We start from the raw sequence: 64,183 nt of genomic DNA, 5'->3' as shown, positions 1-64,183 counted from the left end.
CAACTTTCTCCTGTGGAAGCAGCATACACACCCAGGGGAAAAATGGCTACAAGGCCAGGTGTGGTGGCTCATACCTGTAATTCCAGCACTTTGGGAGGCTGAGGCAGGAGGACTGGTTGAGCTCAGGAGTTCGAGACCAGCCTGAGCAACATAGACCTCTGCTAAACATCTCTACTAAAATTAAAAAACAAAATTAGCTGGCCATGGTGGCGCATGCCTGCAGTCCCAGCTACTCAGAGGGCTGAGGCAGAAGAATCATTTGAACCTGGGAGGCTGAGGCTGCAGTGAGCCCTGATTGTGCCACTGCACTCCAGCCTGGGCAACAGAGTAAGACCTTGTATAAAAAAACAAAAGTGGTTACACACCAGGCTCATCATCCTGGAGTGTGAGTCTGAACTATCTAATTAGTCATCATCTAAATGGAAAATATTGCATAATGTTCCACTGATGTTTAGCGGCATCTCTGGCCTTCCCCCCAGAGATGCCAGTAGCATCCTACCTTGTTGTGATCATAAAAATTGTTGCCAGACATTGACAAATGTCCCTTGGTGGACAAAATGGCCCTTGGTTGGGAAGCACTGGGTTAGACCAACCAGAACCCACTCCCAACCCTGACGCTGGGGATGAGGCTCACTTCCATTGGAACACTGGCCCACGTGGAGGGCATTTATCTCAACAAAAACAGGTTCTGCCAGCATGTTAGAAGAGGCACATGATGCTGGCAGGCAGCCCACAGTGTGCCTGACAGCTCAAACCAGAAGCAAATCCTACTTCTAGTCCAGTGCTTTTTCCCAGTCCCATACTGTTTCAACTCCTTCCACTCTCAGGAGGCTGGGGTCTCAAATCTGTAAATTCTAACAACTCCCCATGTGTTTTGCACAGTCGGCCAGGCCGTGGTCCAGTCAACTAGTGTTTGGAGATCACTGACCAAGCCTAAGTTCTATTTCAACTTAAGATAGGGACCGGATAGAGAAAACTTTCAAGCTAGGTAATAGGTTTTTTGTTTTTGTTTTATTTTTTAGACTTTTGGGGAGGGGATGGAATATAACAAACTTATATAGAAAAGTGTACAAGGGTACAAGCTTATTCAGAAAAGTGTACATAAATATATAGCTTAACAAGCTGATGTAAAACAAAACTCAGGTAACCCCCTTCAAGGTCATGATACAAAACATCAGCATTTCAGATGCCACCCCCACCCATTCCTGATCATAATCTGTGTCCCCATGGCTAAATCACAGCCTTGCAGAGTCCCAGCCCAGCAGAGGAGAGGGGTGTTTCGTCAGCATCTCACCTGCATCTCTGCAGCCCCTCCCAGCCCAGAGCTGCCTCTCAGGTGTCTCCTGCAGGCGGGCAGTCCCTCAGGTCCCCAGTGCAAAGTGGTGGTGGCAGTGATTCTCCAAGGTCTCCAGTCATAGAGACACTGGACTCAGGTTCCCCACATTGGAATGCTGTATGTATTTCTCTATTTCCTATTTGCTTTTAAAGTGCTAGTCTATTTCAAATTTAGTTTTTAAAAGTATTGTAAAACTCCCAATGCACAAGCTGTACCCCAGACTAGTGATACCAGAATTTCTGGGGTGGCACGCAAGCATCTTTCCAGATGATTCCAACATGCAGCCAAAGTTGAGAGCCACTGTCTTAAAGTTCAGCCCCTCTGGGGTGACACAATCAAGCACAGCCACAATTCATGATGCCCAGTTGAAGCCTTTGCCTCTGCTGCCTGGCATACACAGCTCCTCTTCCCTTCCGTGGAATGCCTCCGAGTCCAGCTGCTGCCATTGTGAAGGTGCCCACACTCTCATTATGGAGCCCAACACTGTCATGGCCTCCTGGCACAGGGCACTCAGAGGAAGGAAACTGGAGAAGCAGGACCTGAGCCATGGGAAGGGAAGGAGAAGGTGTTTGTCTCCTTAGGGTTGCCTCTCTGATGTGTGCATGTAAACAAAGAGTGGAGCGAGAAACTTGGCCCCTGAGAAAGCGCAAATGCTTAAAGTCAGTTACTGAGTTCAGGAGACCTTCCTCCTGTGAGTTCATAAACGACTTGGGTTCCAGATTTGCTTCCCTATAAAGACTTAGGAGCTTTGTGGCACTTACTGAAGTGAAAGTGAGGGTGTTCAGAGCTTGCATCTGTAGTCACATACTGATAAACATGGCAAATAACACCAATCCTAATCCCCAGTGCCTATAGCAGTGCCCAGCATGTGCAAGTGCGCAGTGATATCTGTAGAATGAAGAGTGAACAGATGTCACACTGACCTAGCTGATGTGTGGGACAGACAGAGCTTTGGCCTGGTGGAGAAAGGCAGGGGACAAAGGCGCTGGCCCAGGCTCTGGAGTTCCGCAGTGGCGGGAGGGGGATGAACTGCTAAGACGGCACAGGGCAGACCTATGAAGAAAGCATGCCATATGTGGGACACGAAAGCACTCCTTCCTGCTGCCTTGGTTCATAAACATCAGAGTGAGGAAATGAGGGGGTCCTCACCCACCCTGCTCTCTGGAGGGCAGAAAGGGGAGAAACAGAGAAGACAGGCTCAGTTTATCTGTCTGGGGGAGAAGAGTCATGCTTTTGTTCAGTTGTCCATCTGCCTCTTCTCCCTCTAAGGCCATGGGAGAGTGGAGGCCTGCCTGTCAACTTTCTCCCTATCAGCCATGCTAGAGGAATGCCATTACCCCCCAAACTTGCCACATGTGGGTGCCTGAGTTTGCACTTGGTTTTGTTCTGGCGGCTGTTGCTAATCGTGAAACTGAGGTTCCTACCTATGCCAGTCTTTATTCCAGATACAAGAAAAGCTGTTGGTTAGTGCCCATGGAAGTGGACCACAGGGAGTCACCCCTGGCCATGGAGGTGACAAGCCAGAGGGCAAGAAGCCTACCTTAAACAAGCCCAGAAGTAGAAGACAGAAGAGATCTGGGTGTCCCATACCCTAGGAGGTTACCAGTAAGCACCTGAGTTTGGAAAACTTTTGAGATAATTAACATTGCCAACTTCTTTTGCAACAGGGTGGAACTTTTCTGGTAAGAGCCACCAGTTTGGGTAATCTTGGGTTTTTTAGTCTCTCTGTTCCTATAGATCCAAACTTTTGCCACACAGCCTTCTGAATGAACAAACACATTGGGCCAATTCCCTTCCTAAAGACAGACATTACCTCACCCAAACAACTCATCTCTTCATTACTGAGAGCCAAAGAAACATTGAACTCTTACAAATATGCATAAGTTTTTTCAACCATCAGAAAAAAAGCAGGACAGGAATCATCAAAATGAAAATGATTACAGTTGACCCTAGAACAAAGTGGAGGTTGGGGGTGCCAACCCCCAGTCCAGCTGAAAATCCACATATAACATTTGACTCCCCCAAAACTTAACTATGAATAGCCTACTGTTGGCCGGAAGCCTTACTGATAGCTGTAAACACTGGATTAACACATATTTTGTATGTCCTAAGTATTATATGCTGTATTCTTACAGTAAACTAGGCTAGAGAAAAGAAAATGCCATTAAAAATCATTAGGAAGATAAAATATTTTTACTATTCATGAAGGGGAAGTGGATCATCATGACGGTCTTCATCTTCATTGTCTTCACACTGAGTAGCCTGGGAGGAGAAGGAAGGGGAGGGGTTGTTGCTGTCTCAGGGGTGGCAGAGGCAGAAGAGGTGGAGGAGGTGGAAGGGGAGGCAGGTGTAACTTTTATTGAAAAAACATTCTTGTATGAGTGCACCTGTGTAGTTCAAACCCATGTTGTTCAAGGATCAAGTATAATAACTCTCAGGAGATGGTTTCTGGATGTAATAAAACATGATTAATGAGTGATCTGTGCTAATCATGAAATGTCAGTGTTAAGATTCCAAAGGGAACAAAGGGACTGGCCATTCACTTTTCAACAACAGACAGGAATGTCCACGCCCATAGTGGAGGTGACTGCTGAACGTCTTTCCTCCTGAGCACTTTTCCTGCCAAGTCTAGGTCAACCTTAAGAATCCTCCTCATAGGCAATTAGGGCAATTTTCCTGGCCAGCCTCTCTTCAATGCTCACCTCTGCTCCTCCCTGCTTCTCATGGGGTGGCCATGCATTCAGTGAGCCTGTCCTGCCCTTCTGCCTACAACAGCGAGGCTGCTGTGTTGTTCCCATGGAATGGTCAATGGACCACGGGGTCTTGTCCTCTAACATGGATTATCAGCCTCACCAAAGTTGGGAACATCAGATTCTCAGTCCAGGAATCTAGACTTGGAGAAGGAGACCATAGTTAGTTGGTGTGGGATACTTGAAATGGGAGAGCCAGGGAGAGCTGGGCTTAGGCAATGCTTTTTTTTTGTTTTTTAACCATGGACATGTCCAGGCAGACAATGCTAGCCTGTTGGCCCTGAGGGGCCATGCAAATTGCTCCCCTGACAGCTGCCTCAATGCATAAAGGACTGTTTCTCTCATGTGACAGGCAGCCCAGAGGTAGGTGGTTGCTGGCTCTGGTGAACAGCTCAGGGGCACCATTAAGGACCTAGGCTGTTCTGGGTGTGTTTTTTAGACATTAAGGTGTATTCCTGTGGTTTTAAGATGCTGCTGCTCCATGCTTAACTCTTGGGTTCCAGGCAGAAGAAGGGGCAGCGCTAGTCCCATTTGTCCCTTTTATCAGAAATGCAAAAACTTTCCTGAAGGTCAGAATAATCTCTATATTTCTGTTTTTATCTTGTGCCAAAATACTGCTTATGGCTGTGTTAGCTTTGACAGCTGGATGAGTAACACTGATCTTTTCCAGCTCTCCAGGGGAGGGCAGCAAAAGAGAAGAAGGGGCCAGCCCAGCAGCGTGTGCCATGTGAGCACGGAGGGGTGCAGAGACAGGACAGTGTGAGGCACCAGGAGGCAGAGGGTGACTCTGCCCCTGTGTTGCCAGGTCTTTGTTCCAGTCCCTGTGAGGCCTGGCTGTACTTTCTGAGTCTGAGTTCCATAAGGTATCCCCAAATCCTTCCAATGTATCCCTCCCTCATCCTCTGCCAGTTTTGGCGGATGTCTGTTTCCTGTAGCTGCATGATCTCTAAGGTGCTTTTCCTGCGGTGAACAAACTAGTCCACATTGCCTAACTTTACTGTCTCCACTGTCCCACCTGAATTAAAACCAGAGCTTCCCACCACGACAGAACAACTTCCCTTGCAACCCTTTTCTGAGTTGGCAGTGTCTTCTGTGCTCTCCTGGACTTATGGGCAAGAAGGGGATCAGCTACTTCCCACCCTGCTTTGCCCTTTTCAGACTATTCTTTGTTAAAAAATTTATTTTTATTTTCTGTTTTCGTGGGTACATAACAGGTGTATATATTTGTGGCTATTCTTTCTTGATCACTCAGTAACCCTGATGTCCATCCTGGATCATCGCCCCCTTGTTTAACAATCCCTGGGCACCACATTCTTCCCTCTTAGCCTGTTTCTTGTCCTTCTCTATCACCCTAATCCCCCAATTATAATCTTATTAATCTAAATCCTGGTGCAAATCTCCTTCCTCCAAGAATCCATCTCTGGTCAGTCCCATCTAATGGCACTTGTTCCTCCTCGCAGCCCAAGGCATGCGGTGGCTCTTCTGCAGCAGTGCTTTATAGTGGTCATTCGTTACACTTCCTCTCTCCCCTCCTAGATGATAACGCCTGTGCAGGCTGGCTCACTGTATTTCACCCTTGTTTTGTCACCGCACTTGGCACCTGGCAGCCTTTCAGGAGATCTCTGTGGAAGGAGTTGAAACAGTATGGGACTGGGAAAAAGCACTGGACTAGAAGTAGGATTTGCTTCTGGTTTGAACTGCCAGGCACACTGTGGGCTCCCTGCCAGCATCATGCGCTTCTTCTTCCATGCTGGCAGAGCCTGCTTTTGTTGAGATAAATGCCCTCCACGTGGGCCAGTGTTCCAATGGAAGTGAGCCTCATCCCCAATGCCAGGGTTGGGTGTGGGTTCTGGTTGGTCTAACCCAGTGCTTCTCAACCAAGGGCTGTTTTGTCCTCCAGGGGGTATCAGTCAATGTCTGGCAACATCTTTTATCATCACGACTAGGTGGGATACTACTGCCATCTAGTGGGGGGAGCCCAGGGATGCTGCTGAAACACCAGCGCAGGAGAGGCCGCCCTCCACCTCCTAACAAAGAATTATCTAGCCCAAAATATCAGTGGCGCTGAGAAACCTGATTAAATTAATCATGGTGGTCCCACTCCAATAACTGGCTTCAGTATGAAGAGAAAGTCGGTCTGGTTGGCAGCTGGGTTGGAAGGTGGGGTGGGAGAACTGAGAACTGAAACAAATACAACAATCAAAGCAGGCTTCACCATCACTTGAAAACAGAAAAACTGTACTGAACCTGTGCTATGCAGCACAAATGATCTAGCTCAGACCACTGTAACACCAACTACCTACGTGCTTCATGATACGCCCATGAGCTGACCTCCTGGTAACTCCGAATGGACTTACATATCTCAGAGATAAGGTCGCTGGTTCCTCCAGTGACTCCCCTTGTTAACGGATTCTGACCAATCCCCAGCAAGACTATCTATGGACTAACTCCAGCCCCCAAACCCCACAAGGACTGTCCCATGACTCCCCCATTTTGAGGAGCCTCACAGGTCCTCTGGTGCATTTCTTTGCTGCAGCAAGTTCAGTAAACCCAACCTACTGCCATTATTTTTCTTATGAATGTGTCCCTGGGTGTTTGCAGTGCATGGGCTTTAACACTGGGCATGGAACACAAATAGCTCCAATGCAATGGGTTCAAATGTTACGGCTGGGGCATGTTTAAAGTGCCTTGAAGACAAAGAGGAAGATGTTCTGCTTGGGAAACCGGGAGAAGAATTTTCAGCAAGGATACTTGAAGTGGGTCCTGAATGATAAAAATAATTGGCCAAGTGGAAGTGAAGAAGAGTGTATCACAGCAAGAAGGAACCTCAAGGACAAAGACAGCCAGGCATGAGATTAGACATGGTAAGTCATCCTGAGTGTCTGAAATGGGGGTTGCAGAGCAAGAGGGACAGTCCAGACAGGCAAGAAGGTGTCAGACCATACAGCACTTTGTTAACACTATCCCTGATTTAATGGCTGTACTGGCTATTCTCAATGACACAGAATGAAGTAAAATGTTGCCGAGACTTGAATTATTACCTGGGATCTCTGGAGAACTGGATTTGCACAGCTCTCCACTTCCCTCAAGTTGGTTCTTCAGCTCTTTGAATGAATAAATAAAAAACATTCACATGGAATTCTAGTGCCGTCTAGCACTTAAAAAGGTAATGGCATGTTTCTATCAGGAATGCCTCCAAGAGGAAATTATTTCTGTTAGTAACACTGCATTTTGAACGTGGCTTTTCCAGACATGATTCCTCGTGCCACTGGTAACAGGCTTTGATTTCTTCTGCCTGGAAATCCTCCCTGTCACTTCCTCCGGATTCGATTTCTCTTTCAATCCCTTTGCCTGTCAAATGCTCTCACAAGATCCAATTCTTCCCCTTTCAAGCAATTATTACGTTTGATAATTTTACATGTCTATTTTATGACGATGGTCTGATTGAAGTCATCTTTCCCACTAGCTTAATTTCCATAAGCTTAATTGCCTTGTCTGTGATTTGCCCACCATCATCTCCCAGCACCTGGGAACATTTCTGGTTCACTGCAATACTGTTGAAAGAACGATCCCACTCTATGCTTTCTTAAACTTCGTTAGTGATAATTTCTACTTCTACCTGGCCTTTGCTTAAGGGTAACCCTTAATACACTTTATCAAAACTTAATAAACTTTATCAAATGTCTGTTGTAATGGTCACAAAAAGATTTAATACTCAACATCTGGCCTTAACCAGAGGGAAACATTTTCTAGCCCGTTTTCCCCTTAACCGGATGAGTCGGGGAAGGACGTAATTTTCAGGCAGAGGTGACTTCGTTTCAAGGGTGTGAATGCATTATTTTTGACGCTGCCCGTAAGAGCAGGGTCGCTGACATTTCATAAACAGCGCCATCCTCTCTAACGATAAAAGTGGCCAACATCTCGGGCCAGCAATTCCCAAGTGCGTCATGAGCATAAGACGAAGGCGGCATGCACAGGGACTGAGCTAGGCGAGCCCGAGGTGGAACCACTCGTGTTCTGGGCTCCGGAGTCCGAGACGGGCGGGGACCTCAGCAGCTCCCGATGCTCGCTCTGAGCGGTTTCCGAGCGCCGCTCCCGGGCGCTCAAAATTCGCCTCCGAGCGCCGAAGAGCGACGCGCTGGAGACCGCCCGCCCATGAGGCCGGAAGGGGCGGGACAACGCTGCGGATTGGTCCCTGGGCTCGACGTCATTTCCGCGCGCCGGGGAGGGCGGGCCTGGAGCGTGAGCCGTTGCTGCTCACTGCGGGTGGTGGCTGCTGGGCAGGCTGGCGCTCATACCATGAGCGAGGCGGACGGGCTGCGACAGCGCCGGCCTCTGCGGCCGCAGGTCGTCACGGACGATGATGGCCAGGCCCCGGAGGCTAAGGACGGCAGGTAGGCCGGACTCCCAGACCGGGCGCTGGAGCCGGGCCGCGAGGAGTAGAGGGCGATCCTCCTGGACAGCGGCGACGGCAGTAACAGTAACCTGGGGATGTGGTGCAGAGCGCCTTGTCCGAGCCCTCTCGTTTCATCCCCAAGAAAAACTCATTTTTCCGAGGAGGAAGCAGACTCCGACAAGGCGGATGTACCTGCCAGGTCTTTGAGGTTCGGGTGCACCCAGCGCCCAGTCGCGGCGTTATCCTCGGCTCTCCGGGACCCTAGACCGTCTCGCGCCGCTCCTGCGCCTTCCCTCCCCTCACTCCTGCCCCACCCTGCAGCGCGGTTGCTTCCTCGCCTTTCCCTCGCTCCCCTCGCGCTGTCATTCCTTTGGCTCATCTGATCCCCCTGGGCACAGCTACCTGGCCAGTGTCTTGCGTCTTCCTGGTCCCCCGCTCGCACTTTCTCGAAGGGAGGAGGTCCCACGAGATGCTGGGGTCCTGCCTCGTTATCCGGCGAAGAGATGGCTTCTACACTTGCTCTTCTGCACCTGCCCCCCTCACGCTGCGTGACCAGTCCTCACCGCGGTTCTTGGAAAGAGTGGAGAACAGAAGTGACATTGTAGGCAATTTTTGTGAGAATTCAGCCTTGCAGTTTTTCCCGATAAGGATGGAGAAACATAGGAAACTGTAGTTGTTGACACCTCAGAATACCAGGTTTTGTCCTTTAGCCTCCTCTACCATCTTCTAGAATATAAGAATGCTATGTTTTGTTAGCTAAAAACTGAATCATGATCCGCAAATATAGATTTCAATGTAAGATACTTAAAATTCGCTTTTCAATTATGTGTCCTGAATTTCATAACTTTTAAGTTTCAGGGATAATCAAGAGGCCCCATAGACCAAGCTTGAAGCTGTGGAACAGATTGACTTATATTTGATAGAAGTACTGGAAATATTTGTTCAGTAATGTGCCGAGAGGTGGTGGGGTACATATGAATGAGAGGCAGTTTTTGCCCCTGTAGACTGAGTTTATTGACCGATGATGAGAGGAACACATTTAAAGGAGAACGATGGCAGGGAGGAGCATTTAGGCTCTAGAGAAGCAATTTAGAGAGAAGACTTTGCGGTGATAGTTGACCTTGGGCCAGTGAAAAGATCGGGAAGATGCTCCCATATATCCTGACCAACCATCCTGGGTTGCCCTGGACTGGGGTTTCCAAGGATGTAGAACTTTAAGTGCTAAACCTGGGCAAACTGGGACAATTTGGTCACCCTACTTACTGTGAATTAATCATCTGTTGATGGTTGAGGAGCCATTTAGAATGGACATGCAAGAATTGGCAACACTTTCCTACGGAAATCTTGAAGACAAGCCATTTGTACCTGAGAAATGAAAGAGCAGTGGCCTGAGTTTGTCATTAGGTGCAGTGCGTTGAAAACCAGGGCATACAGCCCCTGAGAGCACTGGTTAGGTGGTCCCAACTCTCAAGTCTGCTGGCTCACACCTCTGGCCCCAGGGCAGAGCAGTAGACTTAATTGTTTTTTTCAGGTTCTCTGTGGGGATTTCTTCGTTAATGACTAAGTAAATCTGATTCTAAAGTCATCTTTTACTGCTTGATCTTTTCCAGTGTGCCTTTTACATTTATGTTATTTCCTTGACTTCCCTGTCCATGAACATTGTTCCTGTTTCCCTGTGTTTGTCCTTGTTTGTTTATCCCTTTTCTGTATATTTGTAATGATCTCTTTCAAAGTGAGGTCTTGTCACCACCCTTCCTTTCTGCGGTTATTATTGTAATATGTAGCTGTTTTTCTTATTTTTCTTCTGCAGCTCTCCTATATTTTTCATTTCTTTTGTGGTCATTTCTAGTAGTTCATGTAATAGTATTCTTGATTACCTTAAAACTCAAGGGTTCAACATAAGCCAGGGAAGCCTGTGTATAGTGGGTGAAGTAAAGGAATCTAAATTCAGAAGTAAAAATACGAAACTGTTAGAATAAACTTTAGCACTTTAGATGTGCTAAATAGAATAAAGGAAGCCTTGAAAGACATGTTACTAAACTGACAGAACTAAGACATAGATTTTAGCAGTGGTAGGGACCCCTAGCAATACGTTGGCTGGTCTCCCAACTCTTGGCGTGAAAAGTGGGTGTTTGCTTTGTTTTGCCGATGAGATCATTGAGGTCTGTGTGTGCGAGTTAATTTATATGAAGTTACAGAGAATAGAGTCAAAAGAGAAATGAATGAAGAAGGATAGAACCGGCAGCTGGACAATGATTGAGAAGTGTATTTTTTAAATTATGCTTTGGAAATAAGATTTTATGCCAAAGCTCTTGAATTACTGTATTTAAGATATAATGGAGAATTTGATTGGTAAATTATTTTATTCAGTGTGGAACATAGATGAGCTAAGCACTTTAACATACCAGTGCAAGCTTATAATTATTATTTGACATTGATTTCCCGAAATGCTTTAGAAACTTAATTGTATTCTGTGGAACTGTTCCTTTCTCTTTGGAACACAGTTCTATCTAGGAAGAGAACTGTTTAATGTCCGTATATGACTCTTTAGGGATGCAGAATAAATACATTGAGGATTTAATATATTTCAGTACATCAAATTCCATATAATTCTGCTTTTACAATAAACTGAAGGATTTTAGTCTAATTAAAAGTCTCTGCTAGGTCCATTTTCCTTTTTCCTCTTGAAGACTGAAGAGTAAGGGAGGAAGTATGGAGAAACAGATGGGGCATTCAGGAGTTCATGAGGAGTCAGGCAGCTGGAGTGTTTGTCTCAGCTTTGCCCCAGGTGTGTATTTTCAGATAGCTTTTTAAACTTGTTTCTTGATTTCTTAATTTTTTTTCAAGGATAAAGTGATGAATCTAGGAGCCCCAGTTTAAAGGATTGTGAAAAATGAACAAATTCAAGATGCTGTCACTAAAAAAGATGGGTTGATGCTGTTTGACTTTCTCAGGCTTCAGGGATCACCTTGACACTTGAGATTGCTGGTATCTCATGGATTTGGGGCTATCAGGTTTTCCACAACAATCACAGGTAAATTTTGATTTCTTGGAGTCTGCTTGTTGGGACTTCAGTTCAGGACCCAAGGCCCTGATGTCCTGTGTGCAGAGTTAGAGCATACCTTTCAAAATCAAATTGGCTGGTGAATCTACAGAAGATTGTGTAAATCGCGGCCCAGCCAACAGCAGTTGTCAAATCCTGTTGCATCACTGTCGTTGTGCTCTTGCCTTTAGAGAGTGTAGGCAATTTCAGGGTGCAGATGTCCTCATGGAGATGGGCATCCCTCCAGGCTCTTCCGAGAGATCGGGGCAAACAAACTGATTTCTCAGACTGCACCTGGGAAATAAGTTGCCAGCGTTCCTGGATGTGTCAGCACAGGTTGGGAACCTGCAGTGCTTTGTCAGTGAAAATGGATAGGGATCGATACAGTGTCCTTTATTTAAGTTAAAAAAAGAGTAAGAGGGAGGCAGACACCAAGAAAAGACAGAAGAATTGTAGTTAACTGTGAGTTTAGAGGAAGCAACACTGACGAGGGCCTGCCAAAAAGTTAACGAACCTTGGGCTAAAATAAGTGTGGCACCCAGAGCAGGGGTCCAGGAGCTGGGCTTACCTCGTTTATATAACAAGCTAACTCCATTTCAAGTGCTCAGGAAGCACACATGGCTAGTAGCTATTGTATTTCCATCATTGCAGAAAGTTCTATTGGACAGTGCTGCTCAAGGAGTTTTGTTTAAATTTAAGCTAGTATTTCTACTGTGTGAGCACAGAACGTTCCAGTGGAGGCTGGATGCTGATCGGGTGAGGTTGGGGAGATGTTGGTGAAGTTTTGACTGGGAAGGGAGCTGGATAGAGTGAGTGGTGTCCAGCTGCACATGAGGAACAACGGATGAAAGAGTTCACAGGCCCGCCCTGCACCTACCAAACTAGAATCTCTGGCCCAGGTCATCTTGATGGAACCCATCCAGAAGTTGGCTGCCTTTGGGAACAGTTGCCTGAGTGGCCTCTAAATTCTTCTCCAGCTTTAAGAGAGTGTTACTGCTAGATCCCCCAGCACTGGGACACAAATCTTTGTCTCTGGACTTTTGGCCTCCTTTCTGGCTGTAAGCCCCGTGGCTTTCAGTCCTGGCTGGACTTTTTGTTTGGGACATAATTGAGACTTCATTGTGTGAAGGGGCAACCAGATATTTAAATGGGGTGCCACCAGCTCTGAATCAGATTACCACATCAAGATTTTAAAAATGTAAGCTGCAGTGTGGTAAAGTAGAGGTCACAATGTTGGAGTCAAGACAAATGAGGAAGATCTGCCTTAGGTAGAATCAGGTTAGGCAAGGACAAACAAAGTAGCGCTTTGGCCAGATTGTTACTTTTTGTAGTGACAGTCATAAGGTAAAAATACAATGCACCTTCCCTAGAGGTACTCTCCTCTACTGGGAGTGGGGTAGGTGAGGGCATCAGCTTCCTTTAAGGACAGGAACATCCCTGTTGGACTCAGTACCAGACTGCAGTGAGGGCAGCTCTCAGGGCTGGCAGCCACACATCTTCACCATCCACCTTTCCGTGTGCTTGTCTCTCTTTGGGATTCACACTGTCAGAAGCATTTCTGTCATTTACTTGTAACCAGCCCTGCTTTATTGTACAAGTACTTCATTTCTGTTGTGTTGGAAGACTTTAGGTCACTTCAAGAAAATCACTTGGGTTGAAGAGTGTCCTAGCCACTGGTGTGGCAGTTTGCATAGTGGAGTCACTGACTTTTTTTTTTTAACATCTTTATTGAGATGTAATTCACATACCATAAAATTAACCTACTTAAAATGTTCAAATCAGTGATTTTTAGTATAATGGCCAGTTTTGCAGTAATTACCACAATCTAAGTTTAGAACATTCTTGTCACTGTCACCTTTCTTTTTAGTTGAAGTGAAATTCGCATAACATACAATTAACCATTTTAAAGTGCACTGTTCAGTGATATTTAGTGTATTCACAATGTTGGGCAACCACCAGGTCTCCCTGCTTTCAAAACTACTTCATCACCCTGTAAAAGCGAGGTGTTTGCCTTGTACCGATTAAGTAATCACTCTCATTTTACCCTCCCACACAAATGTTCAACAGATGAGTGGGGCTGGACATGGTTGCTCATGCCTACTCATTTCAGGGTGCACTTTGGGAGGCTAAGGTGCGAAGACTGAGGCCAGGAGTTCAAGACCAGCCTGGAGAACGTAGCAAGATGTTCTTTCTACAAAAAGTAAAATAATTAGCCAGGTGTGATGCACACCTGTATTCCTAGCTACTTTGGGAGGCTGAGACGGGGGATCACTTGAGCCCAGGAGTCTCCAGCCTGGTTGACATACTGAGACCGTGTCTTTATATTTAAAAAACAAAAAATCAGATGAGTGGGCAGCAAGTTGTGGTATATACATATGTAATCAACTGGTAAAAGGAACCATGTACATATACATACTGCAACTTAGATGGGCCTAGAAAACCACACTGAATGAAAGAAGCTAGTCATGAAAGGACACGTATTGTATGATTCTGCTTATGTGAAATGCCTAGAATAGGCAAATCACCGTGAATTTTCACAGAGCTTTCAAACTCCAGCTCTGAGGGCTCTAGGTCTGGGCATCCTCCCCTCCCTCCTCTTGCTCTTGGCAGGCAGCTCTTCTAATGGTGACTGCAGCCATAGAGTCACATCTGGCTCTCAGTCACGCTTTTTCAGCTCTTGCGTTGTCTGTGGGAAAGCCGCTTGAGCCTTTCCCTGCCCACTTCCCTCATTTGTGAAAGAGAGAGAGACCTGGTTCCATCTGGTTGCCCACGTAAAGCACATTTCTTGGCACACTCTCATTTTGACTGTTTGCCATTCCTCTTTTCCTGGCCCTTACTCCTTTCCCTGCTGCAGACCTCTCAGGTTGCCTGAGCCTGCCATTGTGTCAAGTCATAGTTCTGTGCTTTGTAGACATTTTTATGCCTGTGGTGCTTATACCCTTGACTGATGTAAGTCAGTCACATTAGAAGAAGATTATTTGGTCCTGGGGTTTGGAGACAGGACTGGGAGGGAGAGGTTGACCTGACTTTTCCCTTCATTCTCACCTGCCCTCTTCTAGGAACTTGGGCTCTCTTGGCCTCTCTCTGCTTGGGTCTGTGGCATTTTGTTTGGGTTTGTACGGCCTGGACCACCTCCTTTCCCAATAAAAGGGGTAAGGACTGTCTATGTGGCATTTTTACCTGGCCTCAGGTGTACGGGGTGAGCTCTGAACCCCTTACGAGTGAAGAGGAGGAAGTTAGGGACAAAATTCATTTTTGGAAGATTATTAGAAGAAAAATAGACACAGAATTCTCATCAGCAAAGGGAAATGCCAAAGGAAGAAGGCAGTGGTTAGCACTGCTCTCGGGCCTGTTCTGCTCTGGAGAAACCGCAGGAGAAACTGGGCCTTGCCTTGATCACTGTGCTTGGAAATGTCCTCACCTGGGTCCAGTTTCAGTGTTTAGAAGCTCTGCTTTCCACGTAACTGCAGGACATGATTCAACCAAGCTTTCTACCACTGTGTTACAGGATCCACTTTGCTCCAGTTTCCAATCCTATGCTCCTGACATCATTCCGCACCCTCCCCAGCAGTGCCAACAGTCTTTGTGCCCAGTTAGGTGTTCTCCAAGGCGATGGTTTTTTTCCTGCTATGCTCCTCTCTTCCTTCTGAGACCTCACGAGCCGAGTCTTTTAACATCCATAGTTTTACTACTGTGTTCAAGGAAGTCTAGGCTTTTTCTGTGCTGCTCCTCAAAATTCTTCCTTCCTTCACCCACAATTCTATTCCAAAGCTACTTCCACATTTTTTTAGATATTTGTTACAGCAACACCCCACTTCTAGGGTGCTGGAAACTAGTTTATTAGAAAACTGTTAATTTTTATGGCTGCCATTAACAATTTACCACACAATGAGTGTCCTGAACAACACAAATTTATTATATAATAGTTCCGTAGGTCAGAAGTCCTGGGCAGGTCTCGCTGTGTTAAGATCAGGGTGTCAGTAGGGCTTTGTTTCTGGAGGCTCTGGGGAGACTCTGTTTCCTGCCCACTCAGGTTGGTGGCAGAACCCAGCACTCTGCAGAGGTGCTGTCCACGCGAGGGACACTTTGTGAAAGCTGCTCCCTCTTCTTCCCCTTGGTCTTTCGTTTGTCTTATTTCCACCTACCCCAGTAGAAATAGAGGGATTTATTTTCTTTTCTGCTTTATTCGTTTGTTAAAATCATGCATGTTCAGGAAGCTACCCTGCCCAACACCCCGTTTCACACTGGGGGAAACTGTGGGTTTTGGAGTGGAGAAACTGGCCTGCAGTTAGTTCCCTGGCCGGTTGTTGGGAAAGAGGACTTGGCCTATATGTTTCTACACCATATCCGGAACAGAGTTTAACACGTCTAAGTGGCAGAAGACTACACTTCTGTCAAAAATCAAACCCTGCCCCCTTAAATCAAGTCTGTTTTGTTAAGTGCGAGTCTTTTTCCTTTGTCAACACTTTAATTTTTTTGATGGAAGAAAAAAATTCTACCTTAGGAACTCATGATTTTATTTGTTTTAAGTTAATATTAATGTCAAGCATTTAGTATATTTGAGTTCAATTCATGTAAGCTAGTAATGATCCTATGAGGTTTATTAGTAGGAAGAGGCCAAATGTTTTCACTTGTTTGCCAGGTGAGAAATACTGTATTTGAAGATTGGTTCAGAGATATTTAAGGCACTACTGGTCATTTGTCCAAAAACTTCACCCAGGATTCCCGGGGAAGCTTTCACAGCTTCCCAAGGGTTTAGGAGTGGTGACTTTGAATTATAATTTTATAGATCCTGTGTAGATAACTGTCAGTATCTGTCAGACTTCTATTAGGTTGAAGAGCTGGGATTTCCTTTTGATTTCTTAAAAGTAGGTTGGGAAAAGTGATTGGGGAATTGGATCCTTAGGAAGTTGTTCTGTTTCCATTTCTTTCAAGAATTTAGTTGTCTCTTTTGCCTGTGAGAATCTTAGGGCTGCACAGTACTGAGTGTTGCTGCTTTGAATCCATGCACGGGAAATCATAGATTTTGAGAATTACCCACCTTTTCTGTGGATGAGTGTGTATCATTTACATCATTAGAACTCTTTTTCCCCATGACATTTTGTGTTCATCAGTTCTTTGAGTTTGCCTTCTTTAAAACCCTGCTAGAGGATTCAAGATCTGGAAAGTAACTGATCCAATGTATCCCACACAGGGGAAGCTGGAAGATTAAAAAGAAGAACAACAACAAAAGTGTGTTTGCCAATCCTAGCAAACAGTGCTGAAGTTTAATCACAGGCCAGAGGTCGGCCACCTTGCAGTGGAGAAACTGGATGAGTGTCCCTGCTCCTGCTGGGAGGGCTTTCGGACCGGCCAACCTTGTCACTGTCTGAGACTCAGCTGATTGCTTTTGTATCTTTTATTTCTGGCAGCTCCTTTAGCGGCAGAGTTTTCCGAGTGACCTTCTTGATGCTGGCTGTTTCTCTCACTGTTCCCCTGCTTGGAGCCATGATGCTGCTGGAATCTCCTATAGATCCACAGCCTCTCAGGTAGGCTGCCCCGCGGTCCTCAGGAGGGGTTGCTTGACAAAACGTAATAGGCTGAAATAATTCCCAAGGAAAGGAGGGTGATTAAATCAGTCTGATCTGAAAGGTAAGTTAGGAGAAACGCAGTTTTGTGATTTCTTTAGTACTTGGGTTTTTATGCTGAATTAGATGTTACTCAGTAAATATGCATGGTATTTTCCCTGTCATTGTTTTAAAAAAACTGCATAAACCAAAAACAAAAATTCAAAATTAGAGAAGCTTAATAATCATTAGAGACAGTCAACGATAATTCATTTCAAGTAGCAAAAATACACATGAATGGAGCTTCAGTTACCTCATTTAAATTTTATAAGTAACTGATTTTCTACAAAACCTATAATTAGTGTTCATTTTTTCCTGAGTTACCTTTCACCAATAGAGATCTATGAGTAACGCAGTCCATTATAATTTGAAAAAAGTATTGTATATGTAGGGCCCCCTGAAATAGATTCGTGTTTATAACTATAGTGTACAGAGCCAGGCTCTCATCAATGTGACGATCTGTGACTTCCATGTTGACCTAGTTGCAGGAGGGTTGTGCTGTCTGATTCAGTAATTTCCTGGTTCCCCTTGCAACTGCTGATGGGGTGAAGCCATCTGAAGCTTATTGTAAATGAGTTAGTCCATGTAAGGCTTAAAAAACTTCAGATAAGAATCATATCTAGTTAAAGAGTGAATATAACATACTAACTGAATAGTGTTTCATCCATAAAAATTAAGGCTTTATATTGGATCCAATTCACTAAGAATGTAGAGGACACGGTTCTGACCTTAGATTGACATGTGTAGCTGAGTGAACTTTTTGTTGTTGGATTAGAATAGTGAAGGCACAAGGTGCTGTAAACACACAATTTGCTCGTTAGGATTGAAAATGGGTGAAGGACTGGGGACTCTAGTCAGCCCCAGGAATGTCAGCTCTGTAATTCCTAGTGTGCTAGTGGATCCTCAGATGCATTTTTCTGCCTGAGCCATGCCTGAGGACATCCTGTCTCCAAAGGAGGGGCGTTGGGCGGGTGGGGGGGTGGTCCCCTGATGTGTTGAGGGAGGGGCTTTTCTCTTTCTAACCCTTCTTAACAGAGCAGGATGGCTCATTCTACCCAAAGATAAACTGACCTGGGCCTTCTTAGATAGTCCAGTTGGCTAAGGTGGGGGAGTGAACTGTATCTGCAGTTGGGGATTAGAAGCTTGGGTTGGGGGGCTGGCCTTGGAAAAGGAGGCTGAGGTTGAGTTTTGAGTTGGAGAGAGAGGTTGGAGCCTCAGTGATTGCAGACCTTTGATCTCAGGAAAGATGAATGTATATGTGGAAAGAGTGGTGAAGAAATGCACTGGGAAATGGGTTATGTAGCCCTGGCCAGACACTGAAAGGAAGCAGGGCCCACTGGGGATTGCAAGTTGTTTGTACAAAGTGAGTTATGATTGTTGAGTAGAAGAGCCTGATGAGGAAGGAAAGGAAGAGAAGCAGTGGAACCATCGTAGCCAAGAGGGGCCTCTCTCCTGGGCTCAGCTTTCGGAATGGCAGTGGAACCATCACAGCCAACAGGGACCTCTCTCCTGGGCTCAGCTTATGGCAGTGGAACCATCACAGCCAACAGGGACCTCTCTCCTGGGCTCAGCTTATGGCAGTGGAACCATCGCAGCCAACAGGGACCTCTCTCCTGGGCTCAGCTTATGGCAGTGGAACCGTCACAGCCAACAGGGACCTCTCTCCTGGGCTCAGCTTATGGCAGTGGAACCATCGCAGCCAACAGGGACCTCTCTCCTGGGCTCAGCTTATGGCAGTGGAACCATCGCAGCCAACAGGGACCTCTCTCCTGGGCTCAGCTTATGGCAGTGGAACCGTCACAGCCAACAGGGACCTCTCTCCTGGGCTCAGCTTTCGGAATGGCAGTGGAACCATTACAGCCAACAGAGACCTCTCTCCTGGGCTCAGCTTTCGGAATGGCGGTGGAACCGTCACAGCCAACAGGGACCTCTCTGCTGGGCTCAGCTTTCGGAATGGCAGTGGAACCGTCACAGCCAACAGGGACCTCTCTCCTGGGCTCAGCTTTCGGAATGGCAGTGGAACTGTCACAGCCAACAGGGACCTCTCTCCTGGGCTCAGCTTTTGGCAGTGGAACCGTCCCAGCCAACAGGGACCTCTCTCCTGGGCTCAGCTTTCAGAATGGCAGTGGAACTGTCACAGCCAACAGGGACCTCTCTCCTGGGCTCAGCTTTCAGAATGGCAGTGGAACTGTCACAGCCAACAGGGACCTCTCTCCTGGGCTCAGCTTTCGGAATGGCACACTCAAAAACAGGAAGATAGGCCCCAAAATACAGAGCAGAAGCAGAAGCCTGTTACGTGACAGAGCTTGGTGTGTCTCACACAGGTACACGGGCCATGACACAGCCTGTGCCCCATGCATGCCATCCCACTGGGTACCGACTCAGCTGCAGCCCTCTCAGCCCACAGTCACTCTGTGGAAGGACATGGTTTCTCTTCAGAAGGGAACAAAAAGTTTATTTTTCATAGAAGGATATGGATGTTTCCAGTCACTGAAAAAATATCAGTTAAAGTCAAATTTATGGTAAAAAAAAAAATAATAATAATAGAGCAGCATTTTGGAGAATGGATTTGGTCTTCTCTATGAAGCATGAGGCCGGGCCATCAGTTGTGAAACGTGGGCACTGCCCCCCACCACCCTAGGTGGACTGCGGTGGCTATAGGGCTGTGTGAGTCACAGGGGTGAGGAGGTCCAGCTGCCCTGAGGCGTTGGATGGGAGTGGGGAGCTGGGGAGGCTGGAGGGTGGGTGGGCACAGGCCCCAGGATGTTCTCAGGTGATATCTTAACCCTTCTATTTCTGGCAACTGAGGATGTTGTTAGAAAGTGCCATCTTTATGAAAGAACCGAGAGTAGGTGCTTGGTACAGGTTTTCTTCACATGTGTATTTATGGACAAATCTCTGGAACTGCATTATTTTGCAGCTTCAAAGAACCCCCGCTCTTGCTTGGCGTTCTGCATCCAAATACGAAGTTGCGACAGGCAGAAAGGCTGTTTGAAAATCAGCTTATTGGACCGGAGTCCATAGCACATATCGGGGGTAAGTCTGAGCTGGGGGTCCTTCCAGGCTGTCTGTTGTCTGAGGGGGCGGGTTCTGTGGGAGCAGCTGCAGTGGCACACTGCCCCTGGACTGGGGCCCTGCACATCCTTCTTAGCTGCGGACATGGGGCTTGGACCCCAGACATTACATGGGAGGCCCTAGTGCCTGGTGGCTCTTTCTGCTGGTCTCATCTGCGCAGGATTGCATGCCGTTTTAGCACTTGGTGGTTTTCAGTTCATCTCTGTGGAGCACTTTGTTGTGCTCAGAGTGTTGTGAAAGGAAAAAGGCCAAATACAGATACTGATGTTTAGTTTATTTATCAAAGTTAAATAGGTATTTGACAGCACAGCATTTCTTAGTTCCCTTTGCTTTGTATAGATTTCACTGTGAAGTGAAGACAAATGGTTCTCAATATTTCCACTGTTTTTTTGTCTGTCTGTTTGAAAGCTCACTTTGGTGGGTACACTTAAGGATAACCATCTACATCACACTCGCCCACACCTCAGAGCTAGAATTGGATCTGGTTCGAATACTTGCATCTCTAGCAACCTTGAGCAAGGCATTTTCTGTTTGTGAAAATGAGAATTAAGTTTCGTATTGGAAAGGCACAGATAGTCACAGATAATTTAAAACTTAATCTGGTACGGGCTTGCTGAGTAGCTTCTTTGGAAGTGCCGCTTGTTATTCCGAAACACACTCTGTTCTCCAGGCAGTAGGTGGCTGTGGATGTGCACACAGGGTGCTTCTGTTGTGCTCTCAAGGCCAGTCAGTGGCCTCTCTTCCAGTGACGTTTGACCAGCTTCTTTTGCCCAGGCCCTGCTATTTGACACAGGCCCCAAGGACTGGTCCATTTCTGCAGTTGGTTTGTTTTCTTGGCTGTCAAAGTCATAATTGTTTCAAGAAAAGTAAATATCATGATAGAACTTTGCATTTCTCTTAAAAAGACATTGGCATTTATTTGTGTAAATTTTATAAGCTTTAGCTTTTTTTGGTGAAAAATCAAATATTGCTATTTAAAACTGAAACTTAACAGCAGTTGAAGTGCAAACCAATGATCTTACCTCCCAAAGAGAGCACTTTCCTGCCTTTTTCCTTTTCACTGGGATTACTTCTCATTGTACTTTGTCACCAGGTCCCAGCTTTTTGTCTTTCTTTGGTGAGCTGGTGATATTTCTTGGCCAGGCACAGTGGGGTCCTTTCTGGTGGGTGTGAGCCCCTGGGAGGCGCCCAGGGACCTGCCGCTGCTATCTCTGCCACCTCATTTGGAAGCTGCCCTGGGGGCTGGCTGGCAGGTTGCTGACAGTGGAGGCAGGTGCTAATCTGGGGAGTGCTGGGAGAGAGCAATCACCAGTTATAGCAGGCTTTATTTTTAAGAGCAGTTTTAGGTTCACAGCAAAATTGAGCAGAAGGTACAGAGATTTTCTGAAAAAGAGTTTTTATTATGATTGGGTGTTGCATTTCATCAAATGCTTTTTCTGCACACATGCCATGCACAGCCTCCCACATGATCAACATCCCCCACCACAGTGGCACGTTTGTTACAACTGATGTACCCACATCAATACGTCATTATTACTTAGAGTCTGTAGTTTACAGTAGGGTTCACTCTTGGTTTTATACATTCTATGGGTTTGGACAAATGCCATGTATCCACCATTATGGTATCATACAGGGTGTTTTCACTGCCCTGAAAATCCTCTCTGCTCTGCCTGTTCATCCCATCCTCCAATTTTAACCCATGACAACCACTGATCTTTTTGCCATCTCCATAGTTTTGCCTTTTCCAGAATGTTATGTAGTTGGACTCATACAGTATGTAGCCTTTCCAGATTGGCATCTTTCACTTAGTAGTATGCATTTATTTAAAGTTCCTCCATGTCTTTCCATGGCTTGATAGCTCATTTCTTTTTAGCACTGAATAATATTCCATTGTATGAATGTGCCACAGTTTAGTTACCTACTGAAATACATCTTGGTTGCTGCTAAGTTTTGCCAGTTATGAATAAGGCTGGAACAAACATCTGTGGGCAGGTTTCTGTGTGGACCTGAGTTTTCAGCTCTTTTGGGTAAATACTGAAAAGCATAATTGCTGGATTGTGTGGTAAGAGTTAAGTTTTGTAAGAAACCACCAAGCGTTTCCAAAGTGGCTGTACCATTTGCCTTCCCATTAACAATTAGAGTTCCTGATGCTCCATGTCCTTGCCAGCATTTGGTGGTGTCAGTGTTTTGGATTGTGGCCCTTTTAATAGGCGTGTAGTGGTATCTCGTTGTTTTAGTTTGCATTTCTCTGATGACATTTGATGTGGAATATCTTCATGTGCTTAACTGCCATCTGTATATCTTCTTTGGTGATGTGTCTGTTCAGGCCTTTTGCCCATTTTTGTAATTGGGTTGTTCATTTTCTTATTGTTGAGTTTTAAGAGTTGTTTGTGTATTTTGGATAATAGTTCTTTATCAGACATGTCATTTGCAAATATTTTCTCCCAGTCTGTGGCTTCTCATTCTTTTGACAGTATCTTCTGCAGAGCAAGAATTTTTAATTTTAATGAAGTTTCGCTTTTTATTTCTTCATGTATCTCACCTTGGTGTTATATCTAAAAATTCATCATCATACCCCAGGTGACCTAGATTTTCTCCTATGTTATCTTCTAGGAATTTGTTTTGTATTTTACATTTAGGTCTATGATCCAATTTGAATTCCATTTTTGTGAAGGGTATAAGATCTGTGTCTACATTTGTTTGCCTGTGGATGCAAACAAATTTGTTCCAGCACCATTTGTGGAAAATGCTGTCTTTTCTCCATTATGTATTGCGTTTACTCCTTTGTCAAAAGATCAGTTGATTATATTTATGTGGGTCTGTCTCTGGGATAAAAGTTTTATATGTTCCATTGATTTATTTTTCTATTCTTTGCTAATACCACATTGTCTTGATTACTGTAGCTTTATAGTGAATATTGAAGTTGAGTAGTTTCAGTCCTCTGACTTTATTCTTTTCCTTCAATATTGTGTTGGATATTTTGGGTCTCTGCCCTCTCCATATTAACTTTAGGATTAATTCATCTGTATCTGCAAAATAACTTGCTGGGATTTTGATTGGGATTACATTGAATCTATAGATTAAGGTTGGGAAAAACTGACATTTTGACAGTATTAAGTTTTCCTATCCATGAACATGGAATATCTCTCCATTTATTTAGTTCTTTGATTTCTTTCATCAGAATTTTGTAGTTTTCCTCATATAGACCTTGTGCATATTATGTTATATTTATACCTAAGCATGCCATTCTTTTGGATGCTAATGTACATAGTGTTGTGTTTTCAATTCCAAATTCCATTTGTTCATTGTTAGTATAAAGGAAGGTGAGTCAATATCTTGCAATATCCTGCAACCTTGCTATAATTGCTTAGTTCCAGAAGGGTTTTTTGTTGTTGTTGATTCTTTCAGATTTTCTACCTAGACAATTATGTCACTTGCAAACAAAGAGAGCTTTATTTCTTTCTTCTCAATCTGTGTACCTTTTGTTTCCTTTTCATGTCTTACTGCATTAGCTAGGTCTTCCAGTGTGATAGTGAAAGGGAGTAGTGACAGGGGCATCTTTGCCTTGTTCTTGATCTTAGCAGGAAAGCTTCTAGTTTGTCATCCATAAGTATGATGTTTTATGTAGATTTTTTTATAGATGTTCTTGATCAAGTTAAGAAAGTTTTCCTCTACTCCCAGCTTGCTGAGAGCTTTTAATCGTGAATGGGTGTTGGATGTTACTAGATGCTTTTTTCTGTATCTGTTGATATGATCATGTGATTATTCTTGTTTAGATTGTTGAAGTCTCTGTGATAGTGGATTCTGTTTCTCCTTGCAGTTTCATTAGTTTTTGCCTCACATATTGGTGCTCTGTTGTGAAGCATATACACATTAAAGGTTCTTATGTCTTTTTGAGGAATTGACCCCTTTGTCATTGTGTGATGCTCCTCTTTATCCCTGATAACTTTCCTTGCTGTGAAGTCTTCTCTGTCTGAATTTAATACAGCTACTCTGGCTTGCTTTTGGTTAGTGTTAACATGATGTACTTTCTTCATCCCTTCACTTTTAATCTATGTATGTCTTTATATTTAAAGTGGGTTTCTTGTATACAACATAGAGTTGGATCTTGTTTTTTGAATAATTCTGGCAATGTCTCTCTTTCATTTGGTATATTTAGACCATTTATGTTTAAAGTGATTATTGATATATTGGATTAATAGCTACCATATTTGTTACTGTTTTCTATTCTTTGCCCTTATTCTTGTTTCTGTTTTTGCATTCTACTCTCTTTTTGTCTTTTGTAGTTTTAAACTGAGTATTTTATATGATTCCATTTTCTCTCCTTTGTTAGCGTATCAGTTATACTTCTTTTTTACTTTTTATAGTGGTTACCCTTGAGTTTACTATATACATTTGAAAACTATGTAATGTTTTATGAATTTGTGTATCATCATTGCTCAGGGAGCATGCTGATCTTCTCTGTATCATTCTAATTTTAGTATATGTGCTGCTGAAGTAAGCGCTTCATGTGCTATAATTTTCTCCTAAAGGATTTCTGGCAGTTCTTCCCCTTTAGTTGGATATAATCAATATCAGTAGCAGACACTGATGTGAGGTGAATATAAACTCATGCCCCTAAGTACTGAGTGTCAGCTTGGGTGCTTCAGGACTGGAGAAAATCCTCACAGTTCTCATCACTGATGAGTGTCTGCTGCACCCTTGCTCTCAAGTCCGGTTCACACCCACAGGCTGCTTCCCTAGGCCCCCGCAGTTTTATCGCTGTAAGTTTTAAGGATTTTTTGTATTCCCAGAAATTGCTTCTCTTTCATCTTCAAAATTGGCATTTCCTCTAGAGGGGCAGGGGGAACACATAAACAAGCCCTCTTATAGGAGAAGGTGGCTTAGTCACAGTTCTTAGGCTAACATTGTTCTTCCTCCTTTTTGTGTGTTTAAACAGATGTGATGTTTACTGGGACAGCAGATGGCCGGGTTGTAAAACTTGAAAATGGTGAAATAGAGACCATTGCCCGGTTTGGTTCGGGTCCGTGCAGTAAGTTGGTGATAATCCCCTGATATGTCTCTTCCAGTCTTTCAGAAAGATGTCAGATCACTGTGTGGAACTGCTTTTCCCTAGAATGCCTGTAGGAGAAAAAGAACCTCTGACCATATAGTAGATGGAACATGACGTCCCCATGAGCTCTTCATTTCCCTGGTGGTCCTTGGGCCTCATGGTGCCTGATGGTCACCTGCAGTCCCCATTTTGCAGCTGGGCAGTGGCCGTGGCCCCTGCTTGGTACTGCGTGGGCCTCGCCCCTCACCGTTTTACTGGGGTCCCTGTTTACCTTTGCAGTACTTCAGAGGCTAATAGGTGTTATCACAGTGCTGCTGTGGAAAAGCAGGTGGCCTTGTCATTACTCGGATGTGTAAGTGTTATTCTGCCCTGGTCTCAGGAATTTCAGCCCTGTAAGTGAGAATACCCTTAAGTCATTCAAATTTTGGAAAACTAGAGTAGTAGACTCACTGTTTATAACTGATAGTCTATAGACCTAATGGTTACCATTTTTTAATAGCTGGAATGTTTTTATTAAAATGATGCATTTTAATAAACACAAACAACACAAAGGTACAAAGGAGAAAATAAAAATCACCTTAGTCTTTTCAGATGTAATTATTATGAACATTTTAGTGGTTTACTTTTCAGACATCTTTTTGTTCATAGACATCCACACCCACACATATGATGGAATTATACTCTACATCAGTTCTTTAACCTACCTTTTTCCATGCCATTTTGGCAGTAAGCACCCTGCAGTGAGCATCCCCCAGTGAACACCCTGCAATAAGCATTTGCAGTGAGCATCCATGGTGAGCACCTACAGTAGCACCTGGAGTGAGCACCCATGGTGAGCACCCTACAATAAGCACCTGCAGTGAGCAGCCCACAGTGAACACCCTGCAGTAAGCACCTACAGTGAACACCTATGGTGAACACCTGCAGTGGTACTTGCAGTGAGCACCCCACAGTTAATGCCCTGCAAAAGCACCTGTATTGAGCACCCTGCAGTAAGCACCTGTAATGAGCACTTCACAGTGAACACCCTGCAATAAGCACCTGCAGTGAGCACCCCACATGAATACCCTGCAGTAAGCACCTTCAGGGAGCACCTCACAGTGAACACCTTGCAGTAAGCACCTGCAGGGAGTACCCCACAGTGAACACCCTGCAATAACCACCTGCAGTGAACACCCTACAGTGAACACCCTGCAATAAGCACCTGCAGTGAGCACCCCACATGAATACCCTGCAGTAAGCACCTTCAGGGAGCACCCCACAGTGAACACCTTGCAATAAGCACCTGCAGGGAATACCCCACAGTGAACACCCTGCAATAACCACCTGCAATGAACACCCTACAGTGAACACCCTGCAATAAGCACCTGCAGTGAGCACCCCACATGAATACCCTGCAGTAAGTACCTTCAGGGAGCACCCCACAGTCAACACCTTGCAATAAGCACCTGCAGTGAGCACCCCACAGTGAACACCCTGCAATAAGTACCTGCAGTGAGCACCCCACATGAATACCCTGCAGTAAGCACCGTCAGGGAGCACCCCACAGTGAACACTTTGCAATAAGCACCTGCAGAGAGCACCCCACAGTGAACACCCTGCAATAACCACCTTCAGTGAGCACCCCACAGTGAACACCTTGCGATAAGTACCTGCAGTGAGCACCCCACAGTGAGCACCCTGCAGTAAGCACCTGCAGTGAGCACCCCACAGTGAACACCCTGCAATAAGCACCTGCAGTAAGGACCCCACAGTGAACACCCTGCAATAGGTACCTGCAGTGAGCACCTCACAGTGAATACCCTGCAGTAAGCACCTGTAGTGAGCACCCTGCAGTGAACACCCTGCAATAAGCACCTGCAGTAAGTACCCTGCAATAAGCACCTTCAGTGAGCACTCCACATGAACATCTTGGAATAAGCACCTGCAGTAAGCACCCTGCAATAAGCACTTGCACTGAACACCCCACAGTGATCACCCTGCAATAAGTACCTGCAGTGAGCACCCCACATGAATACCCTGCAGTAAGCACCGTCAGGGAGCACCCCACAGTGAACACCTTGCGATAAGCACCTGCAGAGAGCATCCCACAGTGAACACCCTGCAATAACCACCTTCAGTGAGCACCCCACAGTGAATATCTTGCGATAAGTACCTGCAGTGAGCACCCCACAGTGAACACCCTGCAGTAACCACCTGCAGTGAGCACCCCACAGTGAACACCCTGCAGTAACCACCTGCAGTGAGCACCCCACAGTGAACACCCTGCAATAAGCACCTGCAGTAAGTACCCCACAGTGAACACCCTGCAATAAGCACCTGCAGTGAGTACTCCACGTGAACACCCTGCAATAAGCACCTGCAGTAAGTACCCTGCAATAAGCACCTTCAGTGAGCACTCCACATGAACATCTTGCAATAAGCACCTGCAGTAAGCACCCTGCAATAAGCACTTGCACTGAACACCCCACAGTGAACACCCTGCAATAAGCACCTGCAGTAAGCACCCTGCAATAAGCGTCTCAGTGAGCACCCCACAATGAACACCTTACAGTAAGCACTTGCAGTGCAGTGAGCACCTGCAGGGCAGTTCTAGCTCTAATGCCATAGTCTTGTACAGCATGTTGTATGGGAAAGGATGGATGAGATACTTGGATGCTGAGGACAGCACAGGTAGAATCTGGGACCAGCTACCAATCCCCGTCTGTTTGTTTTTCTAGAAACCCGAGATGATGAGCCTGTGTGTGGGAGACCCCTGGGTATCCGTGCAGGGCCCAATGGGACTCTCTTTGTGGCTGATGCATACAAGGGACTATTTGAAGTAAATCCCTGGAAACGTATGTGATAATGTATTGTTTCCTTCTATGATGATTTTAGATCTTTTAAACAGTATATGTATGTATAGACTTAATAGGATTTGTTAACAACAGTCTGCTAAAGACTCTGATATTTCTTATTCACTGAACAGTACTGAAAGCATTGCCTGCAAAAGTCAGCTAGTTTTAAACACCAGAAAACTCCCTACCCATGATTGCATTTGGTCCATACCCTAATTTCCTCCAAGCATTTATATTTTAGCCACAGGGTCTCAAAAGGACTTATTTTGAGGAAGTTAGACCTCTTTCTGTCTTTATTTTTCTGTGTGTCTCTCTGCATCTTGTCTATTTGTTTTCTCTCTTTTTCTTCTCTGTGGCCCTCCCCTTTGTCTCTGCTTTTCTGTTTTCTCCTGTAGTTCCTCCTCTTCTTTCCCCTGACTGCTCATGAGTCCCCTTGACCAGACTGTAGTATGTGCTGTGTGTCTCAGTGGAGGTTCCTGCTGGGGAGGCGTCCATTGTCTCGTGCAGTGCACGGGGGCCCGAATGTAGGCCCTGCAGCCCAGCTGCTTGGGGCCGTTCCACTCTGCTGGCCACCAGCTGTGACTGCAGGTCCCTTGACTGCTCTGTGCGCAGCTTCCTCATCAAATTGGGGTCATAGTAACCCTGCCCGTGGGATTGTTGTGAAGGTTTAAAGGCGGTCACACCTCAAGAGTGCTTAGCACTCAGTCCATGTTCTTTCTATTATTTTTCAGAACTTATACTACTGCTTTTTTTTTCTAAAAGCAGATGAGTAGACTATGTCATATTTTTCTCAAATAGAACTACAGCCTGCCTAACACTTGCAATATATGTTATCAAGTCAGTTGACCTTCTAGGTCAGTTGACCTAGAAGAAAGAATTCCTCATCTTTATAGAAAAGATTCTGCCTTTAATGAAGTTAGTCTAAAAAAAAAATCATTTAACACCTAATACTGTTTTTACTATAAGAAGGAATGAATCTTCTGACATATGACCTGGAGAAATTTCAGTTTTTCTTTTTAAATCAGGCTGGTTAATATTTTGAAATTATTGAAAAGAAAGTTCCTAGTTCAAGTCAATCTTTTTCTTTCTTTTTAAACTTCAGGTGAAGTGAAACTGCTGCTGTCCTCCGAGACACCCATTGAGGGGAAGAAAATGTCCTTTGTGAATGATCTTACGGTCACTCAGGATGGGAGGAAGATTTATTTCACTGATTCTAGCAGCAAATGGCAAAGACGAGACTACCTGCTTCTGGTGATGGAGGGCACAGATGACGGGCGGTGAGGCCTTGCTCCAGGTCTCCCATTTGTTGAGTTCACCAGCCAGGCCAGCCGCTTCAGCAGGGCCTGTTACTTCTAGGGACCAAGGGAGTATTTTCAGCATCATATTTCAGCTTCTAGTACAGGACCTTAGTGGCTTCTGGAGGCAGGTGATGGATGTCACAGAATGGAACAAGGTGCTTTCGTTTTCTCTGAGGAAATAAAACAGGCCAGTCCGTCTGAGGGTGCAAGTCCAGGCAGTCAGGAGAAACCCTGGAGGCAGGCCAGGGCTTTGAGTTGCCTCTCTCGGGGGGACTCCTGTCCGGCTCCCAGGTCAGCAAGAGAACTTGGGATTCTCTGGAGGGGACACTGGATCTGCTCTGGATGGGGAAGGGCCCCCAGGGGCCAGCCTTGAATCAGGTTTGAGCAGGGGACCCAGGGCCTGTTGTTCCAGGTTGAGGTGGAGTCACCTTCTGCAGGCCCATGCCCTGAAGGCCCAGAGTGGGAGCCAGGGATTCTCCCGCATAACCCTCTGCTTTTGGTGTTCCACAGCCTGCTGGAGTACGATACTGTGACCAGGGAAGTAAAAGTTTTATTGGACCAGCTGCGGTTCCCGAATGGAGTCCAGCTGTCTCCTGCAGAAGACTTTGTCCTGGTGGCAGAAACGACCATGGCCAGGATACGAAGGTGTGTGTGGGATTAGCTGAGCCGTCAGTTGCTGGCCAGAGCACATCATGGCGGGGTAAAGTGGGCATGGAAATGGGATCGACAGAAATCAGAGGCAGCAGTGCACCTTCTGCATGGCATGTTAAAGAAAATTCAAGGGTGCACTTTTCTTTCTCCCATTGCGAGTCGTAGTCTGGGAGTGTCTTCAGGCCAGCTGATGCAGCCCGGGCCCCATTCCCCTGCTGGCAGGGCCTTGGTCATCCCCCGACTTGCTTCCCCTCTATTCATGCTGGGCCCTGTGCACAAAGGTTTCTTCTCAGCAGCTGTGCCTTTGTTCATGATGGACATAGTTAGAGCACTTTCCATATATATATTTGGACCAAGACTTGGTGCTTGGCTAAAATTTTTATCTTAAATTGAGGGGCTATGGCTCACTGTCTGCTTGGGTGAATTTTTCAGAGTCTATGTTTCTGGCCTGATGAAGGGCGGGGCTGATCTGTTTGTGGAGAACATGCCTGGATTTCCAGACAACATCCGGCCCAGCAGCTTTGGGGGGTACTGGGTCGGCATGTCAACCATCCGCCCTAACCCTGGGTTTTCCATGCTGGATTTCTTATCTGAGAGACCCTGGATCAAAAGGATGATTTTTAAGGTAACTATAAAAACTGTTACTCCAAAAAAGAAAATGGAAGTGAATTGAATCATATTTTTTTGACCCTTATAGCTTAAAAATCTAATTCTGCTTGTAGTATTTGGCTCTGAATGACACTTAGAAACACATTTTATTCTTCATCCTGAAATGCAGATTTAAACATTTGGACCCTTTGGTTCTTCTGGTTTCCCTGTTTCTGGGTGTTTTGATTGCCACCCTCACCATCATGGATCTGGGCATCCGCCTGCCTGTCAGTCTCGCTCCTCCATCTGCCATGGCTGTGCCAGGCCTTCTCTGCTCTCCGCCCTCCTCTCTGCCTCCTCAGGGAAAGAGTCGGAAGGTGCCCCTTCCTCCCCTCCCTGCAGGTGTGGCCACCCCTGTAACCCAGTCACCACAGCTGCCGTTGCGCCTGCTGTCTGCTGCCTTCTTGCAGCCTCACTGCCAGGCACCCTTCTCTATGGAGTTCTGCCCTTTGACCTCCTACCACACCCAAATCTTTCCCTTTAAAAAAAAAAAGTCACCCACCCCCACCAATGGCCAGCCATAGCCCCTTCAACACAACAGCCCCTTCAACACAACAGCCCCTTCAACACAACAGCCCCTTCAACACAACAGCCCCTTCAACCCAGCCTTTAAAGCTTGCCGTTTTCCCAGTGGCTTCCATGAAGCACCCCACATCATAACTCAGCACGTTTACACTGTGGAGGGGTCACTTGCTGACATGGGCGCTTGTGTAATATAGAGATCTGCTTTTCCAGCAAGCTCCATGTCACAGGCTGAATAGGTATTTGAAGTTGATACTGAATATTTGAACTGATAGGGAAATACTAGCTTACGGTCCTGGGGCTGACAGGCAGCAGTTGCTGAGTCCTCCTGCCGGGCTGTGTGCCTGGACCCCTCCTAGGGGCTGCGTGCACATTCTCAGACTGGCTCACGGTCTTCAGTGATGTGAGTTCTGTGGGTTACTGTGTGGGAAGTCCTAATCTGTTGAGAAATCTGTCCTTCTCTTTGCCTTATTGGCTCCAGAGATACCATCTGTTCCTGCTGGCACCTAGGGGGAAGCAGAATAGCAGGTGGGCTAGCACAGGGGTTTTGGAGGCTGCCAGACCAGCTGTGGGACCCTGGGCCGGAGACTTGGACTCTCTGCCTCAGGTACTCTGTAAAGTGGAAAGAATAATAGCACCTCATCAGGTGCTGGGAACATTTAGTGAGAATCTGCACATAGCGCTCTTAGCTTAGGGTAGTGTTAGTGGTGGTTGTTTGTGTCTCTTCCCCTGAATAGAATATGCATACCATCAGAGCAGGTGTTTTTCTGCGTAGTTCATTTGTCATCCTCCACACCTGCAACAGTGCCTGGCACATGTAGGCGTGAGGACGTACCGTTGATTGAGGGCATGGTTAGGGAGGGGGCTGCAAGCATGAGGGAACACGGAATCTTCCTGCAGCTGGGTGAGGAGGGGTGAGAGGGAGAACCACAGCCCCATGGACTTGGAAAGAAGGTTCAGTTTTATTCAAAATGTAATCCAAGTCATTGAAGATTTTTTTGTTTTTTGTTTTTGAGACAGAGTCTCGCTCTGTCACTCAGGCTGGTGTGTAGTGGCACAATCTCGGCTCACTGCAGTCTCTGCCTCCTGGGCTCAAGTGATTCTCCTGCCTCAGCCTCCTGAGTAGCTGGGACTACAGGCGTGCACCACCACGCTCGGCTAATTTTTATATTTTTAGTATAGACGAGTTTTCACCATGTTGGCCAGGCTGGTCTCGAATGCCTGACCTCGAGTAATCCACCCACCTCGGCCTCCCAAAGTGCTGGGATTACAACCGGGAGCCACCATGCCTGGCCTGATTTTTTTTTTTTTTTTTTTTTTTGTTTAATTTTGAGACAGTATCAAAGCTGTGGAAACGGAGGGTACAAGGGATTTTTTTTACCAGCACTGTTTTCGAGTTAGCTGCCGGCCTGATGTCCTGTCACTCATTGCAGATGCCTGAGCGTGTGTTTGGCACGTTCTCCTCATTACCACCGGTCGAAACCAGGAGATGCCCACAGCTCCCCTGTGACTGTCTGGTCTGCAGGCCCCATTCAGATTTCGCCAGTTGTCCTGCTGTTGTCCTTTATAACAAAGGATCCAACCCAGGATCAGAAGTGGTGTTTAGCTGTCAGCTCTGTTTCATCTCCTTCAGTCTGGGGATATTCAGCCCGTTTTTGTTTGAAGTTTTGGCCTTGATCCTTCGGAAGCGTACAGGTCAGCTGTGTCCCAGAATGTCCCTCCAGTAGGGTTTTTCATGTTGAGATTCTGGTCTCGTATCGCTGGCAGTAGTGGTACAGCCGTGAAGCTGTGCTCATCTTGACGAGGCTGTCATGAGGGCACAGTATCAGTTTGCTCTGTTGGGGTGGGGCAACTTCGGCCACCTGATTCAGGCGAGGAATGCCGGGTGTCTCCACCTTGACGTAGTTCTTTCGTGTTTAATTACTGAGTCGCTCACGGAGAGAAGGTTTCTGTAAGTAATCATCAGTGCCATCTTATGGTTTCCCATGTTCTTAATGGTGATTATGTTACAGTCATCATTGATATTGATGTTCAAATTACCCATCTGTGGCCAGGAGGAGCCCCTTCAGTGTGGCTTCTGGGCCTTTGGGCATGTCCTGTTGTCTTGGGCTAGCTCCTCACTTTCCAGCACGTAAGTTGTTCCAGGTTCCTCTCGTATTGTCCCTGCTCCAGCTCTGCAATTGGCCATTTCTCCCAGGAGCCCTGGTTGCCTGTGGAGGAGATCTGGGTGCTAAGTGTACTCGCTGCCTTGGGTGTTGTCGCTCCCAGGTCCCCAAGGGACTGCGCTGGCCGTACAAGCACATGATACGTACTCACACATGCCCGCATGCGTAGACATCACACACACACCGCTCATGCTTATGCCTGCATCTGTCATCTGTAAATTGAAAACCATGACAACACCACAGACTGATCCAAGTTTTCTCCCCTTATTTCTCCCCCTATTTGTACCTCTCTAACAGTGAGAAACCTGGATCCCATTGTCCTCCCTAGGTTTACCTGTTCAACCATTTTCTCTGTATGTGACCAATCTGTGGCTTCTGTGCCCTGTCACATGGCCCCATCCAGGGCTGTAGCACCCCATGCTAGGCTGTCCCCTTCCTCCCTGACCGTGTGCTAGAGGCTGCCTTTCCCCTCAAGGGCTGTGATGTCTGCACCGGGCTGTCCCTGGGTGTACACCTCTTCACTTGCATGGGCTGTCACAGCCTGATCTGGGCCTCACTGTGGGGATACCTCCTCACCCCATGTGGGCCCTGACAGCCTGTGCCAGGCCACCGCCCTGAAGGGACACCTCCTTACCCAAGCGGAGTGGGCTGGTCTGGGTCACCGTGGTCTGCCATCCCCTGCACACGTGTACCCTGCTCAGCCCCATGCTCCTGATGGAGTTGTTCAGGCGGGGAGTGATGTAGTACAAAGAATGTTTTTAAGGAGAGCTGCAGCTACTGAAAGGACAACAGCTTGCAGCAGGTCTCAGCTGGCTGTGGGAGCCTGTGTGGAAGCTGTCCCAGTGACTGGGGAGAGGTGGCAGGGCAAGGCCCAGGCCAGGGACACACACAACAGATGGCAAGACTGGTGGCTGGGCTTGTAGGGCACAGAGAGACCGGGATCAAGGGAGGGCTGGGGTCCTGGCCCTGTCTCCGGAGCTGGGGAGGCTGTCGAACTTGAAGTGCTATTAGAAAGTCCAGGCAGACATGGGTCCCAGACGGTGAGAGACAGCACTGGTGTTGGAAATGGAGATGGCAATTTGAGAGATTTCTGGGAAAGTGACTAGTTGTAATAGTAAGAGAAGATGAGATCTCTTAGGAAGAAGAGAGGAGAGGAGAGCGGGAAGGATCCATGGCCGAACAGCAGGAGGTGGCATTTCATGGGTAGTGGGAAGCCTTGGGAGTTTTTTGAGCTGTAATGCAGTTGATCTATCGCTGTTGAACGTAGAGTCTAGTCAACTTGTCTGTCTGCTTGAACATTTCCAGTGACTGGGAGACATTATTCATTGGACACTGTTTGGATATTTCCACTTGTATTAAATGCTAGAAATCTGTCTGTTAATTTCCATTCCTTGATCTTAGGCAGAGGAGTGCTTTGTCATAATTTCCGACCAGGTGTCCTGCTCTGCCAGAAATCATGCCTCTCGCCATCTGTTCTCTGCTTAAAACTCTTCAGCAGTCCCATGTGACAACAGTCTAGGTCTAAGCTCTTTTGCCTCCGTCCCTGGAGGCATCCCTCAGCATCTACACACCCCGCTTTGATGAAAGCAGTGGGATTTTGCTGTCTCTTTTGGAAGCCATGTTGTGTGGTCTGTGGACCTGCTCGCCTTTTTTTGAACATGAGCTGCTCTCAAATCTCCATCGTTTGCACCTCGCCTATTTGAAATGTTTTAAACCTAAACAGAAGACTTGTGTATTCCAGGGAAGCTGTGCTGGTTGTTGTCTGGTGGGTGGAGGTCATTCTGAGCCTTGGCTCCAGTGCTGTGACCGCCTTGGATGTGATGTGTCTCTCTGAGTTCAGCCAGGCAGTCCAGAGATGTGCTCATGTTGCTGTCCTTGTGCTGGGGAGCCTCTTTGGCCTGATCTTCACAGGGACAGGGGTGGGGTGGGGTCTGCTTTGGGGCCCCTGGGGCTGGGAGTGGGAGCTGGGTTAGCTGTCCTGTGGGGCACTGCCCTGTGGGGCTGCCCTGTCTTGGAAAGGAGTCAGACCCTTCCTGGATGGTGGGGGCGGCGTGGTTGATCTGTGCACAGCATTCTTGGCCAGATAGTGAACTCTCCCTGCACTGTGCTTCCCTCTAGCTCTTTAGTCAGGAGACGGTGATGAAGTTTGTGCCGCGGTACAGCCTCGTCCTAGAACTCAGCGACAGCGGTGCCTTCCGGAGAAGCCTGCATGATCCCGACGGGCTGGTGGCCGCCTACGTCAGTGAGGTGCACGAGCACGACGGGCACCTGTACCTGGGCTCTTTCAGGTCCCCCTTCCTCTGCAGACTCAGCCTCCAGGCTGTTTAGCCCTCCCGGATAGCTGCCCCTGCCATGTAAGCCAGGAGTCTTCACACTAAGGCACCAGGCCTGGTCCAGGAGGAGCTGTGGACACAGTCATGGTTCAAGTGTCCACATGCACTTGTCAGTCCCTGAGGGATGGTGGGCATGGCTGCTTCATCCCTTGAGGATGCCCGGGCCCCATCTGGGCTCATCTTTCTGTTTAGAGGGAAGCATAACATATCTGCCACTGGGAAGATAAATTCATGTGAAGCAATTTTCTCTTAAAAAAAAAACAAACAAAGCTTTCTAAGTACAATCATTCTCTAGGACTTGGGAAGCTCCTTGCACTTGGAACAGGGCTCAGGTGGGTGGAGCAGTAACACACTGCCCAGGAAGTTTGCTGCTGTGGCCCTGTCCTGCGGCCTCAGAGTCCTTCTTTACTATTATATAACGTGCGGTCATACCTTTATTGGGGTGGGAATGGAAGAGCAGAGGGAGGATGGCCCAAGGGTGTTGAGGCCAGCAGTGAGAGCTGTGTAAGCCAAGACTTGGAACTGTGTTCTCAAGGGTTGTGTGGGACGTGGGCTCTCCATAGTGTGTAGGAAAAGCATGTTGACTCTAGTGGCTCAGAGAGGACTTTGCTGGGTTTCTTTCTGTGAATATCTCCGCACTGACCATGCTGGAATTGGATGCTTCTGCAATTTGGGACCTACTGCAGGGGTCCGTTTAGTAACGTCCTGTCTGTGACCTTTGTTGTTGACCTCTAGACCCCAAGATGTGAACAGTGCACGTGTTAATGTCATCTTTGCTCGTGTGTTATAAGCCCCAAGTTGCTGTATATTTTCACAAGTATGTCTACACACTGGTCATGATTTTGATAATAAATAATGATAAATTGACTTCTGCTGATTAACCTTTTTTGATGGTGTGGCCTGGGAGTTTCTTCACTACTTAAATTAACAGTACTGAAGTTTAATTTCATCAGGTGTTGATGTAAGGATTGTCTTGGTGAGGATGATGTTTTAAGGCCAAGTAGTCCATCCGACTAGCTCAGGAGGGAAGCGGCGGGACCTCTCAGGCAGCCGTCTTCGGGCAGGGAGCAGGCAGCCTTAGGCCATCTGCTCTTGACGTTGACTCCTTGTGGTGTAAGTTGATATTACACTTCTCTCCTGTTTCCCAGCCTACGAAATGGGGCTGACATCTGCTCCTTTCTTTCCTGGGTATTTGTGAGAGTAATAGAGATTGTGCCTCCAAAAATGTTTGGAGTAACTTCACAGAGACAGTATTTTAAATGGATACTAATAAAAGTTAGAAAAAAATCAGATAAATATGTAATGATACAGAAATTCAGAGAACTGATAGCTGTGGTAACATCGGGACCATCTGTGTGCACTGGCTGGCCTTAGACTCCTGTGCCCTCCTCTCCCCTGAGTGGTGGCCAGGCCCTGTTGGGGAAGAGAGCCGGGAGTCTGGTGGTTAATTCCTCCCAGTACTGGTCAGGCCCCGTGTTGGGGGAAGAGAGTCGAGAGTCTGATGGTTAATTCCTCCCAGCGCTGGTCAGGCCTCATGTTGGGGGAAGAGAGTTGGGAGTCTGATGGTTAATCCTCCCAGCGCTGGTCAGGCCTCATGTTGGGGGAAGAGAGTCGGGAGTCTGATGGTTAATTCTCCCAGCACTGGCCAGGCCTCATGTTGGGGGAAGAGAGTTGGGAGTCTGATGGTTAATTCCTCCCAGCACTGGCCAGGCCTCATGTTGGGGGAAGAGAGCTGGGAGTCTGATGGTTAATTCCTCCCAGCGCTGGTCAGGCCTCATGTTGGGGGAAGAGAGTTGGGAGTCTGATGGTTAATTCTCCCAGCACTGGCCAGGCCTCAGGTTGGGGAAGAGAGTTGGGATTCTGGTGGTTAATTGTGTGTCCCCCCTTCTCGAGGCTGGCTCCTGGGGGCAGCACCAGTAGGACAGAGGCAAAGATGAGATTCTATCTAGTTGGTGTGACCCACATTGTGTCAGATGAACAACTCAAAATTTTTTATGTGACTCTATAGGAAAGAAAATTAGTGGTCATTAGAAATACTTTTAGTAACAAATGATGTACCTTGTATGTCAAGTATACAAAGAAAGTAAGATAATACCTAATCATTCTGTCATACAAACAATGTAAATGTACTGGGCTTATAGGTAGACTTCCCTTTTCAAATTGAGAACAGAGAGCTTTGCTTTCAGTGCGTAATTTTCACAAATATAAAGAAGCTGGCAAACTGTTAGTCACAGTTTTTAGCAAAGGAGTCTTGATTTTGACTTAGCTGTTGATTTTCTGTCTCCAAGTGTCATTTCCTGTGTTTTATCTGGTAATTTGACATGGTGAGGTGTGAAATAGAGTCTTCTTATTAGGTTTTAATATGTGATATGCTTTTGCTGTAAACATAAAAGGGATTCATTCTAACGTGAATTACTAACATGCTCTTAATCGGGTGACTCATCGTGTGCCTCTGTTATCCCTTACAGAAACTCCATCAAGATTCAGCTATTACATTTCATAGGACAGAGATCTCAGTTTGAGATTTTTATCATCAGCTTACACTTGCAGAGTGGTCTGTAGTTCTGAAAGTTGTTCACATATGTTGACTCTTAATGATTCCAGAAGACATGGCCTCATTGTACCAATGGGAACTGAGGCTCCGAAGGGTTAGGTTAGTGACTGCCAGAGTCACAGCTAGCACAGCCGAGCCAGCCTCCTGGGGATGTGACTGGAGAACGCGCGGGTGAAGCTGGGAGCAAGGGTGACAGCGGCTGGCTGTGCAGTGCCCCCGCAACCTATGGATCATGGCAGGGCACTGACTCAAACCTTGGCTGCACAGCAGAGTCCTCTGGGGTGCCCAGATCTCAAGGTGGCCCAGTCTGGCACTTCTTCCAGTCTTCTTCCAATCCTGGTGCCCTCCAGCCCTTGGTGGCCTCTCCCTCCTCCTGCACCCCCAGCACAGTCATCTTCAGTGGGGCGCCCTCTCTGGAGGGCTCTGGGGAGTGGTCTGCTGCTCTGCCCCCACTCAGGCAGCAGGGCAAGTCCCTGCGAGGCCTGAACCTCAGGGAGGCACAGCCGTGGCCCTGCTGCTCCTGGTGTGGACAGCTCACCTCTTCTGGGGCTTTGGCCTTTGGAGGGTTATAGCTAGCAGCTCAGGCTGGTCAGGCCCCCAGAGGAAGTAATTTCAACTTGTCAGAACCCTTGGTAAAGGGGATCCCTGGTAAGGTTTGCCTCACCTCCCGACGCTCCCCTAAAAGGGCCAGCATGGCTGCTGCTCGCTGTTCATCTTGATTCCCAGCTGTGTTCATCACAACAGGCCAAGGTGCCCAGTGGCCAATGGGGTCCCTGCCCCCAGCTCTGCCGCTGATTCAGAGCCAGAGCTGTACCCTGCTCTCCTGGGGGCCTGTAGCCACGGGGGCTCATCCCTTACTTTCACAACTCCCTCCATTGACTCAGTCCCCTGCACCCAGACCCGGAATCTAGGTGTGCAGCCTCAGAAACAGGAGTTAATTTTAGAAGCAAATGTGATCTATTTAATCTGTTAGGAGGCTCTACCATGCTCCCATTCCAGCTGCCCTGCAGTGACCCAGCGGCACTTCATCTGCTCACTCGTCAGAGGCCTGAGAGGGTCTGTGAGGCCGGTCATGAGATGGGTGGGAGGGGACAGGGAGCACGCATCCTGGTGTTTGTCACGGCTGTGGTCTTGCTGAAGAAGCGGGGGTCAGTGACAACGGAGAACAGGCACCTCGAACTGCTGGAGCCAGGGCACGACCCAGACTTCAGAGTAGCAGCTCAGAGTCTGAAACAGAAGGGCACACCTGAGAGCTCAGACTTGCCCTGCGGGGAGCCCTCTGCCCGTGGAGGGGTGCTCCTCACAGAGGAGCTCTTCTCCTGCCCCTAGTTTTCATTGTGAAAAATTTCAAACCTACAGAAAACTTGAATGATTTAAGAAGATATGCTTTTCACCTCTATAATTGCTGAATGTTGCCATGTTTCCTTTCTCTTGCTCTCTCTGCAGAGATATGCTATATATGATATCTATCATATATATCATATACATGTATATGATATATATATATAAAATTTCTGGATTGTTTGAAAGCTTTTCTTACTCTAACCCTTTCCACCCACACCCCAGGACGCTCTTCCCGAGCTGTGTCTCCGCCTCTAGGACGGGAGGATGTCGTCTGAGGACCTCTTGGCACAGGCTCTACCTCCTGTTCTCCCGGATCCTTGGTCATGCGGGAGTCTGGAAGGCCTGGCTTCCTCAGGGGTGAGGTTTGGAGTGCTGTGTTAGAGAAATGGTGACAGGGTGTTTTTCACAGCCCTGGGAGGGAGTGGGCTGGGGAAGAGAGGGCGCATCTGAGAGAAGGGCCTGCTGCTTTACCCGCTTCAATGTTTGGTTGGTTTGGAAGTCACAGTCGTCCAGACGCGGGTGCTGGTTTTTCTTGCAGGTAGTTCTGCCAATTTCCACCTCAAGCATGTATTTCAGGCCTTTCACTATCTGTAGGGAGCAAAGGGACTGGGTTAGTGGGCACCGGGGAGGGAGGGCAGGCTCCTCCACTAGCAAGCGGGGCCTCAAGACAGTGGTGCAGGTGCCCACCCAGGAGAAGGGAAGTGGGCCGGCGTCTTGGGGCAATGCTTCCGGCTTACGGCAGAGCCTGCAGACCCCTCCCACTCCACTCCCTGCCCGTGCTGGGGTTTGTGCCCCTTCCTGAGACAGGTGTCTCCTTTCTGTCCAGAGCTCTGCACTCAGGAGGGACGTCACACTAGGTCTCCTGCATGCCCTGCTGAGCCTGCCCTGCTGAGCCCGCCCTGCAGCCCTCACTCCAGCCCCATGATGGCTGTTTCTTGTGGCCTCTGTGTCAGGCCTGGGGTGGGGTTGGGAGTTTTGAGTTTCCGGACAGCCCTTCTCCACTTGGATATGGCAGCCGCCTGGTTCTTTCTCATTTGTGGTCTCGGAGGAGTTGAAGAAAAATTCCTCAGGTTTTAGTCTCGGCTCTAGGGAAATTACGTTGTCCCCAATATCGCCAAGCTGGAGAGGGACAACCTCCAAGCCCCCTCCCAGAGAACCCCGAGGACTCAGGCCCAGGGCATCCCGCTGGCTCCCGGAGAAGGAGGGAGGGCCTGCGTCACCCAGGCCAGGCTGTGGAGTGACGACCCTGGCTACACGCCATACTGCCTTCTGTAGCGCGCTTCTCATAGGAAAGCATGCTGCCCTTCACAAGTTTGCAATTGTCGGAAATAATTAGGTTATAAAAATCACCCCGACCTGTGACCCAGCATAACCATGAACACTGTGAAGACTGCCTTGGACAGGGCTGCTTCTGTCCCTTCCCTCCAGGCGCCAGCACGCGGTGGTGGGTGTCATCCACAGCCTGTGTCCCACATTAGCAAGTGGCTGTTCTCAGGACACAGACGAGCAAGGCCTGGCTGTGTCCCAGAGGGTCCCCTAGGAGGGAGGGTGCTGAGCAGGCACAGTAAAAATGAGTCGGGGAAAGGGCAGTGGCTTGGGCAGAGCTCTGGGACTCTGGGATGTGAGTGAGCACTCCAGGGGGAAAGTGGCAAGGACACTTCTGGGCTGCAGGGCACGTGAGGGGTGAGGCCAGATGGGGACCCTGGTCCCAGCAGGGACAGCTCCTCGGACAGTGGCTTTCTCCCCTGTCAGCCTTGGTGCCCGCCTCCAGGAGCCCCATTAGGGCCCTGGTGCCTTCTTACCCCATGCCTAGTGGGCTCTGGGCCAGGGGCCTGGTAACTGCCGGGGAGCCGTGTGCTTTGTGTAACCTTTGTGCCTTGCCCTGGGGATGCTGGCCTCGGCTGCTGCTGTCCACTCCAACCCCGTATGCATCTGCTTTCTGCCCAGAGTTCTGCACTCAGGAGCGACTTCACATTACATCCGCCCTGCTCGCCTAGGTGTCGCACTGTAGCAACTCAGCTGCTTAGGGCTGTTCGTGACATGTGACCAGAACCGAGACCGTTACCTGAACTAGGGCCCTTGTAATGCGGGACTCCTTGAACAAGAACATGTCGTTCGTGCAGTTGTTGAACTTCTCAACACTGTGTCTGGCTGCTTGGAGGACTCCTGGGTCGTTGGTCTTTATTGTTTTAGGAAATCCTGGATTCACACCTGAGATAATGTCCTGGGAACAAGTATCTGAAAGAGACGAGAACCAGATAAGAACACTGATGTTAGCGGGGTCTTCAGTCCAGGTGTCATACCTCATGCCTCTGTGGTTCTCAGTTCTCCGCTGGCGTGTGCCTCTCGGCCCCACCCACCCCTCACCTGCTCCCCCCTCACCAGCCCCACCCTCACCTGCCCCTGTTACCTGTCCCCGCTTACCCAGCCCACCCACCCTTCACCTGCCCCCCCCACCTGCCCCGTCACTTGCCCCACTTCAACTGTCCCTCCTCATCTGCCCCCCCTCACCTGTCCACCCACCTGTCCTCCCTCCCATGTTCTTTCTTACCTGCTCCCTCACCTGCCCCCACACATGCCCCACCTGCCCTCTCACTTGTCGTCTCTTACCTGCCCCCCCAACCTGCCCCCATCACCTGTCCTCCCTCACTTGCTCCCCACCTGCCCCCTCACCTGTCCCCCAACCTGTCCCCTCACCTGCTCCCTCACCGGCCCCCTCACCTCTCCCACCTCACCTGCCCCCTCACCTGTCCCCCGACCGACACGCCTGCAGTGCATTTGCTGCTGCATTTTCAGAGCTGAGGACCAGGTGCCAGGGGGTGCAATGAACCTGTGCCCCCCGTTCAGAACCCAGGGTTATTTCCAACATATGTGATAAAAGCAGAACATGTCCCACAGGTAAGAACCTAAGTACGGGATGTAGCCTTAGTACGGTAGGGAAAGTCAGCCCCAGCCTGGCCCTCTAGGCGGTGGATGGAGGTAGGGCCTCCCACTGGAAGGAGATGGCGCCGTCCTCTTCTCAAGGCCTTCTGCCTGCCTGGCTCTCAGCCTCAGGCCCAGCTCCTAGGAGGGCACCCCTCCTGGAAGCCTGCAGCACCTGATACCCCTGCACTGCCTCCTGACTTTCCAGGGACAGTCTTTTTCACTCCTGTGGGTGACAGTGCACTGTGTCCACAAGCTTCGTTGGGGTCAGGGAGGCCTGCCCTTCCTGTACCAAGGAGGCCTATATTTGGATAGAAGATGGGGAAGCAGCACCGGGGGCTTCCCCCGCAGTCTGTCCCCTAGCATCTGTGCCTGAGGCTGCAGCCTGCTATGGTCTGGATGGAAAGCTGGGTGCCAGGGCACTGGGGGCAGGGCGATTGGGGAACGGGAGGGGACAGGCTTCATAGCTGGGCATGGCAGGGAGGCCTTGCCAGGACGTCAGTGTCAACTCAGTGCGAGGGCCCCAGAGGAGGCCATTCCCACTGCTGCCTGAGGTCTGCAAGAGGCCCTTCCTGGGTCCTGGATGTTTGTGGGTGCACACCAGACCCCACCAAGGGTAGACAGCCAGGATGCCGAGGTTTCTGGTCACCACGTGGCACCCCCAGGCTGGGCGGTGCAGTGCCAGGAGTGGGCAAAGAAGGTGTGGGACTAGAAGTTCTGTGGCCTTGGGAATGTTGCCCCATCCCGGTAAAGAGTGTCCATTGTGAAGGGAGGCCGCTTGGCAGGTGGCTGTCCCGTGGTTGGTTCCGGGCCAGAAGGTGAGCTTTATGGCTGGGCTTTGGATGACTGTGCCTGCCTCGTGCTTTAGCAGCCAAGGAAGCCTGGCCTTCCATCCCAAGAAAGCAGCGCAGTGCTGGCGCCCCACCCCATAGAGAATGCTGGCCATGTGCTGGTCCCGTGTGCTGCTGGATAGCTGTGTCCTGCACTGGCATGCCCTGGGACTGTCCTTGACAGTAATTAGTGTCACACACATCCCCCCTGAAACTGCTGCAGCCTTTGCTTAAGACTAGGCCTCTGAAGATGGAATAGAAACTGCTCTGTTCCTGAGCAGCAGGGGCTGGGCTTGGCCATCTAGGGGAGGCCCTGGAACCTGCATTTCCCCAGGCTCTCAGGTGACTCTGACACTGGTGCTGGCAGTGGGGGGTCCTTGGGACCTGCAGTGTTACCATCAGGAAGGAGGGGCCCCAGTGCCAAAGCCAGCTCCTTCTGGTCCCTGCACTTGTTGATGACAGGAAGTTGAATGTGGCTTTTAGTTAAAACAAAAAACTGTTCTGGAAACTAGCTTGGTTTCTGCTCATCACTGTCATCTGAACAGCAGAGAAAGAAGGAGACACGTGTGTGGAAGGGGTAGTGTGTGTTCAGTGTATTTTTGCTATCAGAGATTAGTGTTTTTATTATTATTATTATTTTTTTGCTTTCTTTCCTCACAAATTAATATGGCTGTCCATTTTTTTTCTTTGTAAATACTATATTTTATGACTTTTTCTGATTATAAACTTACCTATTTTTGGTAGGAAATTTGAAAAATACAGAGGAGCATAACAAAAAATAATTATTCTTGGTATCTTAAAGCTAACCATTATTAACTTTTTAAAAAATAAAATGTATTTAATTTTGCTTGAGATTAACAGAATTTTAAAAATGAAGTGAAACTCAGTTACACTGAACTTCAGATAAATTTCCCTTTCAAGCTCATGACGTTAGTTCCTAAAAGGTTGTGTTAAAGTTATAAAAAGCTTATGAGAAATACTGAAATTGGTATATTTTTATTTAACTACATGTTTCCTAAAATGTAGGCTTCAAGTTAAACCTTTCACTGTCTTACAGTTGTCTAAACAGATATTAAAAGCTCAATTTTTAATTTAAAAATGTTTAAAAGTCAAACCTATTTTTAGGATGATTTGTTAAGAGAAATTAACAAGGAAAGGTTGATCGTTAAGAATTAACACCCCAGAGGGGCCAGTCATCTTCAGGGAAGAAAACAAGCGCCCAGCAGGTGGTGAGCGAATGCAGCTCTTTGAGAGCCTCCGCTGGAGTCAAAGAACTGTGGAGAGGACCCCCCCACCGCCCCCAGGGAGGGGACTCGGGTTTGCTCTGTGCCGCTGAAGGTGGGCCGTGGGAGAATGGGTGCTCTCCTCCTCTCCTGCTCTGTCTGGAGGGCCCCGCGATGCTGTTTTTTCTGCTGCATGCCCATTCTGCAGGCGAGGAGACCAAGAGCTTGGAGTGCAGGGTGGGGGCTAAACCCAGGTGTGACTAATTCGGAACACCACTCTCGCTTTTTCCTCATTCAAGGACTGTTTGGCAGGTGCTAAGGGAGATGCAGGGTGGACTCTGAGACAGGCCCCGCCCGCAGTGGAGGGGAGGCAGAGGCTGGGGCACAGGATAGGACGCCAACCTGAGGGTAAAATGGGTGAGCAGAGGGGCAGGGTACGGGGTAGCAGCTGGAAGGTGGCTGAACTGACCTAGGGGAGGAGGGAGCTACGTGCTGGGAAGAGTTGAGGAGACCACGCTGGAGGCTGCTGCTGGGTGCAGAGAGTGATGGTGGTGATGGCCAGGGTGACATGAACGGAAAGAACCCACGGACCATCAGGCTTGTGAGAAGAAACAAAAGGCACATAAAATTCGTCTGTATAGAAACAATGCCTGGGGCCTACCAGGCCTGCTGGAGGGGAGTGGGGGTACCTGCTTTGTGCGAGGCCTCCACCAGGAGCCTGCCAGGGCAGCCTGACCTCAGCCCACCACTGCTTCTAATGCAGGGTGGGAGGGGAGGTGGGCCGTGCCTGAGACAGGTAGGGAGCTTCCAGACATAGAAGCTGGAGGTGGGGCGGGGGTGGGCAGGGCCTGATGATACCAGGTGCTGAGCAGGCCCCAGGACACATAGTCATGGGAAGGCTAATGAAACCGTCCCCGCACATTGACAAGAATTGCATGCCAGGTTCTGGACAGAAAGATACTCATAATTAAGCTTGAATCAGGCTGCTCTCTCGCCCAAGATGTTTTTCAGATCCCAATTCCAGCAACCAGTTTGGAAACCCCCCCACAGAGGAACGGAATCATCACGAAAACACAGCTGCTTCCTCTCCCTGTGCTGTGACATCACGCTGCCCCTTCCAACAGTCGATCTCCACACTTCGCCACTCCAGAACCCTTAAAAACCCGGGCCCCAGGCTCCTCAGGGAGATGGATTTGAGTTTCCTCCGTCTCCTTGTCCTGGGACCCTGCGATCATCCTGCTTTCGTGCTGCAGCCCCCTGTTTCTGAGCGTTGACTGGCTGTGTGCATGGGGCACAGACCTATCGGGGCACCCAAGGACCAGTGTGCACTGGGGTGCAGATGTGAAGCTGCCGTGCCAGGGGAGTTGCCAGGGCTTCTGCCCAAGGCAGCAGGGAGCTGCAGCTTCTGACAGCTGCTGGGCATGCCCTGGGCAGGGTACGTTCCTGTCCTCGGGGCATTGGCCTGGTGGTAGAGCTAGTACTAAGCCATTCTGAGAAGAGAGAGAACATGGACAGGGATCGCTGTGGTGACACCAGGCAGACCCTTCCCACCTGCCTTTAGTAGGAAAATGGGTGGGCACAGCAGGGGCTGGCCTTGCGCACCGCCTCCCTCTTTCAGGAGTGTTCTAGGTGTGGCCGAGAGGTTGGGAAGCCCCTGCTTGTGAAACCATCCCTGAGATGGGGACCTGGGTGCCGAGAGCTGGATGCAGATGGTCCCTGCTGGTGTCCCTCCCTGTGTCACCTGAGGGGGTGCCCTTTCCGTGGGCCAGTACTGAGCTGGGTGGGGAGACCCTTTGGGAGGGGCCCCATTGGCCCCCATCACCCAGAGCATAAGGTCTGCCTGGCTGTGCCTGAGAACTGGGGTGTTGGGGGGTACAGGTCCAGCTTAGGGGTGCTGGTGTTCACCCCGTCACCCCAAGCCCTCTCACATGACACCATCAAAATTCAGAAAGCCCGGGTCCTTGGGGCCACACCCGCCCACTGTACACTCGGGTCTCTGCGTGATGGCTAATGGTGGAGACTTTCTTTTGAGGGCACACACATGCCCCTGGCACAGACAGGACACAGACAGCTCTCCCAGGATCAGTCCCGACCTTAACCCACTGGGACACACCCGGAGTTTGAATTCCAGCTCTGCCTCTCACCGACTGTGTGATCTCAGGCAAGCTGCCTAACCTCTCTGAGCCTCCGTGTCCTCACCTGTAAAATGAGGATGTTGACGACATTGAGAATATATGAGGCAACATACACAAAGCACTTGTCAATAAATGATGTGCAATACTGTAATCATTATCAAATACATCAAAATGCACATGGCCACAGCAGGGGTCTCAGGGCAAATGAATGCCCCCACTGGGAAAAACAAATCTTGCCGCATAGAGGGTGGCTCAGCCTGCGGCAGCTCTCAATGCTCCCCGGGAGGCAGGAGGTCCCCGGGCTGCAGGTGGTCTCTCTGCTACTGGGAAGTAAGGAGTGACATCACCTTGCAGAGGGAAGCCGAAATGGCTCCCTGACCCCAGGGCCCCTGTCCAGGCAGATGGACCGTTGCAGCTAGAGTGGAGGGGGCAGAGGGTGACATGACACCTCGCAGAGCTTCCCAGAAGAGATGCCCGTCAGATTGAGAAAGAAACAGCCCTTTTCAAAAGGGTGGCGGAAGCTAGTGTGGCAATTTCCTAGGTTCTGAAAGCCTCAGGGAAGAAAGGTGCCGTGAGGGACTCGGCGCTGCGGTCTGTGCAGTTCAGTGCCTGGGCGTGGAGAGAGGCCAGATGCTCAGACGGCACCACCCTCGGGGTCCCTGTTGCTTCCTCCGCCCCCCAGCCCGCTCAGTCATGAGGAAGGCTCTGTAATTTAGTCTCAGAGGAGGCAGTGGAGGGGCTGTAGGAGTTGTGGGGTGGAGGCAGGATGCATGCTTGTGTCTGGGGCCCAGGTTCCCATCTCTCTTGCTGCTAGACTGGGGGCCTCCCAGCACCCTCCCTGTACAGCCGAAGACTGAAGGCCCTTGCTGGAAGCACCAGAAATGATCATAGCACGTGGGCAGGGTGTTGGGGGCTGTCACTAGCACAGCGGCAGAAGGTCCTGCACTGGAGAGAGCACGGGGCCGAGGCCAGCAGAGAGCACCCCACGCCCCGTGTGCCTCCATGCCTGTGCCTTCCCCGAGCCACCTCTTTTCAGCCTCCCCAAGATCGGAGGCGGGGTGCAGTTATCTTCCCATTTCACGGATGGTAGGACTGAGGCTGAGGGCCTGCTCCATGTGTGTGAACGTGGGCTCTGGAGCTTCCGTCTGGGGTTTGGTGGCCGACAGCAGATCTACTGGGAACGGAGGGAAAGCCTTGGTGCAGCATTACACACCAGTGAGGGACCAGGAGCACAGCCCAGGAAAGTGACTTTGCCAGCTGCCCAGCACGTCAGCTCCCACACCACTCTGCTACAAGCCCCTAGCCTGCTCCATGAGATGAGCAGAGCTCTGAAACCCCTTAGCAGTCAGTAGGTTTAATTAGATCCCATGACACGCTAGGACAGCCGGCTCCATGTCCCCTCCAGGAGAGCCTTTTCTGAGGTGTGAGAAGGAGCCACTTCTCTTGGGTGAACGTGCGTCTCTTCCCCGCTTCCCTCTTGGACCTTGGAGACACGAAGGGGCAGGGCACAAGACGGCGGTGGGCAGGCGGCGCTGCATCATGACAGGACCAGGAGGAGAGGCCCCTGTGAGGCTGGGAAGTAGGTGGAGGGCTCCACGCGTGAGCTGAGAAGACTCCCAAGCTGGGAGGCAGGGCAGGCGTGCTGTCCCCAGCCTTCTGCCGGCCATGGGTGAGCTCCATGTTCACTGAGCACCACCCAGAGCCCATGGTGGTGGCATGTTCCCATCAGTGAGAGCAGAAGCTGCCTCCCTCCTCCAGCCTGCCCTGTCCTCTTGGTCACTCAGTCGCAACACCCACCCTAGGCCAGGCCTGGGAGCTCAACACTGTCCCCCAGCGTCACTGAGTCCTCAGTATTCTGATTCACCAGGAGGAGGTGAGAACCCTCCGTGGACCCCTTGGGTGCTCTGGGGCCGTCCTCTTGTCAGTGGTCCTGCTGCACACCCCCCAACCTGGGCCCCTTTGGCCAGACTCTAGCCCCCTTCTGTCCCCATCTGCTGAGTGGGGGTCGTGTGACTTGAGCGGGTCACCTCAACCCTCTGATGCCAGCTTCCTGGTTGGTTAAATGAGGCGAGGGCCTCTTAAGTTCCCATCAGTATCCTGGTCTGATTCCTGTGCCAGGGAGGGCATGGCCCAGTTCCCTTTGGGGGAGGGAAGGTTGTCCCTGGCTGTGTGACTTGGGCAAATCACCTAGCCTGACTGTGCCTCAGTTTCCCAGTGCACAGGCAGTGGCTGCTTCCTCCGTGTCCCCCCTCCCCCTGAGTGCTGACCCTCAGGGAGTGGATTTCAGGAAGGGTGAAAGAGTCTGATCGTTAGGGTCCCTGGGGCCAAGTCACAGGACAGCAGCCAGCAGGAAGGAAGGACAAGCCATCAGATAGAAGAGGCTAACCGCAGGCATGTGGCTGCCCTGTCGCCTCCGTCCCGCAGAGGGGCTGCGGGAGATCTGCCTTGCTCAGACCTTTCTCAGACCTCTGTGAAGACCAGAGAATGGAAGACGTTTCCCTTGCCCCTAGCCTTCTGGGCAGCCCCCACACCCTTCATTCCTGTAGCCTGCTACCCCCAAAGGTGGCTGCAGCCGGATGGAGCCCCTTGCCCCTCTCACCACTCCCAGCACCTCTTACCACCGCATGGTCCTGTGGGGATTCCAAGCCAGGAAAGTGCCCTGGGGAAGACCCAAGGCACCAGCGGCCAATCTCAGGGAGAGACCCCAAGGGGAGCGGCCAGGGGAGAACGCTACTTACCTGGGGAAGGGCCCCCGGTGGTGCTCACGACCAGGCAGCAGAAGGCCAGCAGAGTTCCAGCCGCTTGCATGGCTGCCCGGGTGGGGACAGTGCGGGGCAGTCGGGGGTGGCCGTGCAGAGCCTTCTCAGGCAGCATGGGGCAGTTGGGGGCAGTGGTTGGTGCCCGTGCCAATCCTCAGGCAGCACGGGGCAATGCTGGGCAGTGGTTGGTGCCTGTGCTGAGCCTTCTCGGGTAGCACGGGGCAGTGGGCTGTCTCAAACCAGGGGCGGGTGCTGGGGCCACAGCGTGGAACCCCACCCTGCAAACCACTCTGGGACGGGGCAGGGGCGGGGCTAGGGGGCTGCCTGCGTGGTGCTAGGGAGGGGAGTGGTTTGCTGCTGAATCATTTTGGCCAGAAGCTCTTCACCTTTAGATCTATCAGCCACAAAGGCAACCGCTTCCTTTATAAAAGTTTCCAAGCAGTCGTCATTTGCTGGGGGAGGAGGAAGAGAAACGAGACCCGTGAGCAAATCCTGGTGCAATGTTCTACCCCTGAGCCACACACCAAAGAGATGTTGCATGAAAAACATTAGCAGGAATTTTCAAAAGCAGAATCACTTGATTTTCTTCTTTTTTTAAAAAATACTTAAGTTCTGGGGTACATGTGCAGAACGTGCCATGGTGGTTTGCTGTACCCATCAACCCATCATCTACATTAGGTATTTCTCCAAATGCTATCCCTCCCCTGGCGCCCCACTCCCAGACAGGCCTTGGTGTGTGATGTTCCCTTCCCTATGTCCATGTGTTCTCATTGTTCAGCTCCCACCTATGAGTGAGAACATGCCGTGTTTGGTTTTCTATTTTTGTGTTAGTTTGCTGAGAATGATGGTTTCCAGCTTCATCCACGTCCCTGCAAAGGACATGAACTCATCCTTTTTTATTGCTGCATAATATTCCATGGTGTATATGTGCCACATTTTCTTTATCCAGTCTACCATTGATGGGCATTTGGGTTGGTTCCAAGTCTTTGCTATTGTGAAGAGTGCTGCAATAAACATACATGTGCATGTGTCTTTAGAGTAGAATGATTTATAATCTTTTGAGTGTATACCCAGTAATGAAATTGCTGGGTCAAATGGTATTTCAGGTTCTAGATCCTTGAGGAATCGCCACACTGTCTTCCATGATGGTTGAAGTAATTTACACTCCCACCAACAGTGTAAAAGCGTTCCTATTTCTCCACATCCTCTCCAGCATATGTTGTTTCCCGACTTTTTAATGATCGCCATTCTAACTGGCATGAGATGGTATCTCATTGTGGTTTTGATTTGCATTTCTCTAATGACCAGTGATGATGAGCGTTTTTTCATATGTTTGTTGGCCGCTTAAATGTCTTCTTTTGAGTGTCTGTTCATATCCTTCACCCACTTTTTGATGGGGTTGTTTTTTTTCCTGTCAATTTGTTTAAGTTCCTTGTAGATTTTCAACATTAGCCCTTTGTCAGATGGATATATTGCAAAAACTTTCTCCCATTCTGTAGGTTGCCTGTTCACTCTGGTGAGAGTTTCTTTTGCTATGTGGAAACTCTTTAGTTAAATTAGGTCCCATTGATCAATTTTGCCTTTTGTTGCTATTCCTTTTGGTGTTTTAGTCATGAAGTCTTTGCCCATGCCTATATCCTGAGTGGTACTGCCCAGGTTTTCTTCTAGGATTTTTATGTTTTTATGTCTTATGTTTAAGTCCTTAATCCATGTTGAGTTAATTTTTGTATAAGGTGTAAGGAAGGGGTCCAGTTTCAGTTTTCTGCAAATGGCTAGCCAGTTTTCCCAACACCATTTATTAAATAGGGAATCCTTTCCCCATTGGTTGTTTTAGTCAGGCTTGTCAAAGATCAGGTGGTTGTTGATGTGTGGTGTTATTTCTGAGGCCTCTGTTCTGTTCCATTGGTCTATATATCTGTTTTGGTGCCAGTACCATGCTGTTTTGGTTACCATAGCCTTGCCGTATAGTTTGAAGTCAGGTAGCATGATGCCTCCAGCTTTGTTCTTTTTGCTTAGGATTGCCTTGGCTATGCAGGCTCTTTTTTGGTTTCATATGAACTTTAAAGTAGTTTTTTCCAATTCTGTGAAGAAAGACAATGGGGATAGCACTGAATTTGTAAATTACTTTGGGCAGTATGGCCATTTTCACAATATTGATTCTTTCTATCCATGAGCATGGAATGTTTTTCCATTTATTTGTGTCCTTTCTCATTTCCTTGAACAATTGTTTGTAGTTCTCCTTGAAGAGGTCCTTCACATCCCCTGTAAGTTGTATTCCTAGGTATTTTATTCACTTTGCAGCAATTGTGAATGGGAGTTCACTCATAATTTCACTCTCTGTTTGTCTATTATTGGTGTATAGGAATGTTTGTGATTTTTGCGCAATGATTTTGTATCCTGAGACTTTGCTGAAGTTGCTTATCAGCTTATGGAGATTTTGGGCTGACACAATGGGGTTTTCTATATATACAATCATGTCATCTGCAAACAGAGACAATTTGACTTTCTGTTTTCCTTTTTGAATACTCTTTATTTCTTTCTCTTGCCTGCTTGCCCTGGCCAGAACTTCCAATACTATGTTGAATAGGAGTGGTGAGAGAGGGCATCCTTGTGCTGGTTTTCAAAGGGAATGCTTCAAATTTTTGCCCATTCAGTATGATATTGGCTGTGGGTTTGTCATAAATAGCTCTTATTATTTTGAGATACATTCCATCAAAACCTAGTTTATTGAGAGTTTTTAGCATGAAGGAGTGTTGAATTTTGTTGAAGGCCTTTTATGCATTTATTGAGATAATCATGTGGTTTTTGTTATTGGTTCTGTTTATGTGATGGATTATGTTTATTGATTTGCATATGTTGAACCGGCCTTGCATTCCAGGTATGAAGCCGACTTGATCATGCTGGATAAGCTTTTTGATGTGCTGCTGGATTCAGTTTGCCATATTTTATTGAGGATTTTCACATCAATGGGACATCAGGGATATTGGCCTGAAATTTTCTTTTTTGTTGTGTCTCTACCAGGTTTTGGTATCAGAATGATGCTGGCCTCATAAAATGAGTTAGGGAGGATTCTCTCTTTTTCTCTTGTTTGGAATAGTTTCAGAAGGAATGGTACCAGTTCCTCTTTGTACCTCTGGTAGAATTCGGCTGTGAATCCATCTGGTCCTGGACTTTTTTTTGGTTGGTAGGCTATTAATTACTGCCTCAATTTCAGAACTTGTTCTTGGTCTATTCAGGGATTCGACTCCTTTCTGGTTTTGACTTGGGAGGGTGTATGTGTCCAGGAATTTATCCATTTCTTCTAGGTTTTCTAGTTTATTTGTGTAGAGGCGTTTACAGTATTCTCTGATGGTAGTTTGTATTTATGTGGGATCAGTGGTGATATCCCCTTTATCATTTTTTATTGCATCTATTTGATTCTTCTCTCTTTTCTTCTTTATTAGTCTGGCTAGTGGTCTATCTATTTTGTTGATTGTTTCAAAAAACCAGCCCCTGGATTCATTGATTTTTTGAAGGGTTTTTTCATGTCTCTATCACTTTCAATTATGCTCTGATCTTAGTTATTTCTTGTCTTCTGCTAGCTTTTGAATTTGTTTGCTTGTGCTTCTCTAGTTCTTTTAATTGTGATGGGAGGGTGTTGATTTTAGATCTTTCCTGCTTTCTCTTGTGGGCATTTAGTGCTATAAATTTCCCTCTACACAGTGCTTTAAATGTGTCCCAGAGATTCTGGTACATGGTTTCTGTGGGCCTGGAGTCTGGCCTGGCCGAGCTGGGTGCTCTGAGTCTCACCAAGCTGGCCAGGGGTGGAGTGGGGCATTGTGGCTGGGGCTGCAATGTGGGGCTGGCTGGGGCTGCAGTCTCATCAGAGGCTCAACTAGGGAAGGGGCTGCTTCCCAGGTAAAAGGCTTGTTGTCAGCTGTCGGTTCCTTGAGATTGTCAGTTTCAGCTTCCTACTGGCTGTTGGCTAGAGGCCACCTTAAGCTCCTAGCCATGTGGGCCTTCTTGACAGGGCCACTGACTTCCTGAAAGCTGGCATGGGAGAGATTGCTTCTTGGAAAATTGGGCTACAGTCTCACATACCATTAACATGGAGATGACCTCCCATCACCTTTGCCATATTCGAATGCCTGGAAGTGAGTCACAGGTCCCACCCACACTAAAGGGGAGGGAACAGCACAGGGCTGGGACAGTGGAGCCACTACAGAGCCTGTTGCCACACTTACTAAAGTTTACTACAAACCCTCGCTATCTCTGCACTGAGGAGGCCACAAAAAGTGACCAACCAGGTGGCAGTGAGCACCCTAAAAGTGGTTTCTCACTAAGGACTAAGGCTGTTGGAGAAATGACTGATTCCATGCCAGGGCAGGAAATGTACAAGATGAGCCAGAAACATCTCACCTTCTAGGGAGCAGGGAAACCCTCAAAGGCTGTTGGGGCCGTGTCAAAGGCATCAGAGCCAAGCTGAAGAGGCTCCCACTGGCCCAGGGAAGGGACAAGTTAGCATTAATAAGAATAATAACTACAGGGGATTGAAGCACACAGATATTTAAAAAGCTCCTAGATCCATATGATATTGATAATGATGACAATGAGAATCATTATAATCCCTCTGCAACCTCCAAAGGCTGTGGGGCCAGTGGGGCCCCTTCTCCCAGGAACTGATCCCTATGCCACATGCCCAGCCATGGTGGCATCCTTCTGGCCTTCAGAAAGCTCAGGAAGGAGAAGTGGTGCCCAGCCCCTCTCCACACCGGGAACCCTGCCACCCTCCTTGACCCATGGAATGCCATGTTCCCAGGAGGCCTCAGGGGTCTCCTGGGTGCCGACTGTGGGATGCAGGGGACTCGCTGGACTTCCCCAAACTCTAGCCTCCTTGTCTGTTACAAAACATACCCAAACAAAAGAAAGGATAAAGGAGAGGTTTGACTCTTCATCTCTTAGGCTTCATGTGAGGTGGAGATGAGTGATGGGGCATGGCTCAGAGTGAGCTCCCTGACAGTGACGTGGTTTTCTGTTATCCTTACAGCGGAGTGGGGCTTCCAAACTGTCAGATGTCAGGTGTGTGTACCCACATATTCCCTTGCACAAAGACACATGAGGAATGTGGAGGTAAAGAAAACCAAGCAGTCTCTTGATGCAGGACTTCTCAGAGCCTTTAGAAGGCAGGTATGGTGTGCAGATGCTTATATTCATTTACAAAGGCAGATGGAACCGCCTCTGCTCAGAGCATCTCTGATGCCATCTGGGGCTTGGGTTTGAGGGCCTTTGCATGGGACAAGTAGGGAGCCGCAGAAACAAACAACAGGGCAAGGCCTAGAACCCTGAAGGGAGTTGCGGGTCTGGCCCGCAGCTGCCCGCCCTGGGGTTTTGAGGATGCATGGGAAGGCAGGCCTGATATGAAACAGCATTCCTGGGCCCAGTCAAGACAGGACTCCCGTCAGGGCGGGTCCCATGCTGTTGACCCTGGCTGGCGGTGCTGGAGGCTGAGGGCAGCCTGGCCTGTTGGGCAGGAGTGGGCCTGGTTGTTGGGGACCCTGAGTTTGGCCCCAGCTCAGCTGCCTCTGACTGCAGGCAGCACACAGGCCTTCTGAACCTCAGACTCTGCCCTGCACGAAGGACCCCAGCCAGGCTCTGTGGGGTGAGGGGGAGTGCTGCACATGTGAAGCCAGCCTTGGCCTCCATCTCACCTGAAGACACATGGGGGTGAAATGGCCACTGCTGGAAGCCCTGGGAGGATAAATGAGACAGCGCTCCGGGGCACTTAGAGCAGTCCCCACACAACACTCAAAAAGCAGCGGCTGTTATTGTGGGTGACTGTGAAAAGCCATGTTTCCTGAAAGACTTGTCAAAGCAGCCGGCTGGGTGGCCCTGCACCTGCGTTCCTGGGGTCAACTCACCTGTAGTGACCCCCAGAGCTGTGCCCCAAGAGCTGCGGGTGGAGGCAGCAAAGGTGGAGGTGGCTGAGTGGATGGAGATCCTCAGAGCCGTTGACATGTACTGACGGTCTCCTGTGTGCATTCTCACACTGGTTCAATTCATTTCATCACGACCCTTTCAGGTGTGTGTGTGTCCCCACTTTACACATGAGAAAACTGAGGTTCAGGGGAGTGAGGCTCATTTACTCCCTGCCCTTTCTGACAGCTCAGGCCATGGTCTGACCATCTGCATAGCTGTCTGCTTGCAAATGCACCTGCCCGGTGACTTGAGAACATTCTGGAGCTGGCAGCCTAGGACACCGCTGGAGGCTACCCCTTTTCTGGAGGGAAGGGCCTGCAGGTCTGACCTGTGACTCCCTGAGTGTCTGTTGTTTCTGCAGAGGCAGGGATGAGTGTGGGGGCCAGAACACAGCTTGGTGGGTTGTGAGTTGGGGTCCTTGCGAGCGGTCATCTGAAGCAAATGTGCTCAGTTCAGAGGACCCTCTGTCCTTGCAGCTGGTGCTGACATCAGCGTGGACCTCAGCGCATAGCCCTCACCACACCCAGCTGCAGGGCTGCAGGGAGAGCAGGGTGTGGCCATCAGAGCCCCCACTGGGAAGGAGGTTGTGGTTGACCCAGAGTGCTAGGTCTGGGCTGGGTCTTGAGAGGCCCGGAGGGCCGGGCTCCTGCAGGGAGGCGTTTGTGCCATGTGGGTGTGGGTTGATGGAATCATGCCACGCTCATGGTGGGCTGTCCTGTGCCAGTGGCCCTGCCGTGCCACTCTGTGAGAAGGGCAGGGACCTGAGTTGACTTGTGGCTTCCAAAACTACAGCCTCCACCAAGGGCGCCAGGAGGCTGCAGGGTAACATGATATCATTAACTACAATGATAGAAATAATAATGATGAGAGAAAGGTGTTTATAGTACTACTAGGCACCAGGCACTTCCTTAACATTGTATGACTTCCCTTTTCTCTTTAACAAAATTTATTTTAATTGACAAATACATATTGAACACACATGGTGTGTAGCATGAAGATTTGTATAGCATGAAGTATGTCTGTTTGCATTGTGGAACAGCTAAATCAAACCGATGAACATCTACACTACCGTACACCCTTACTGATGATGCGAACACTTAAGATTCTATGCAGCAGTGTTCAAGCATGTGTACACTGTCACTAACTAGAGTCACCATGTTGTACAACAGATCTCCTGAACCAGCTGTGTCTTCACTGAATCCTTCATTTTACAGACAAGGAAACGGGCATGCAGAGAGCGAGAAGTTGCCAGAGTTATGCAAGGCTGGGGATCAGGCCCTGGAAGCATGGTCCTGGTTCCTGGGTCCTCAAGGCTGTCCCCCTTGAGGGGCAGGGGCCACTCAGGCCCTCTGCTGGGCCCAGGCCTGGGACTGAGTGACCTGTGAACTCCGCCTGCAGACGCCAGCTTGCCAGTGGGGTGGGGGTGGCCTCTGGCTGTGACCTGCGTGTGCCAGGAGACACAGAAGGGCATCACTGCTCCAGGACTACCCACAAAGTATGCAAGGCAGGGGTGAGGTCGCCTCAGGAGTCTCATGTGTGCATGAGAGAGACTTTTTCTGTGCAAAAACAATGTATGAAAGAAACACAAAATCCCCTGGGGTGGATTTCTAGAGAAGGGGAGGAGTGAGGGGGCGGTGGCGTTCACTACCTTTCTGTTCTATCTGCACTCAACTTCTAAAAGTCATTGGTGGTTATCTGGCTGCCGGGCTGGAAGATCTTTTTCTGTCTGTATTTCTCCGTGAAGAATGTAATTCAATTTCTCCAGACTGTTGGGAGTGGAAGGAGAGCGTCGGCCACAGGGTGGCGCTGTGATCCCAGCCATGAGCAGGGCCCTGCCTGAGCGCCTTTCCCGGCTTTCCGCAGGCCCCAGCTTCTCTCTTCAGCTGTGAGACCTTGGCAGCGCCCCCGCCCCTGTGCCGGGACCTGCCCCAGTCCTTAGCCTGCTCCGCAGCGGCTGGGACCTCGGCCACCCTGCGCCCTTTCTGGGGAAATGCAATTTTGGGCATGAGACAGGGTCTCTAAACCGCAAAGCCTTCTGCAGTTTCAGTTATCAGTCCGTGGGGAAAATCCTGCAAATAAATCTTCCAGGCTTGGCAGGCCCCTCACCCACCCACCGGGCCTCTGGCGTGGAGAATCTCGGCGTTTAGGGGTTGGAGGGTTTCTCTTAACTTAGCTGCACGGGTCACAGCCAAGCTTAGCCCTGGAGCCACCATTCCTTCCATCATTCTCAGACCTTCTGAGGCCAGGGATCGGGACCACATGGTGGGGTTGCCTGTGGCCACCAGGTCTGGGATGCTAGCTGGGGGATCCGAGGGTGGGGCCTGGCATCCTGGAAGGCTCTTCCTTCACATGTCTGGAGTGGCGCTGGCTGCTGACTGCATTTCAGTGGGCTGGGGCGGGAACGCCTCCACGTGGCCTGCCCGGTGGCCACCTGGGCTTCCTCACAGCATGGTGGCCGGGCTGTGAGAATGAGTGTTCCCTGGGACAGCAAGTGGAAGTCATCCTTTTTTATGACTTAGCCTCAAAAGTCACCTAGTATCACTTCTGCCAGAATTGCAGACCCGCTCAGATTCAAGAGATGGGGAACCAAGCAGACCCCACCTCTTAGTGGGACAGTGTCAGGTCCCACCACCAGAAGCAGATGGGAGGGGATGTACTGGTGTGGCACCTTTGGAACGTCATCTGCTCAAGTATGTCCAAAGAGAATGAAAGTCTAAGCCTCCCGGGAGGGCTCTCGGTTCTTCGGAGAAATGCCATTTCCAGCCTCTCTAACCCTCCCCATTCCCAATTTGCTGGCCACTGGCAACTTGCACACCTGATACTGACCCAGCCACAGAGCTGCTTCTCACCTGTGCCAGCTGCAGCTCCTCCATGCTGAAAAACAAAGCCAAGCAAAACTGGAGAACCCAACTGGAATGGTGATAGCCAGAGCACGCAGGACAGGAGAACTCGGACCCGCAGCCTATAGCACCAGCCCGGGAAGCCAGATCACTACTGCCCACAGGCTTGGCCAGTAACTGCCAGTTTCCCTCATCCTTCTTCAATTGAGGATCAGCCAGAGAAGGAAGCCAGACATGCTCCGCTGGCCAGTCACAGGGGCCACCCCACTTCTAGCAGCCCCTCCTGCTTGCCCAACAGCCACCCCCACTGGGGCACCTCTGAAGCCCCCTCTTTCCTCTGTGAGGCTTTCCCACACCTGCCTGCATGCAGGTCCCCGCCTGGTGGTGCTGCCTCCCGCTGCTGTATGCCTTGAGCCCCTAGGCTCCTTTGGATGCTGTTGGTCTGTTTCTGTGCCAGGGCACATGGCGGGAGGGCGGGCTGTGGGCCGGGCAGGGTCATGAGCCATCTGAACAGGGAGGGCTAAGAGCAGCTGTGGCCGTGGACACTGGGGCTCAGGCTCCCTGGGGGACTCATGCTGGCCACGGGAGGAGAGGTGGGTGCTGGGCTCAAGGTGGAGGGCAGCAGCCCTGGCTTGTGCGTCCCGCGTGCAAGAGCAGGCAGAGACGGTGCTGACGGTGGCCCCTGGGTCTGTGGGCTGGAGCCCAGGAAGGCACTGGGGTGTGGGTGGGGTCCCTGGGGCTTTCTGGCTCTTCCAGTGCTGCTCATCAGAACAGCCAGCAAACCTGGGAACATGCAGCCGGTGTTCCTCAAGGACCCCTCATTCTTCTCCAAAAAAACTTCGAAACATATTTGAAGAAATTTATTCTGTACCAAATATAAGGACCAAAGGCCTGTGACACAGCCCCAGGGGGTCCTGAGAACATGTGCCCAGGGTGATCGGGCTGCAGCTTGTGTGTGTGTGTGTTTTTTTTTTTTTTTTGAGTTTTAGGGAGCCATAAGACATCAATCAATACATAGAAGGTGTACATTGGTTCAGTCCAGAAAGGCGGGGCAATGCAAAGAGGAGGAGGCTTCCAGGTCACAGGTGGATTGGCAATTGGCTGAAAGAGTTATTATCTAAAGACCTGGAATCAGTAGAAGGGAATGTATGGGTTAAGATGGGGGATTGTGGAGAGCAAGATTTATCATGAAGGCGAAGCCTCCAGGTAGCGGCTTCCGAGCTCTTATCAGACCTGAAAAGGTGCCAGGCTCTTAGTTAATTCTCTCCTGCATCAGGGAAGAGACCTGGAAAGGAAAGGGATTCTCTACAGAATGTGGATTCTCCCCACGAGAAACAGCTTTGCAGGGACGTTTCAAAACATGTCAAAGAAAGATATTTTAGGGTAAAATACTTGGATTTCTTTCAGGACCTGCTGCCTGTCATGTGAGGCTATACTAGAGTTAGGTTGGAATTCGGTGTCTCATTGCTACAGAGTCTTGCCCTGTTTTGATGTGAATGCTGGTCAGCTGTGCCTGGATTCAAATGGGAGGAGGAAATAATGAGGCATGTCTGGCCCCCACTTCCCATCATGGCCAGAATTAGATGTTCAGATTTATGTTGGAATGTCCTTGGCCAAGAGGAGGGGTCCGTCAGTTGGTTGGGGGACTTAGAATTTTATTTCAGGTTTCATTCTGTAGATCAGAGCATGGAGCCCGGGAATGAGCATTTCACAGGCTCCCTGGGTACCCAGGTAGAACCTTGTGCATGGCGTCTCCACGGGGTTCACAGGCAGGCTACCCGGCCGGCCGAGGCTCCTGCCCCGCCTCACCCGCTTTCTCTCCAGGACCTCCCTCCTGTTTCTCCCAGCGTGAGTGCTGATGTAAATTTATGGAGATGGCATTTCTGCCTCAATCTCCTTCTGCTCTGACGACCCATTATGACTGCGTAATTAAGCTCCCATGGATCTTCCCCGCAGGCATCTGTAGCTCCCAGGCGTCACTCATCTGCCCAGTGCTGACATGGAACTGAGGATAAATGTATTTCACTGGTTTTGCTCTGTCATTAACTTCTGTAGCTCTTGTGTAAATTTCCAGGTTGCAGGTTCTGCATTGGTCTTTCTTGAGCAAACCGCCCTTTGTGTGGACGATTTAGGGTTGATTTCTCCTCTTCCCTCACCCTTGACCCATCCTTGCTGACCTTGCTTAGTCTCCAGGAGGCTCTGCCCTAGGTGTTTTTGGCTGGCTTGGATTTGCAGGTCATTCCTTGTGGTTGGCGTTGGTGTCAGTTACCATCTGATGTGGGAGAACCGCAATCCAGGATTGGAAGGGATCTCACTCAGTTCTTCATTTGATTTCTTCCTGCGACATTTTATTATAAAGGTTTTTAAACTTTTCCAGGAAAGCTGGATGAATTGCTCAGTGAACACTCACGTGCCCACACGCTAGATTTCACAGTGAACTCTTTCTTCTTTTATCCTGTATCTATCCATTTATCCATCCATGAATTTGATTGTTTTGGCACTTTTCAAAGTAAACTGCACTATAGTGAATGTTAAATTCCCAGGACCCCCCTGCCCAATGCCTGCTTGATCTCTGTTCAAGAGATGGAGAGCATAGGGCTGGGCCCATGCCCAAGGCTTCTTGTGCAGGGTACTCTCCAGCTTCTTTCACCAGTGGGAGGCTGGTGCTGCCCACCCAGGGCCCCACCTGGAGAATTGGAGAATTGCTGGTCTAAGCTTACACAGTTTCCTGGGGAAACAGTTGCCCCTAAAATAGCCAGAAGGTCTAGAGTGGTAGCCAGAGTCCTGCGTGTCCTGTCTGAGGATACCTGTCTTACTCTTGGGGCAGCCACACCAGCCCCTCTGCAGGTGGCCTCAGACACGCTGGCTGCTAGCCAGGGGCAGGTGCCTCCCTGGAGCAGGTTGCTTGCATTTGGTGCATGGCTCCCTCTCAGGTGGGGTCTTCTCAGGGGCTGGCCAGGCCATAGAGTAGCCTCTGTGACTCTCCATTCCCACGTGTCACTAGCTCTGCTGAGCACCTGGGGCTGGGGTCCTCGCCAAGTCCCCAGAGAGTGGTGTCACCATTAGAACTGGATGAACCCTGGCATCCGGCAACCCATCTTTGCCCAATTTATTTCCTCACTGCCCAAAGCTAAAATGTTCTGGTAAAAGAAAAATGTGTGCCTGGACAATACCGTTACCTCTTTCCGCAGGCTGGGGAATGCTGAATTTCACCCTCTGCTCTTGCAAATTAAGTAATTAAAGAAAGAGTAAACTTGCGCTAATTGTAGATACTTATTGCTACTGATGAAGATGTCCCGGCAGGGACGAGTGTGGTTTTCATTAATTTCTCCGTGCTTTGGGGTTTGACTTGAACTCAAAGGCCTTCCTTAAGTGAACCCTTGTAAAATCTTTAATTAACTCTTGTCGGTGTCAATATGTTTTATTACCTTCCGCAGCCCACAGCCTCCCCTGGTGTCCAATTTACTTGGATGCTCCTGGGCTGGCAGGACGCAGGCTGGCGCTATGCTCTGCTGCGGGGTGGATTAAGTTGCTTTATGTGTTCTGGCTAGAGGGCAATTCCTCTCCATTAGAAATGATGATGGCCACTTTTCCACGGGGGGCACCCGAGGTTGCAGTGAGAACTTACTGCATCAGAAACAAAAGGGCTGAGCTTAGAAACAAGACCTTGGCCACCAAGGGCATGCATAGATGTGGCCTCTGAAGACTCATGCTTGGGTCCAGACCATTGCTTGTAAGTGGCGGGGTGCGGATCAGAGATGTTGCCCTACAGAAGTCAGGCAAGGGGCTCGCCCCAGGCTCCAGATGGGCACACCACTGCTGACCCCTGAATTTACTGGGCTGGGCTCCACAGCTGGCCAGCCCCCTGAGGAAGGAGCAGGAATTAAGCTTTGCCATTTTGTGTCTCGGGGCTGTCAAGGGGATTGGATATCAGCAGTGTGCGGCTCCTCCAGAGGTCACCTGCCCACTGCATCCCCACCCACAGAACTAGGAGGGCTGGGAGGCAGCCAGCCCCAACCAGGGAGGGACAGGGTCAGTGGGTGAACACTGCCTGCCTATGGGGGACCCCCAAGGGGCACCTTCCACCACATCAGAGCTCCCAGTGGGATGGGTGAGACAGTGGCTGAGCTGTGGGCAACAGTGAGCCCCTTTCCTGGCCTTGCCACCCACCCTTGTCCTGCTGCCTGGAGTAGTCCTCCCAGTAAAGTGCCCACACCAAGCCCTTTCTCCCAGTCTGCTTTGGGGAAGCCCAATAAAGACAAAGATGTCAGAGGTGGGGTGATGTGGGGAAAGGCCAGAGCATGGAGTGGGGTCTGAGGTGGAGGCTGTGGAGAAAATGAGAAGAAAGAATGAGAAATTCATTTGAAATACACACTTGTACATATCATTCCCCAAGCCCAGGTCATAAACTCCAGCACCCTGGAGCCAGGAGGTCCCTGGAAGGTAGTCATTGCCCTGGGCACAAGACTGAGGTCTTTCATGGCTGAGGGGTGAGTTCTGTTGGGTGGAGGCGACTCAGCCTACCTTGACTTCTCTGTGACACCAAGTCCAAATAAATCTAATGTTGATCTTTAAGGCTGGTGTCTTAGTCTGTTTTCTGTAGCTATAACTGGACACCAGTGACTGGGTAATTTGTATAAAAAAAGAAGTTTATGTAGCTAATGGTTTTGGAGGCTGGGAAGTCCAAGGGCATGGCAGTAGCTTCTGGCATGGGCGGATGGCATCGCAGGGCTGGAGGCATGCACTGAGAGCCAAATCAGTTTTTCTAAAGGACCCATCCTGGAGATGACTAACCCACTCCCTCAATAACCCATTAATCCATTAATCAGTCAAGGAGTGGATTAATCTATTCCTGAAAGCAGGACCCTTGCAACCCAATCATCTCCCAAAGGTCCTACCTCTCAGCAGTGTTGCTTTGGGGACCAAGTTCCAACACATCAACTTTTTTTTTAAGTTACTGAATTTTAAATTTTATTTAAATTCAATGAATTTCTGTTTCAATTTCTTTTTTATTGATTTCCAACTTTTATTTTAGGTTCAGGGGTGCATGTGCAGGACATCCAGGTTTGTTACATAGGTAAGCATGTGTCATGGTGATTTGCTGCATAGGCCATCCCATCAGCTAGGCATTAAGCCCAGAATCCATTAGATATTCTTCCTGATGCTCTCCCTCCTCCCACCTCCCACCCTTCCAACAGGGCCCAGTGTGTGTTGTTTCCCCCATGTGTCCATGTGTTCTCATTGGTCAGCTCCCACTTATAAGTGAGAACATGCAGGATTTAGTTTTCTGTTCCTGTGTTAGTATGCTGGGGATGATGACCTCCAACTCCATCCATGTTTCTGCAAAGAACATGATTTCATCCCTTTCTGACTGCATAATAGTCCATGATGCATATGTACCACATTTTCTTTATCCAGTCTATCATTGATGGGCATTTAGGTTGATTCCATGTCTTTGCTATTGTGAATAGTCCTGCAATGAACATATGCATGCATGTACCTTAATAATAGAATAATTTATATTCCTTTGGATATATAACCAGTAATGGGATTGCTGGGTCAAATGGTATTTCTGCCTCTCGGTCTTTGAGGAATCACCATACTGTCTTTCACAGTGGCTGAACTAATTTCCACTCCCACCAACAGTGTAAAAGCATTCCTTTTTTCTCCACAACATTGCCAGCATCTGTGGTTTTTTGACTTAGTAATAGCCATTCTGACTTGTATGAGATGGTATCTCATTGTGGTTTTGATTTGCATTTCTCTAATGATCAGTGATGTTGACCTTTTTTATCATGTGTTGGTTGGCTGCATGTATATCTTCTTTTGAGAAGCCAACACCTGAACTTTTGGGAGACCCATTCAAACCAGAACAGCTGGCAAATTTGTTTTGATTGAAGTAATATTT

General features: G+C 49.0%; 2 protein-coding genes, 1 long non-coding RNA gene and 1 other non-coding gene across 6 annotated transcripts; 1 reads left to right on the top strand and 3 right to left on the bottom strand.

The window, feature by feature from the left end:
• Positions 1 to 3,506: 3,506 nt before the first annotated feature.
• LOC139358527 (uncharacterized) lies at positions 3,507 to 8,213 on the bottom strand. The gene is made up of 3 exons (XR_011613642.1): positions 7,128 to 8,213; positions 4,039 to 4,229; positions 3,507 to 3,598 (listed from the first exon to the last, which is right to left on the bottom strand). It is a non-coding gene; the product is annotated as an uncharacterized lncRNA (long non-coding RNA).
• Positions 8,214 to 8,311: 98 nt separating this feature from the next.
• Positions 8,312 to 36,580, top strand: APMA (adipocyte plasma membrane associated protein). Of its 3 annotated transcripts, XM_071079752.1 has the most exons (9): positions 8,312 to 8,480; positions 16,937 to 17,053; positions 20,052 to 20,167; positions 25,146 to 25,238; positions 27,980 to 28,096; positions 29,199 to 29,373; positions 29,905 to 30,039; positions 30,478 to 30,670; positions 35,499 to 36,580. In XM_071079752.1, the coding sequence occupies exons 1-9, from the start codon at positions 8,386 to 8,388 to the stop codon at positions 35,706 to 35,708; spliced, it is 1,251 nt and encodes a 416-aa protein (XP_070935853.1). In that variant the 5' UTR covers positions 8,312 to 8,385; the 3' UTR covers positions 35,709 to 36,580. The 3 variants fall into 3 exon arrangements, with proteins under 3 accessions (XP_070935853.1, XP_070935852.1, XP_070935851.1); XM_071079750.1 differs by lacking the exons at positions 8,312 to 8,480; positions 16,937 to 17,053 and adding an exon at positions 18,843 to 19,455; XM_071079751.1 differs by lacking the exons at positions 8,312 to 8,480; positions 16,937 to 17,053; positions 30,478 to 30,670 and adding an exon at positions 18,826 to 19,455 and having other exon boundaries at positions 35,499 to 35,636.
• LOC112427573 (U6 spliceosomal RNA) lies at positions 24,605 to 24,711 on the bottom strand. The gene has a single exon (XR_003019222.2). It is a non-coding gene; the product is annotated as a U6 spliceosomal RNA (small nuclear RNA).
• Positions 36,581 to 39,205: 2,625 nt separating the features above from the next.
• LOC105486736 (cystatin F) lies at positions 39,206 to 49,720 on the bottom strand. Its single transcript, XM_011749781.3, has 4 exons — positions 49,460 to 49,720; positions 41,677 to 41,849; positions 40,083 to 40,199; positions 39,206 to 39,494 (listed from the first exon to the last, which is right to left on the bottom strand). The coding sequence occupies exons 1-4, from the start codon at positions 49,593 to 49,595 to the stop codon at positions 39,417 to 39,419; spliced, it is 504 nt and encodes a 167-aa protein (XP_011748083.1). The 5' UTR covers positions 49,596 to 49,720; the 3' UTR covers positions 39,206 to 39,416.
• Positions 49,721 to 64,183: the final 14,463 nt, after the last annotated feature.

This window comes from Macaca nemestrina, chromosome 15 (assembly GCF_043159975.1).
Source record: "Macaca nemestrina isolate mMacNem1 chromosome 15, mMacNem.hap1, whole genome shotgun sequence".
Taxonomy (NCBI): Eukaryota; Metazoa; Chordata; class Mammalia; order Primates; family Cercopithecidae; genus Macaca; species Macaca nemestrina.
This window is presented reverse-complemented; position numbering and strand designations above follow the sequence as displayed.

Excerpts from the sequence above, each read along its gene's own strand:
- APMA (XM_071079750.1), top strand. The coding sequence starts at position 18,914 with ATGGCAGTGGAACCGTCACAGCCAACAGGGACCTCTCTCCTGGGCTCA. Across the intron at positions 19,456-20,051 it reads GCTTGGTGTGTCTCACACAG|CTTCAAAGAACCCCCGCTCT; the intron begins GTACACGGGCCA and ends ATTATTTTGCAG. Across the intron at positions 30,040-30,477 it reads ACCATGGCCAGGATACGAAG|AGTCTATGTTTCTGGCCTGA; the intron begins GTGTGTGTGGGA and ends TGAATTTTTCAG.
- LOC105486736 (XM_011749781.3), bottom strand. The coding sequence starts at position 49,595 with ATGCTGCCTGAGAAGGCTCTGCACGGCCACCCCCGACTGCCCCGCACT. Across the intron at positions 41,850-49,459 it reads CACCGGGGGCCCTTCCCCAG|ATACTTGTTCCCAGGACATT; the intron begins GTAAGTAGCGTT and ends CGTCTCTTTCAG. Across the intron at positions 40,200-41,676 it reads TTACAAGGGCCCTAGTTCAG|ATAGTGAAAGGCCTGAAATA; the intron begins GTAACGGTCTCG and ends TGCTCCCTACAG.